Below are 72,089 nucleotides of genomic sequence, written 5' to 3'. Positions count from 1 at the left end.
TTCCTGGCATCACAATGCTGCTCAAGTGCACTCCATAATTGAAATAGAATTCTCACACGAGCATTGGGAAATATTTGCCCGGTTCGCTGTTGAAGACCTCTAACTTGTAGTAGGACAGCAATGCCCTGATTTGTGGGTGATCCTCCAAGTCCCGGAATCCTATTCTCCTTTCTTCCCAAATATTTTGCCTAGGAGCACCCCCGCTCTTTATACTTTCAATTCCCTTGTCAAATTGTTCTCGTGAACTTTTTACCAAGAACCGAAGAGCATTCTCCGCTTCATCCCTTATCAGGTTTTCCTCTTCTCTTCGATAGTCTGCCACTTCCTGTGAGGTGACACGGGTTACCACTGGATTCCAAGCTATTTCTGATGCTCGAGCTTGTTCCGGCTCGGATCCTTCTGTATCTGAGCTAGAGGAATCCTCCTCTTCAGACTGGGAGGACACCTGTACTGGGTTAGCTCGGCCTCGAGCTGAGTTTATCAATTGTTTCAATGTTCTGTTGTCCTCGTCAGAAAAATCTTGGTCCGAGGGAACATCCTTAAGCCTTGTAGTAACCTTGCCCCTCTTTTTTTGTGTAGAATTTCCACCTCTGTGTTTGGGAGGCATACCTGTTGAGGAAAACATTACGTGGGTTAGAAAGTTGAGACAGAACCACGAAAGACGCGACAAGTTCTATGCTTGTAAATGTAGTACTTCAGCTGTGTAGGCTGTATATTCAAAGTACAGGGCACATTTTGAAGTTCGGGCACAAGGTACGAGATGTACATTGATGTACGAGATGTACTTTGTGTATGTACTTAAGAGTTTACAGCCTGAGAAGTTTCTGTTTCGTTTCACTGAAGTACGTGACGTACAATAAAGTACAGGATGTTCTTTGTCCACGTACTTTCAGTTGTATAACTAGGACGTCTCTATAATCTTCTACTGAGGTACGTGATCAAGGTACGTGACGTACAACTAAGTACGACCCGTACATTCATCACGTACTCTCAAGAACTTCTATCAGACCCTTCTATTGATTAACGACGACTTACATAACATCACCAACACGTAAGTCACTTCTTTCATGCTTCAATTTAGGGGTTTAGGGGTGCGGGTTACTCAGACTTCACTCGTGTCATAATGTTTTTCTTTGAGATAATTTACCGAGTAGTTGGTAGGCATAACAACTTTAGGATTCACAACTGAAACCAATCATTGGAATGCCCTCCAACCGAGTGGGGATATGAAATATTTGTCCCCACGAGTTCTATACATGACAGCATACCAATCCCCGCCCCAAATTATACCTACAAATGCTTCTGTAACAAGATTTCAATATATGTACTCCCTTATAATGATCAAGGCAAATAATGAAAGAACTTAAATCAACATACCTGTGAGGAAGATTACAGTGAGAATAATGCACGCAATATAAAAGATCCCTACAAGTTCCTTTCCCTCACTACGTTTTCGGGTACAAAAGATGGAATTGGGTGTTATAGTTATTGTGTAGACTATGGTGAGATTATATGGTGGACTGTGGTTAATGGGTTGAAGTGATGGTGGTTATGGATGGGGTGAAATCGTGGGTGAAGATGGGGAAGGTGGATGGTATTTTGAAGTGGGGCGGGAAAACCGTTCCCTTCCTTTAGTTTTCAATTTTTTTTTTTTGAAAGTTTGTTATACATGGAAAAGGTACGTCCCGTACAACGAAGTACAGGACGTACATATCGCACGTACCTTTCTTCCTTGTTCCAGTGAGTGTATTCGACGTACTTGATAAAGTACGCGGAGAAGGTATGGGACGTACAATGAAGTACGACCCGTTCTTTCCTCACGTACTTCCCAAAAATTTCCAGTGAGTTTCCAAGATTTGCTCTACAAGTACGGCATGAAGTACGCCTCGTACAATAAAGTACGGGACGTTCTTCTCAGCCCGTACTTTGACTGTCGATTTTTTTTTTAAACAACACTATTTGTTTTTCTTGCTTCCTGCAAAAAAAGAAAAAAAAACGTTAACGTCGCAGCACGACAGTGTTATCAATTTACTCTTGGTCAGGACTTGCCGAGTCATCGTTAGTTCCAAGGTGCTTGAACCGATATCGGTCAACAATTCTATCCCCCGAAATCATACCATGGTAGTGCTTCACCCTCTGCCCGTTCACCTTAAATGTCTGAGTTCCATCTTCGGACTTCAATTCAATAGCGCCATGGGGTGAGACACTTACCACTTCAAAGGGACCTGACCACCGTGATTTCAATTTGCTCGGTAGTAGTTTCAATCTAGAATTAAACAGCAGGACAGGATCACCCTTGTAGAGTTCCCGCTTTAGGATCTTGTTGTCATGATATTGCTTCATCTTCTCTTTGTACAATGCTGCACTTTTATAGGCCTGATAGCGGAACTCATCCATCTCGTTGAGCTGAAACAACCTAAGTTTGGTCGCTTCTTCCCAATTCATGTTCAATTTCTTCAAGGCCCACGTGGCTTTATGTTTGAGTTCAACTGGCAGGTGACATGCTGTACAAAAAACTAGCTTGAAAGGCGAAGTCTCAATCAGAGTCTTGAACGCAATCTGGTAAGCCCATAGCGCATCATCGAGCTTGCGGGCCCAATCAGTTCTGTTTACATTCACCGTTTTCGCTAAAATACTCTTTATCTCCCGATTGGAGACTTCAACTTGCCCACTTGTCTGAGGATGATAAGGGGTTCCCGCAAAGGCTTTATTGCAAAGTGAGAATCACCGTAACTGATTATCGGCCTTGGGGTACCAAAATGAGTAAATATGTTCTTTTTCAGGAATCCCATGACACTCTTGGCTTCGTTATTAGGTAAAACCACCGCTTATACCCATTTAGAGACATGCTCAACAGCCACCAAGATACATTTCATGCCACTGGAGCTTACAAAGGGTCCCATAAAATCTATACCCTAAACATCGAACACCTTAACCTCCAATACAAAATTCATAGGCATCTCTTGCCTCCTACATATATTCCCCTGCCGTTGGCACTGATCACAAGAACGCACCATCAAATTAGCATCATGAATGAGAGTAGGCCAATAATAACCATATTCGAGAACCTTTGCAGCAGTTCTCGTACCACTATGATGTCCCCCAACTGGAGAGTCGTGGCAAGCCTTCAAAATCTGTAATACCTTACTCTTTGGGACACAACACCGAATAATGTTATCAGTGCAAGCTCTGAATAAGTATGGTTCATCCTAGTTGTACTGACAAACATCCCGCAAAAACTTCTTTTTCTGATAAGATTTGATCTCGTCGGGAATGACACCAGTCACCAAGTAATTAGATAAATCCGCATACCAAGGTGCCACTTGCATAGATACTGCCAAAAATTGATCATCTGGAAACGAATCTTCAATATCAAGTTCTTCTGCTGGCACCCCAGTTTCTTCAAGCCACGAGAGATGATCAGCAACCTAATTTTCGAACCCTTTTCGATCTTTTACCTTGAAATCAAACTCTTGTAACAAAAGGACCTAATGAATCAGTAGTGGCTTAGCATCCTTCTTGGACATCAAATACCTCGATGCAGCATGGTCAGTGTACACCACAACCTTGAACCCCAACAAATAGGACCAAAACTTCTCAAAAACATATACTATAGCAAATAGCTCTTTCTCAATCACCGTATAGTTTATCTGTGCCGCATTAAGTGTCCTACTAGCATAGTTGATCAGGTGCATAATTTTATTGTGCCTTTGGACAAGCACAACACCTATCGCGAAACCACTAGCATCGCACATCAACTCAAAAGGCAAGGACCAATCAGAAGTAATAATAATCGGAGTAGTAGTGAGGCGCTCCTTTAATTCATCAAACACCTTTCGGCACTTGTCATCAAATACAAACTTATCCTTTTTTTCAAGAAGCTTGTACATCGGGTTCGCAATCTTGGGGAAATCTTTGATGAAGTGCCTGTAGAACCCAACATGTCCCAAGAAATGTCTGACACCTTTGACTGAGATGGGTGGAGGAAGTTTTGCAATCACATCTATCTTCTCTTGATCGACGTTAATTCCCTTTTCAGAGATTTTGTGACCGATGTCGATCCCTTCCTTCACCATAAAGTGGCACTTCTCCCAATTTAGCATGAGATTTGTCTCTTTACATCTTTTTCGCACTTGACCCAGATGGCCAAGAAAATCATCAAATGAATCACCCACAACAGAGAAATCATCCATAAAACCTCTAAGAAGTCCTCTACCCTGTCAGAAAAGATCGACATCATGCACCTCTGAAACGTGGCTGGTGCATTACACAGCCCAAAGGGTATTCGGATGAACGTAAACGTCCCCTAGGGACAAGTAAAAGTCGTCTTCTCTTAATCTTTTAAGGCAATGTTGATATGATTATAGCCCGAGCAACCATCTAGGAAGCAATAGTAAGACCTCCCAGCCAGCCTATCCAGCATCTGATCAACAAATGGCATGGGAAAGTGGTCTTTACAAGTGGCAGTATTCAGCTTCCTATAGTCCATGTACACACACCATCCAGTAACTGTACGAGTGAGAATCAGCTCATTCTTTGCATTAGGCACCACAGTGATGCCTCCTTTCTTTGGAACACATTGAACAGGATTCACGCACTTGTTGTCTGCAATCGGATACACTACCCCGGCATCAAACCACTTTATGATCTCTTTTTTCATGACCTCTTGCATGTTCTGGTTCAATCTCCGCTGATGTTCAACACTCGGCTTGCTGTCCTTCTCTAGCTGAATTTTATGCTCACAAATACCAGATGGAATACCCCGAATGTCTGCTATGGTCCAACCAATAGCACATATGTACTCGCGCCTAATGCTGAAACGATGACTGGCAATGTCTTGTTCGGACCAAGGTACTCATACCTCAAGTGTGATGGGAGATGCTTAAGCTCAAGCTTTGGTGGCTCAATATTAGAGGGTTTGGCTGGTGGAGTAGTTCTATTTTCAAGGTCAATATCAAGCTTTCTTAGGTGATAAGTGTAGTAATCCAGACCTTTAAGCGCATTTATAGTTTCCACGTAGCCCTCCATATCATAAGCATCAAAGTTCATCAGAACCACAACAAGAGCTTCTCCCAGACTTTCTTCTTCCATTTTATGTTCGACAGCATCATCAATCCCATCAAACGAATCAATAACCGAGATACTCTCGTAAGCGCTTGGCAACTTCATCCCTTGCTTGCTTGGAAAGTCACTTCTTCATCATTCACTCGGAACTTAATTTCATTCTTTTCGGAGTCCAAAAGTGCTCTGCCCGTAGCAAGGAAAGGTCTTCCCAAGATGATGGGAATATCTCTATCAACTGCACAATCTAGAATAACGAAACCAGCAAGCAACATGAATTTTTCCGCCATCTGCAATCGCATAGAAGTCGGTCTAGGCGTCCCCAATCCGGATTGTTTGAAAATAGCAAGGGGCATCAATTTGATACTTGCCCCATTATCACACAGACCACGGGCAAATGTATGAAGCCCAATATTGCACGGAATGGTAAATGCCCCTGGATCTCCCTTCTTCTGAACTGTGGTAGAAGCAATAATCGAACTCACACGATGAGTTAAATTCACTGTCTCATGTTGAACAAACTTTTTCTTTGTAAGCAGGTCTTTCACAAACTTAGCAAATCCAGGCATCTCTTTGACAACATCTAAGAATGGAAAATTCACTATTAACTGCTTCAACTGGTCATAGAACTTTTGACACTTAGCATCATTGTTCTTCTTTGCCAACCTCTGAGAAAAGGGAGGCTTTGGTTTGTACATCTGAGTCAAAGGTTGAAGATCTCATTTTATCGTGTGTTTCCTTATATCAGCAGCAACTTCTGGAATATCAGCAACCTTTTCTTCACTACGGACCTCATCATCAATAATAGGTACATCAAAATGCACCTTTTCTTCCTCAATAATTGGATCTAGATCAACCACTTTCTTGTCAGCACCTTGAAGTATTTTACCACTCTACGTGCTAATAGCAAAAGTACGTTCCACGGCCCCACCATTCTTCGTGTTTGGAATAGTATCACTAGGAAGCCTACCTTTTCTAACAGGATGCTGTTCTCTCGAAAGATCACGCATCTGCTGTTCAAGATTCTGAATAGCTGCTGAATGAGAAACCACTGTCTCTGATAGCCCAGATAATGTCTTTTCAGTATTTGTCTGACTTGCCAACACTTTTTCAAGCATTGACTCCAACCTCGAACTACCTTGATCATTATACTGACCCTTTGGTGGAATTTAAGGGTTGGAACTTCTGTTCCCGAAGTTACCATTGTTGTTGTTGTATCTACCTTGGTTCGGTCCACCATGGTAGTTGTTGTAGTTACCTTGGTTGTATGCACCTTGCCCTTGTTGAGGTCTCCAATATCTCTAATTTGGCCCAGAAACATCCCTTTTTGCTACATAATCTGCATATTGAACATTCTCAACTGGCTGAGGGGGACCTTCTTGATATGGACCTTCTTGGTATTGGTACATTCCAGGCGGCATGCCTGAGATATCTTCATACACGTTCACCTTCTTCGATTCCAGCTGATCAAGCCTCTTTATCAGTAAAGAGAGACTAGTGGCCAATTGTGCCAACATCTGCTGCGTTTCTTGGCTATCTTTAATAATATTTTGAATCAACGGTGTTCCAAGTAATAGCCCATCAGAATTACTTGAATGCCATTCTTGACTATGGGTAGTCAATCGATCAAGTATATCAGTAATAGTAGTATAGGACTTATTCATGAAACACCCGCTGATAGCATTATTGGCTATCACTTGGGTCATAGGATCCAACCCTCTGTAGAACTTCTCCTTAAAAATCTGATATGGAAACCCATGATTTGGACTCTTATTCAAATATTCTTTGTACCTCTCCCAAGCTTCAAAAAGTTGTTCCCCATTACGTTGTTTGAACTCGTATCTGATCACAAATTTTAACTCTTTTACTTGGGCGATACTACTTCCTGAGAAACACTTTGACCATCTCTTCCCATGTTGCAATAGATTTTCGGGGCAGCTTTGTGAACCATTTTCTTGCTTCTCCGATTAATGAATATTTCAAGAGTTTCAGCCGAACCGGTTCTTGAGTCACACCCCGCTTGATATGCTGAGAGCACACATTAAAAAAGTTTGTTATGTGTTGGTGAGGGTCATCATCAAATGCATTCCGAAAGTATCCCTCTTGTTTGAGCATATGATAGAGGGAATTATCAAACTTGATAGTAGTAGCAGTCACCCTCAGATGAATGATTGCAAATGCAAAGTCTTCATCTGCTTCTGAATCATCAGCAAAAGTATTCTCGACTAGAAGTTCATTGTTGGCCATGATCACGTGGTTTACAAGGTAGTAAACAAGGTGTGTTGGAATATGACAAAGACTTTAAGAAGAGTAAACACTATTTAGTAATTTCAAAACCGTATTTCCTGACAATGGCGTCAAATTTTGATACGCTCAAATTTACTTTTAACAACGTAAAGCGGACGATGTCACATATAGTAACCCAACGATTCAGAAAATCTATACCTATAGAATTTGCTAATTGGCTATTCTGTAGAAATGAAGAAATGAAATTAGTTGAACTTAATAAAAAATAAAATAAAGAGGTTGGGGTCGAATCCCACAGAGAATATGGTGTGAAAAGTTTACTAAACAAGTATTATACCAATCTTGCGGTCCTGGTGTATTCTAGAAAAAGGTTTTTATAGTTGTTTTGGTTTGTGGACTGATTTAAAGTGACTAGAAATTTAAAGTTGTAAATATATGGGTAAAAAGAACCAAGGTTGTGTCCCCGTCAGATAAAGTGTATGATCATGGGTATCGATCTTGATATACTTCTAATGGATCGTTTGTATGGATGCACTTAATCTCTATGTGAATCTGAACTATTTCCCAATAAGAAAAGATTATTTCTTTCTATGCTTTTTCCAAAGATAAGAAAGTATGCATGAAGAACGGTTAATTATGCCAAGTAAATTCCTCTTATTCCTAAGTAAATTTATTAAACATGGTTTAAAGCGTTGAGTTCTTGTTATTTATTCTTACCTAACCCTAGCTATTTTCCCAAATAAACTAAAGTTGAAGGTGTTAGCTAATGTTTGCAGCCACTAACTATATGATGAAAACAACGAACAAATAAACCCTAACAATCCATTATGCGTATATCATTCACGATCCCGAATCACAACACACCCATCCTTGGGTTCACAACCATAGTAAAGGTGTTTAGCTACTAATGGCAACAAGAAAACAATAAAAGATTGAAAAATGCATAATTGAAATTGTGCTAAATCTTACGAATATAACTGGAAATTAACTGAGTGTAATTGTCTTGAAATCCTTGAAGAGTAGCTAAGAACAAAATTGTCTCCACACAAGTTTTAAAATTCAAGATTTCAAAAGTATGAAAGTGATCAAAAAACATTCAAAACCCTGTTGGCTATTTATTAGATTCAAATCTTTCTTCAACATGTAACAAATCACGTCACCCGTGCGGAAAGAGTACAGGACGTACATTGAACTACGTCCCGTCCTTGTAAGATACGACATCTGACTAACTTCTAACTACGGAAGAAGTACGGGCAAATGTCCATCCCGTCCTTTGAAGTATGGGACGTACTCTCACAACGTCCTTTTCCTTAGTGCTTAATGACTTTCTGTTGCTTTCAGCCAAGGGACCTGCACCAAGTACGGCCCGTCGTTATATGTACGGGACGTGCTTTCTAAGCCGTACTTCCCTTTGTTTTTCTAGGAACTTCAGTAGCTTTCCTCCTAAGTGCGGGGAACAGGTACGGGACGTCCTTTCAAGTACGGGACGTCCTTCTTCATGTTTTGCTCCATTTTGCTGAAACTTCCGTCTTTGGACTCCTATAACGCCAAATACCTGAAACACAATAAAACACATCAAATTGACTAAGACTTACTCAAAAACAAGTAAAACATATTGCCAAAAAGTGTCGAATGTGCCAAAAATCCCTGGCACATCAGAGTCCAACAGGTCAAATGAGAAGCAATAGAGGTAAACATTTTCACTAACCGACGATAGTAGCTAGCCAGACCCACGAAACTACGGATTTTGATCAATGATGTGGGCCTAGCCCATTCCCTGTCTGCCTGGATTTTCTGCGGATCCATCATAATACCCTCCTTCGAGATTACATGCCCCAAAAAGGACACAAAAGAAAACCAAAATTCACACTTGGAGAACTTAGCATACAACTTCTTCTCCCACAATACCCCAAGAGCAATCCTCAAGAGTTTCTCATAGTCCTCCTTACTTCTAGAATACACCAGGATATCCTCACTGAACACTATCATGAATGAATCTAAAAAGGGCTTAAAAACACTATTCATCAAATCCAGAAACACAGTTGGGACATTAGTAAGCCCAAAAGACATAACCAAGAACTCATAGCAGTATTAGCAGCTGCTTTTTGGCTGTTAGAAGTCTTGCTCTTTACAGGCAAAATACGTACACGCACGAATTAGAAAGGCATCTTGAGAGTACAACTCTAACTGCACGATCTAAAGTATGAAAGAAGTGAGACAATCCTAAATGTCTTGGTGGTCAACTGTTTATATGTGTGGGGCCCTCACACATATAAAAGTGACCTCACTGGACACGGTTTCATAGACTTCCTAAAGACACTTGAAACTAGGCTCTGATACCAAGCTTTGTCATGCCCCAAACCATGGCCTGAGCGAAACACGACAATTGGTGCCTTACTGCATGTGACCGAGGGAACTACATGGCTTGCTGAATTCATCATGAGGCATAACATGAGCGAAAATATAACGTGAGAACATGATGGGCTTTTAATAACACACTTGGAGTCATAAAAATTAATAAAAATACTCGTTATAACATGAATGCAGAGATGACATGAGTTGAGCCCAAGATGGATAAACACCTTGCATGTCTACATAACTAAACTGACTAGTCTATGAAACCTCTAAGCATGAGTCCTGACTGAAAAATGTACTTACTGAGACAAGGCCCATAGTATACCTTTAAATGTATAACTAATAAAATAAAGATAACTGACTAAAATCCTGAATGAGATGGGGCTCACCAATAAGCTGATATGAGCGAATCCTACTGAGAAGATGTGGCATCCTGTAAATTCGTACCTGCATCGTGAAATGCAGGCCCCCGAGCAATAAAAAGGGACGTCAGCTCATTGATTGTACTGGTATGTAAAGCAACTGAATGAAATACATGAGACATGGTAATAACATAATAGAGACTGAACTGAAACATGATTATGAACATGTGTACATATATATATAACATGTGAAAAGTATCGTGAGTAGGGAGAGCAGTAAATATAACCGACAACATGGTCTAGTACTTGCGTCCTGCCAACAGAACACTCATACCTTTCCAGGGACATGAGATTTAATAATATTATAAAAGGATCTAGTCATTATGATAGATCGTCCTAAGCATGGGCGGAGCGATCCTCATCCTACGGTGGCTATGTCGTTTTAGGTTGCTTGAAGCCTTCTCGGTAATTAATGCAACTCCCATAAACATGAACATGGAAAATAAGTGGCACTTGCTGCCCATGGCTTTTCATGAATCGCAACTTGCATGTACATGGATATCATTCGTATTATCCTTGCATGAACTTATAAAACATATTTAGCTTTTCTTGAAAATATCATTATTGTTCATAAACTTGCATGTAAGAACCATGGAATGCAAAGTATGGGTTTTCATGGATTACGGACACAATTCTCAATAATCATAATGATGTATCAAGAACACAATGAAGGATTTATAACAATTTAATGCATAATATAACATGGGGCATGGACCTAGGTTTATCATGAACATGGTTAATACCCTAGTTTTTGTATAATCTCATACTTTATGGAAGAAGAAGCGTAGGGAAGAACAATAATGTTCCCACACGTAGATAGCAACCCTACATACCTGGTAATGCTCCAAACTTGAAGTGAAAATCTGAACTTGGAAGAAGAATCCTAAGGTTTGAGTCTTGAGTCCTTTAAATGGGTTTTATTGAAAACCCTATGTTAAGAACAATGATTTCATGGTTAAATTATGAGAACACATGTTAGAATTAATTTGGAAGGGCTTGGATTGACATACCTTGATGTTCTTGGTGTTGGAGGAGAGGAACAGGTCGTTCTAGGGTTTAGGGACTTGTAAAAATAAAATTAGAACCAAAACTAGGTAGTTATATTTTCTTATGCGACGTGGGAAATACGAACCAGAATACGGTGTGTATTCTAAATTACGGTCCGTAAACCTGGACTGTAATTAAGCATATTTCAAAATAGAAACACTGTAGCACCTTCTTCTCAAAATACGTCCCTCAAATACGGGTTGTATTTCAAAATACGATCCGTATTTAACAATATATATTCCCCAATCCAAATTCGAGAATGCACTGGGATTGAGATGGAAAATTATAATTTGAAATACGGGCCGTATACTGAAATACGGTCCATATTCTGGGGTATAAATCCCCATCTGACAACTGAAGAGAAATTTTCAATTCCCACATTCTCTATCTGGTTTTCTAAGCCTAGAATCATGGTCAAAGCTTAAGTTAAAGATACGGGGTGTTACAGCTGCCCCTCTACATGCTCCTCTACCTCTACCTCTACCTCTGGCTGTTGCCGCATGTATTTTCGCCATCTGCAAGAGAATGAAGTATAGACAGATACCAATTTGAATCATCCAGATATCAATTGGAATCTAGTAGCACAAAAGAAAGAAGAAATGGGAATTTTCATTGTGTCTAGTAGCCTCCCGAAGATAAATACCGACGTCTCCATATCCATCCGCAAGACTCTACTAGACATGTCCTTGTACGACGGGATCGATAAACCTAATGCTCTGATACCAACTCTGTCACTACTTAACCCACCATGACTGGCACCCACACTAACTCCTAGTGGGCGAACCAATACGTCTGACCATCTACTCATTCAAGTTCATTTTTATTTAACCAATTCATAACAGTTAAATACAAGATGAATCAATAAATAGTCATGTCATAAAATAATAATGTATCTGTGGAAGTCCTAATTATTACAACCCAAAATTCAAAAGTCACTGTAAAAGGACTATAATCCAAACATGTCTAAAGAATGTATACTTTCTGAAATAAATAACCATAAATGTCTGGAATAGAAATAGACATTAGATAAAGAATATCTTCGGGCGGCCTGGCATGAATAAAAGCTCACCCTCAATCTATCAGCAAATGGCTTGAACGCTAAATATGAGGTCGGGTAGCGGTTTTTGGATCACAATCTGCACTCGAAAGAGTATCATCTAACTATATGCTTCGCTACACGAAGTCTCACCAAGGATAATCCATAACCTACCTAGATGGCAGAACAACAACAACACCACAATCACTCCTTAGCCTTTCCCTTCTGCTGAGCCTCAAGATCAAGAAAGTCTATTCATATTCAAAATCTAGATTAGAAATCATGAAGATCGATACCTATATTGCTATCATTCAAAATGGGTAAAAAACAAACCCTAGAATTTAGGGAAACAAGGCCCACAAAGTCAAACGAAAAATTCGAGGGTTAAAATATCCAATTAAATACTAGGTGATCAAAACCCATCAACCAATTGCTAAATTAACTCAAGGATTCATCCAATTTCGAAATCCAAGCAAAACCCCCAATTTTGGGTATAAACCCTAACTCTTAAATTCAATTCAACACTAATAATGGAAGGTATTTGATTAACAACCTTAGATACAATATAATCTAGCATAAACCCAACCAACAAATCTTGATTTAGAAGACTAGATAAAATATCCATTAAACCCACTTTAGTCTTGCATTACTAATGAACTAATAAAGAGAAAGGGATCCTAAGATGATTAGGGATTATGAAAATGACTTACCACCAAGAATCTTCTCCAAGAATCCTCTAGAATTGTACCCAAGATCTCAATTTTTGGAATGGAAATAAATGAAGGACTTAAGGCATTTAACACTTCATTTAATGAACTAACTGCTCCTCACCCGCTTCCGCGACAATATTATCGCTCCAGCGGTCCCATGACTGCTACAACAGTCATGCCAAAAGGCGCAAACCGCCTCAATGGCACGGTAACCGCTTTAGCAGTGCCGGTGCCACCAATGCGGGCACCAGACACCAGAAACTTTCCCAAGTTTCACACTTCAACTCGAATTTTCGATTAATTCCCGAGGCCATCTTCTCACAAACCACACACACAGACACACATAAAAACATGCTACGAACATTCTCATGGCCTTAACGGAGGTCTCCTTGACCGAGTTAACTCCCGATACCACAATTCTGACTTCCCAACCCAAGTCTCAAAATTCATCCGAGTGCATTGGGAACCGAACCAGCTATACATGCAAGTTCTAAAGACCATCTGAACCTCAAGGAATTGACGAATTTTCAAAAAAGATCTGTGGACCTAAAAGTCAACTTTGAGTCAACTTTTTTTCGCTTTAAGCTCAAATTTCACAAAAGTCGCCCGAATCAAATCTAAATATCTCAGGAAGTGTGTCAAAAGTTTTCTCGGGTCAAAAGTGAGCTAACCAAGCTCGAAAATGGGGTGAAAGTGCTGGAAAGACTATAACGACCAAACAGGTTGTTACATCAGGTACCAATTGAACCATCGCTCGTCCTCGAGCGAAGAAGGAAAAATACATGAATCAGCGAACAACTAGGGATATCGGCTACACATGTCGGACTCAGTCTCCTAAGTATCTTTCTCAAGAGGACGATGCTTCCATTCCACCTTCACAGAATCAATCTCTTTAGACCTCAACTTTCGAACCTGCCTATCCAAGATCATGATAGGTTCCTCCTCATAGGTCAAATTCTCATCAAGCAATATTGAATCCCAACGAACAATGTAAGTACCATCGGCATGGTACTTCTTCAGCATAGAAACATAAAAAATCGAATGAACTTCCACCAAGCCTTGCTGCAAAGCCAACTCATAAGATACATTGCCCGGGTGGTCTACAATCTCAAATGGGTCAATATACCTGGGGCTCAAATTTCCCCTATTCCCAAACCTCATAACACCCTTCATGGGTGAAATCTTTAATAAAACCTGGTCACCAATAGCAAACTCTAGATCTCGGACCTTCCGATCCGCATACATCTTCTACCGACTCTAAGCTGCCAAAAGCTTGACCTGAATAACTCTCATTCTATCAAGGGACTGTCAAAAGAGCCGTACCCCAAGGTTGAACCTTGAACCCATCAAACCAGCCCACCGTAGATCTACATCTCCTACCATGTAAAGCCTCAAAAGGCGCCATACCAATACTCGAATGATAACTATTATTGTATGCAAACTCTGCTAAGGGTAAGTGTTGATCTCAATGACCCCAAAATCAATAACACAAGCTCTCAACATGTCCCTGAGCACCTGAATGGTCCGCTCGGACTAGCCATCGGTCTGGGGATGAAAAGCTGTACTGAGATCCAATCAGGTTCCCAACTCCTCATGCAAATTCCTCCAGAATCGAGAAGTAAAGATAGTACCCCGATCAGATACGATAGAAATAGGAACCCCATGCAACCTCATAATAGCTCGAATGCACAACTTGGCTAACTTCTCCGTGGTATGAGAAATCTGAACCGGAACAAAATGAGTGGATTTATTCAACTGATCAACTATTACCCAAATAGAATCAAAATTGCCCCGGGTCTTTAAACGACCCACAACAAAATCCATGTCAATCCTCTCCCATTTCCACTCGGGAGTGGGCATCTTTTGAAGTACATCGCCGAGTCGCTGGTGCTCATACGTAACTTGCTGACAATTCCCACACTTAGTCAAGAAATCCACTATATCACTCTTCATCTGATACCACTAATAGTGCTGCCTCCAATTATGATACATCTTAGTTGCCCTCGGATGAATGGAATATCGAGACCTATGAGCCTTAAAAAAGATCAACTGAATCAAATCACCAGTACGAGGAACACACACGCGTCCCTTAATCCTCAAAATGCCCTCAGAATCAATCACGGCCTCCTTGGCCTCACCCCTCAGAACTCTATCCCGAATCTTGCTCAACTGAGTATCCTCAAACTGATGAGCCCGGATCTCATCCAATAAAGATGACCACGCCTCTACACAAGCCAAAACCCTGCCTGGGGCTAAAATATCAAGGCGAACGAAACTGTTGGCTAGAGTCTGAACCTCCACAGCTAACGGACGCTCGAAAACAATCATTGGATATCGAACTCTCACGTCACTCTTATCCCGAGCCCAGCTCATCACAGTGTTTCATCAGTATCAACAATGTATCAGCAGTATATCATGAAGGATGAGAATGGGTGCAATGTATATGTCAACATCAACAATCAAATCAATATCACAAGTACCAAAAACGGTTACACCAACAATATCATAGAAGACTACATAAACCATATAGAACACTATCCTCGTATCAAACATCAACAAGTAAGGTACTACAATATCACGATCAAGATATAACAATAGTCTCCAATATCTACTATCACCACGTGGCATCAAGCCAACAACAATAGAACAATTAAGTCACAACACAACAGGGTGGCTAGCCCCAATCACACATCAGGGCCCAACCTAAGACAATATCCAACCCAACTTCATACCTGAAGGTTTACATGCTGTCTCCGACATTATCATCTAAATATATGCTTCCATACACGAAGTCTCACCAAGGGTAAGCCATAACCTACCTGGATGGCTGAACAACAACAACACCATAATTACTCCTTAGCCTTCCCCTTCCGCTAAGCCTCAAGATCAAGAAAGTATATTCATGTTCAAAATCTAGATTAGAAATCATGAAGATCGATACCTATATTGCTATCATTCAAAATGGGTCAAAAACCAACCCTAGAATTGAGGAAAACGAGGCCCACAAGGTCAAACGGGAAATTCAGGGGTAAAATATCCAATTAAACACTAGGTGATCAAAATCCATTAACTAATTGCTAAATTAAATCAAGGATTCATCAAATTTCGAAATCCAAGCAAAACCCCTAATTTTGGGTATAAACCTAACTCTTAAATTCAAGAATTCAACATTAATAATGGAAGGTATTTGATTAACAACCTCAGATACAACATAATCTAGCATAAACCCAACCAACAACTATTGATTTAGAAACCTAGATAAAATATCCATTAAACCCACTTTAGTCTTCCAGTACTAATGAACTAATAAAGAGAAAGGGATCCTAAGATGATTAGGGATTATGAAAATGACTTACCACCAAGAATCCTCTAGAATTGTTCCCAAGAGCTCAATTTTCGGAATGAAAATAAATGAGGGACTTAAGGCATTTAACACTTCATTTAATGAACTAAACTACTCGTCACCCGCTTCTGTGACAATATTACCAATCCAGCGGTGTCGCCTTAGCGGTTCCATGATCGCTTCAGCGGTAGGGTGACCACATCAACGGTGGTGCCACAATAGCGGGCACCAGGCGTAAGACACCAGAAACTTTCCCAAGTTTCACAATTCAACTCAAATATTTGACTAATTCTTGCGGCCATCTGCTCACAAACAACATACATAGACACATATAAAAACACGCTACGAATGCGCTCGTGGCCTCAGAATTTCCTACGAAGGTCTCGTTGACCGAGTCAACCCCCGTAACCACAATTTCAACTTCCCAACCCAAGTCCCAAGATGCATCCTAGTGTATTAGGAACCGAACTAGATATACATACAAGTTCTAAATGACCATCCGGACCTCTTAGAATCAATGACCTTCTGAAAAAGGTCTGTTCACCTAAAAGTCAACTTTGAGTCAACTCTTTTTTTTGCTTTAAGCCCAAATTTCATAAAAAGTCACCTGAATCAAATCTAAACATCTCGAGAAGCGTATCAACAGTGCTCTCGGGTAAAAAAATGAGCTAACCAAGCTCGAAAAAGGGGCGAAAGTGTCAAAAAGACTATAACGATCAAGTGGGTCAGCAAATGGGGTTTATACATTTTTTATATATCGTTAGAATCCATGGGTGAATTGCATGAAAGCAAGAACACGAAGTCATCTTAGAAACCCTAGTTTTCAAAAAAGGGTAGGAATTCAAGAGAAAAGTGTAAAGCTCTAATCTTTCTCATCTAAATCAATTGTAGCTTCACTGTTGAACCTCAAAAAATCCATTTTGCAACGATATAGCCGGAACCGAGGTATGTCTTTTTAAAACATCCTTTCTGACTATTAAGGTGATTTGTATGACTATTTTTTTTAGCATACTTTTCAAACTTTAAAGTGGTTTCTTTGACAAGGTTTGTGTGCGTGAGGGACAAGCCTGCATGAAACCTGTGTGTGTATTATATTATATAAATATATGTATGCCTGATTTCCCTTTTCAAAGGATGATTGAAACTGAAATATAGAAAATTGATATTTGAACATGAATTACCCCATAAAGGATGCCTAATATTGATTTCATAAAAAGCTTGGATATTTCATGTGTTTTAATCTATGAGTGTATTGTGTTGAATTTGAAACTTGCTTAATGACTTAACTTGATTCTGAAGGAGATGATCTTTGGACTGTTTTGCTTCTACCATGTGATGATTGAATTGATTTCTAAATTGATAGTCTTTAAATAATATTTTCCCCTATTATGAGATGATTGAACTTATTTTCTAAGGCTTGAAGCTTTAAACACGTTTTACCCTTTGAACGAGTTTTGGTGAGTTGAAAGTTAATCAATGATTGAACATTGTTTCTAAACCGGTTAATGACGTGACCTACCCTATTAGCAAGACAATGAGCATAATTCATAATGAACGACTTGGCTATCATGTTGTGGCTTGTGATTCGGATTCTATGCCATGATTTGAGGGCTTCAAGACATGTGTTGTAATTAAGCTATTATGCCATGATTATGTTGTTATTTCGCCTAGCTACTCGAGAGAAAGGGTAGTCACTATGGATCCTAGAGGGTTTTCCTAGCCATTCGGAAGGAAAAGTGGCCATCGAGGGTCGATAGGCCCTGTGTGGTTCATGACTACCCATTCAGTAGGAAGAGCGGTCATCGAGAGTTCATAATCTTGATGTTGTTTTGTCAACTATTCGGGAGAAAGGATAGCTGTCGAGGGTGACAAACCTCGATGTGGTGATTCTATGCAGTTTAGGTAACCTTAAATGGTCATCCTTCATTACAGTGATTTGGGCCTGTATTGACATGTGTTATACATTGATTGCATGCGAATGGCTTGTTGATGATCTTGAGTTCATGATTGAAAGACTTAAATATGATAAAATGGTATAATGAGTTGAAATTGATTTATTTCTCCTTTAACGGTTTCCATTAATGGTGTTACTAAGTTTGGTGATTTATTCTATCTCTGAATTACAAACTGTTTTGTTGACATTATTTTATTGATCCTTATTATATTATTTCGTTATATTAACTATTATCTCAGAGACACTCACTGAGTACCCAGTACTCAGGCATGCAATTTTTTCCCTGGTGTGTTAGGTAACTTTGAGGAGCAAGTTCGTGATACTCGCGCGGATTAGGCGAGCTTGCTACTTTCTGGACTATTTTGTGAGCCCACATACTTGTTCATCTGTCTTGGTACCTCAAAATACCATCACCTCCCTCTTGTTCAAAAGCCATCGTCTTATGCTTATGAATCCCTTATTTTAGCAGCAACAAGTAGGGATCATCAAACTATTTCTCCTTCACTTCAGCTAGTAAGGAGGAATGAGCCGTATTCTGGACAACAACTCCACCATATTCGCAGTCCAAAATCGAACTCCTAGGTTTTGCTAAATGATAAACTTCTCTCACCTGGATTCTCTTATCTACCTCAATCATGAGCTAAACTTCCCAATACTTGATTTCTTTCTGAGGTACTTCCTGAAAATACTCATAGTATTGTTGTGCACTAAGTGCTTGACTAGTACTTTGAATATTAGAGTCTTGTGCAATGCACTACCCTCGTGACACATAACTGGTTATGATATTATAGCTTTTCTGTGATTTCCTAATCGATAATAACTGAACTTAACACAAGTCGATCGACGATCATTCTACTCACTTCGTATTTTCTTATACACACGAGGCACATTCCTTATGGAGTCTATCTCATTTTGCCCCTATTATTGAACTGAGGTTCTTCATACCTTATTCTAACCCGTCGGGTTTCAAATGTCTAACTGAACTTACTGCTGATTTATGCATCTCTCCCATAGACCAAAGGTCAAGGTCTTATACTTGCAGATCTTTTTCTCTTGCTGGGACCCATCTAACTTTCTTGATCTTCTGTTGTTTTCGTAACTTATAACATTGACGACTAAAAATTTCGACTCACGTCTGAGCAAATCTCCCTTACTGGAAAAACTAAATTACTTACATGAACGGGTTGCTAATGTATTCATAACTAGCATACTCTGTCTTAATGACTTAACTTTGCTCACCCTGTTAGTCTTCGCTATTTTTTTCATAACTCTTATGGCTCGTTTAGTTGGAAACAACTTATACCGGGATAAGTTATCCCGGGATTAGTTATCCACCCTCAAGGTGGGATAAAATAAGGCTACAATCCTGGGATAACTAATCCCGATATTAGTTATTCCGGATTTTTATTCCAACCAAACATGGGATAAAGAGGCACTAAAATTTTATTCCGGGACTATTTTTGCTTTTCCTTCACACCAAGCAACCCTTTAAAGACTACTCTTTTGTGGTTTGTTGTCTTACTGCTTAGTTGATTACTCCTTCCACTGTCACTGTACTTTGAGTTTAACTTCAACTCTTTGGGTTCTAATACACATCCATGCATGAGCGATATACCTCATGGCGCCTCTTATCACACTTGTTACAGATAGGATTCTGAAAAAAAAACGATGTGGCCCATACTGGCCTGTGACTAAGAGCTTGGTGCTCTAAAACTCTATTTCTAGTTAAACTAACCCTTCTGATCATATTTGGACCTAGGGACTGGTGCAATGGCTGCAGATAGAGTGGGTCCTGACGACCTCCTGTAAAAAAAACTGTCTACCTCCACCTCCCTGAGATCCTGCATGATTTACGTTTCGTGCAAACTTATCTCCTTTGCTAATTTTTCTATTATCCTCTTCCTGCAGTCTCTCGTTCTTCTTTCTTTCTCAAGTACATCATTATTATTCAATTTCTAAATTCATTACACAACATCCCTTCTCGGGCACATACATTTTATTTCAATTTCAATATCACCTCAAGTCTTATTCGTTACCAGCTAGTACTTAACAATTTACCCCTATGGGTAATCATCCTCAGTTGGACCTTGAATTCCTAGCTCGTCGCTTGTGCATTCAAAACGTACGTAATTTGATAGGAAGAGAATGTTACTTATTTCTCTAAGTTTCTTGGAACGATCTAGAGTAGAAAGAAATGAGACAATCCTGAATGTATTGGTAGTTAACCATTTATATGCATGGCCGACATACACATATAAAGGAAACTCCACTGGAAACGGTTTCACAGACTCCCTAGGAAACTTGAACCTAGTGCTCTGATACCAAGCTTTGTCACACCCCAAACCATGGCCTTGGCGTAACACGACACTTGGTGCCTGACTATATGTGACTGAGCGAACCAACTGGCTGGCTGGATCAACATGTAATATCAAAATATACTGAATGTGGAAATAAACTTAACACATGCTAATCTACTTAACGTCTGACTGAATAAACATAAGTGCGGAAATACTGAATAAGTGTGAAAGTATAAATATGTAGCCAACACGGCTAATACAAAATCCTGCTAAACTCTAACTGTCTGCAACTATAGTCTATGAAGCCTCTATAGAGTACTAAAAACTAAAAATTACTGGGACAAGGCCCCCAACATACCTGATTATGTGTATATTCTAAAAAGACTGTAAATAAATGATAAGGCCCCGAAAAAATTGGGGCTCACCAATCAGCTGATACTGGAGATCCTAGCGAGCAGATTCGTCATCCTGCAAATCGTTATCTGCATCGCGAGATGCTGGCCCTGGGCAAAAGGGACGTCAGTACATTTGAATTGTACTAGTTTGTAAAGAAATTGAGAGAAAGAACTATAAGTGGGGTGCTTGGGAAAAGGCAACCCAATAAATAAACGGGTAATAAATGCTGAAACTGAAACTGATAACTGGAATTAACAAACAAGTAAAGTTATGAGTAGTTCCTATTTTGAAAAAGAAATCACCTGTTTATAACATGTGTCCTAGGGCCCATACAACGTGTGGCCTCGGGCCCATATAACGTGTGGCCTCAGGCACATATAAGTGCTCAAGTCTGTGGCCTCAGGCCCAAGTATACGTATAAATAACTGTGACCTTAGGCCTAAAAAGAAAAGATGTTCAACATTAAGAAATTTATATAAATGAACTAAGAATCATGATGAAAAGTACAACACCGACATACTGAGCAATGACTCACTGGGACATATATTCATGAACTGATTAGTAGACATCAAGCTTTAACCATTTATAAACATGCTGAGTATTGTAGACTGAGACTAATGGATCTCAAACACAAGTACATATTTTTTACATTCTGAGCTCACAACGTTCGAAATGAAAGTCATGAACGAATTACGAAACTAGAGAATAGGAGTTCTACAACTATTCAAGAAACTAAGCTTAACTATATTTTTCAGGCAATTAGTGACGTTTTAAAATAATGTGGCATAGGGAGAATCATTGACATTTTCATGCCCCGAACCATGTCCTGGGCGTAACACGACACTCGGTGCTTGACTGCATATGACCGAGCAAACCAACTGGCTGGCTGGATCAACATATGATATCAAATATATTGAATACGAAAATAAAATTAACACATGTTGATCTACTAAACATCTGACTGAATAAACATAAGTGCGGAAATACTGAATAAATCTGAGAGTATATATACGTAGCTAGCATGACTTACACAAAGCCTACTAAACTCTAACTATTTTCAACTATTGTCTATGAAGCCTCTATGAAGTATTGAAAACTGACAATTACCGCGACAAGGCTCCCGGCATACCTGACTGCTGTAAATGCTAAAAAGATTGCAAAATAAATTATAAGGCCTCGAAAGAACTGGCCTCACAAATTAGTTGATACTACAGATCATAACGAGCAGATTCATGGTCCTGTAAATCATTACCTGCATCGCGAGATGCAGGCCTCAGGCAAAAGAGACGTCAGTACATTTGAATTGCACTGGTATGTTAAGCAACTGAAAGAAAGAACCATAACTAGGGTTGTAAGAGGCCGTGCTTCCACCAAATAGTGTGTGAGGGACCTGGTTGAGTACCAGTTCCCTTATGCAATGTACTAAGTACAGAAGGCACCGTTTTTACTGTGGAGAACTACTTGTTAAAGGGATTAAAAATCACAACCTACCCCAGTAAGATTTTAACTCCACTACACGAGCAACTTCAGATTACAACCTATTGTAAGGTAGGAACTAACTTCTATAATCCCTCAACCCTTATAATAGTAGAAACCTAGGAACTAAATCCCGTAGTCTCTCCACACTTGTAATGCTTCGATTGCAAGCACCTCCACTTGACTAAATCTAGCCAAAGATCGAAGGTTGACTTCCTCTAGCTAAACCTAACTAATGCACCATAGACTAAAATCTAGCCAAGGGTACCACTTAATACATTGAAAGGTAAATTGCCTAACAACTACTAAGAATTTGAAATACCTATAACAACTTCTTATTAGAGAAGAATAGGTTTACAAGTTAAAGCACATAAAACAAACTAAGAGAATAAAGCATGTTCAGTGTGGAAACAGATCCTTCAATTTGTGATTAGCTTTGTTGAACACTTGGAGTGTCTTGCAATGGCTACACCTTTTGAGTGATTTTTAGTTTTTCCAAGTGCTACAAAATATGTTGCAACATCTTGTATATATAGTGGGGAGCATGTGGGATGGATAGAGACCACTCATTCAATATTTGACCTAAAGCATGGGCTAGTTCAACTGCTGTACTTGTGTGCAATGAGTAGCTTGGCTTTACAGCTGTTTCTGCTTACCGTGCAAGGTGCATATAGAGTAGGTCATAGACTAAGTCTTTATCTGGTTTTGAATCAATTTGACAATCATCAAAACAAAAAGCAGTTGGATGTATCAATTTTCTCTTTTTTGATGATGACAAACTCATAGAAAATGTTCTCCCTGAGAACAAGATCCCACTTGTTCCCCCTGTGATTGAGACCGTCATTTTCAATGCACTTATAATATGTTAGCAACAAAATACTCCAGAAACCAGTTAGCCCACTAAAAGGGTCTATGTCAATCTTCCAGTTCTTCTCCCTCGATTTTAGCCTATGCATTTCATCACTATGGAAATCTCTCAATATCTTCCTCCTTTTGGCATCATCAAAAAAATCTCTTAACATCAAGTCACTGGAGTAGGATATTAGTGAGAGCAAGCTAGCCAAAAGCTGTAGTAACATAGTAATCAAAATATAGATAGTAGTTTAAATAGTACAATCATATATTAAATGAACTACTATTGTATCAACAAGAGGAGATAGGGAAACAAACCATCACATAGCAGCACAGCACTGACACCAAAGGAAATGAAGGACAAAGACTGGGAAGAGTTTGCTTATGAACGGGTTACTGGGAATGATTTAGATCGTGAATAATCCCGTCAATTCTATCAATAATTTCACCTTGATCCTGAAGCACTTGGTGTTGGAGTTCTTCCACTCTTGCTTTCAGTTGATCCTTCATGAAAGCATTCTCAGCCTTTAGCTGTTCAATTTCGGAATTTGCTGTCTTTAGATCTTTGGTCAGGATAGAGATGGTGGAAACCGTTCCTTCATCTACACATTTGCAATCTTCTAGATTAGGCATAGATAGTGTGTTCTCTGCTGTTCCTAAGGTTGATTTTCCAATTCTTACGTTGAAATGCCTAAGCACTTTTGTCTGGAAGAAGCCATAGGGAAGACCAGGTTCATCTTGCCTAATGCGTTCTGCTTTGATCATTTGTCTGATCATGATGGCTGGGAGATTGATTGGTTCAAAGGCTGATAGATCTTCCATGAGAACCAAATGTGCCAGAGTGACATTAGCACTTCCTTCAGTTAATGGAATGAGGACTTCGTCCACAAATTCAAAGACCAGTTGATAGACAGGCTGGATCTCTCTTCTGAAGTGTTTTTCAGTGCAAGTTGAAGATCTATTCTTAACAATCACATTTTTGAAGGAGGTAGAAGCTCTTCCAGTCACATCCCTTACCCTTACAACCGGTACTCCCAGAATTTTGCTTGCGTTGTTTCATTCAAAACAAAATCTGTGACATTCACTGTTAGGGCCAATGTTCTATTATCAAGGTGACATAGGTTTACATATAGTTCATCTACTTCAGTTTCGTATACGCAAGGAGCCGATAGAGTAAAAAGATGAGTCCAATTTTGAAATTTTGACATTTCCACTAATTCTTTCATGCCAGTCTCCTCCCTCAGGCTTGTATTGATCATCATTCCAACAAGAACTTTTTGTTTCCAAGGGGAAGAGTTTGAATTTGATAGGTATGAATTTTCAGCACTATCAATAGAGTAGTGTTGTTGACTTGAGTAGAACAACTCAGATAGAAATATGAATTTCCCCCAGGTTCTGCGATTACCGGCTCTAAGAGAAACAAAGTGGCTAGTATTTTAGTGTGAGAAGGTTGGATCATATGAGGATGATGACCCAAGAACCATGTTTCTTTGGTCAGAGAGTAGTTTGTCACACTAGGTAGTATTTAGCAGTGGAAAAGAGGTGTGAAGCGATGTAAACTAGAGAAGGCATTATGTAAGAGAGAGAGAGAGAGAGAGAGAGATTGATGGTCAAAAAATAAGAGAGCCTGTAGTTGCTGTTAAGGTCTCAGAGCTGTCTTTTCGGAGCAAATATAAGAGAAGGGGTATTTGTTTAGAATTGAAGCATCAATCCACAGAATTCGTGTTTTTTTTTTAAGTGGGAGACACTTGACTGACTTGGTAATATAAGTAGTTAAGAAAACATATGAGAGTGCTGAGAGGACTACTAACCTGAGTTACATGGAGACCAGGTCTCTGGATAATTTTGACAGTGCTGAGCAATAATTCTGAAAACTTGTTCGTGCGCTGTACTGTACTTCCCGTATGTACATACCCCCTTTTTTTCATATCCACCTTTTGACCCAGCATTTTTCACACTCTGTTTTTCATCTTGCTTATAATCCTTCTGGCTTCCCTTGGAGTGATTGAATTTTTAACTGTAGCTTCTGATATTGAGATGTGTCCTTTCTATTAGATGACAAAGACACACATCCTGACATGAAAGCTTTGAGGAGAGACTTCTTTAAGTTAACTCAGGCGATTAATTAACTATTTCCTTTCTTCTCTCGCTCCTCAGTCTACACAAGATGTCAGTGTTTGGATTTGGAAACCCACACCAGCTTGGGTCCCTTATAATTATAGAGGGATGGATCATGTTCCTTTTTTCCCAAACAGGCAGCATACTCCCTTTCTCCTTCCGAGGTCTTTTCTTTTGAGGACCAGTTTCTTTTATACCCAAACCTACTCTCCTTGCGATAAGCTCTCTGTTCCTCTTAACCGATTCAATTCTTGCTTTGCACGACTCCTTGTAGTGACCTGCTCATCCACAATGGGTGCACAAACAATTTTCAGTGGTGGAGATATACTTGCCGTGGGGATTGTAGAGGGTCTTCTATTTTACAAAATCACTTTCTTTTTTCTAACTTCCCTTACTTTTGTACATGGAAGTGATCATATCAGAAGACCAGGTCCACTTGAGAGCTCTCTAAAGATCAAACTTGATTCTATTCAAGTCTTTCTTTAACTGCTTTCTTCTCTCAATCTCAGTAATGAGACTCAGTTTTGGCCTTTTTGAGTTCATCTTCGAGCTCCAAGTAAGCTCTACTGGCTTCTCCTTTTTGCTTTAATATGAGCCTTTATATCCCCATTCAGTTCCCTTTCTAGCATAATATTCAATTGATTAGTCTCATCAACTTGTCCCCTCATCTCTCCAATTGACACCACCATATTGTCTCTTTCGAGTTCAAAATCATTGATTTCATGAACGAGTGCACTTTCTCAGCAATAACTGCATGGTTCTGAGACTAGGCTTTCAGGTTCTTTACCTCAAGGAAATTTACCTCTGCATCTCCATTACTCTCATCGCTATCATCTGAGTCTGATTTTGCCATGAGTGAAAAAATTGACTCATACTTAGAGGCTTCATTTTCTATGACCACCATTGATGTATTCCTTTGGTCATCTTCTTCTCCAAACTCGCTGGAAGAGTCCCTCAACGCTGCAAGTTCTGGTTTTATTATAGCAACGACAACTTCCTTTCTTTTGAACTTTCTGTCAGGAAACTAGTTCCTTATTGTAGTTTTCTTATTTTTATAGAGGGCACTCTTTAGTAAAGTGACAGGATCTTCCACACCTATGGAAAGAATATTAATTTCCTTGGAGATTTTTGCTGAAGCTTCCCATCTTCTGGATTCCACCATTTTTCCAAATCAATTTATGGAATCTCCGTGTGAGATATGACAACTTTGATTCATCGTCACTTGAGTCTTCCCTAGACGCTGTGAGAGCTAGGCTCCTTTCACTTTTGATTTTATTCTTTTCTTCCTTGTTCATAGACATCTTCATCTCATATGTCTTAAGGTTTCCGATGAGCTCATCGACAGTCAACATGCTGAGATCTTTGGGTTTGGAGATGGCATTTAGCTTGCTATCCCAGGAATCAGGTAACACACCCAACAACTTTCTTACCAGTTTGGTGGTTGTGATGACTTCTCCTAGAGAATGAAACTCATTTATGGTAGAGGTGAATCTAGTGTGCATATCATGAATAGATTCTCCGTCTTTCATTTTGAACATTTCATACTCTGTGGTGAGCATGTTGATCTTGGAGTTCTTTATCTATATTGTTCCTTCATGGGCAGTTTGAAGTGCTTCTCAGATCTCTTTGGTAGTAGAGAACGCTAAGACTTGATTGTATTCATCAAGGCCTATTCCATACACAATGATCTTCTTGGCTTTATGACTTTTCTCCATTGCCTTCTTGTCAGCATCATTGTATTCTTTCCTTGTTTTCGCAGTAGGTTTTACATCATCTTCACCTGTGTGTACTGGAATATAAGGGCCATCTCAGATGATGTCCCACAGCTCTGAGTCTTCAGCCATGATGAAGTCGTGCATTCTAGTCTTCCACCACCTATAGTATTTTTCGTTAAATCTGGGTGGCCGGGTGAAAGATTGACATTCTTCCATATTGGGTGGAGCAGCCATTTTACATATTCTTTTTAGGTGTTAATCTTTTAGAAAAAACCTGCTCTAATACCAATTGTTAGAGGCTGTGCATCCACCAAATAGTGTATGAGGGACCTGGTTGAGTACCAGTTCCCTTATGCAATGCAGTACGTGCAGAAGACACTGTTTTTACCGTGGAAAACTCCTTGCTCAAGGGATTAAAAATCACGACCTACCCCAGTAGAATTTCAACTCCACTACACGAGCAACTTCAGATTACAACCTATTATATGCTACGAAGTAACTCTCATAATCCCTCAACCCTTACAATAGTAACAACCTAGGAACTAACACCCATGGTCCTTCCATGCTTGCAATGCTCTAATTGCAAGCACCTCTACTTGACAAACTCTAGCCAAGGAACTAAGGTTGACTACCTCTAGCCAAACCCAACTAATATATCTTAGACTAAACACTAGCCAAGCGTACCACTTAATAGATTGAAAGGTAAACTGCCTAACAACTACTAAGAATTTGAAATACCTACAATAACTTCTTATTAGAGAAGAGTAGGTTTGCAAGTTAAAGCACATAAAACAAAGCTTAAAACAAACTAAGAAAATAAAGCATCTTCAGTGTGGAAATAGATCCTTCAGTTTGTGATTAGCTTTGTTGAACACTTGGAGTGTCTTGTAATGGTTGAACCTTTTGAGTGATTTTTGGGTTTCCCAAGTGATACACAATATGTTGCAACATGTTGTATATACAGTGGGGAGCATGTGGGATGGATAGAGACCACTCATTCAATATATGACCTAAAGCATGGGCCAGCTCAACTGTTGTACTTGTGTGCAGTGAGTAGCTCAGCTTTACATCTGTCTCTGCATACCGTGCAAGGTCCACAGAGAGTAGGTCACAGACTAGGTCTCTATCTGGTTCTGAATCAATTTGACGATCATCAAAACAAAATGCACTTTGACATATCAGGGGTGCTCGGGAAAGGGAAGACTAATAAATAAACAGGTACTAAATGCTGAAACTGAAACTTATAACTGATAATTGAAACGAACAATGAAGTCTAGTTATGAGCAGTTCCTGTTCTGGATGTGGAATCATCTTTTTATAATATGTGGCCATGGGCCAATATAACATGGGGCCCATGAAACGTGTGGCCTCAGGCCCAAGTATACGTATACATAACTGTGGCCTTAGGCCCAAAAGATAGGATTCAACATTAAGAAACCTATATAAAAGAATTGAGAATCATGCTGAAAAGTACAACACTGCCACTGAGCAATGACTCATTAAGACTTATATTTATGAACTTATTAGGAGACCTGAAGCTCTAAACATTTATAAACATGCTGAGTATTCTAGACTGAGACTCATGGGTATCAAACATAAGTTCATATTGATTACGCACTGAGCTCGCAACGTTTGAAATGAAAGTCATGAACGAATTACGAAACTAGAGAATAGAAGTTACGCAACAATTCAAGGAACTAAGCTTAACTATATTTCTGAGGCAATTAGTAACGTTATAAAAGAATGTGGCATACGGAGAATTATTAACATTCCCAAAGGTTGATAGTTAACCTCACATACTTTAATTTTGTCTTCTGAGCGTAATACAACATTCGTCAACCCTTTCAACTTTAATCTATAAAAATACAAGTCAAAGGTATTCAATATTAGCAAGTATACTCATGCTTTGGTCATCTACACATTTTATCAAACATTTGGTGGGCATAAAGCTCCACAACCTTCATTAATGGTGTTTCTTCATCCAATTCTTATTCTACTACTTCTGGGTGATTTTACAATCTTATTTAGATGTAATTAACACCACTCTTCATCACCCATATGATTAAAATAATCTTAAGTCAACAATCTAAAACTCTAACATAGTTCATATGATTCTCATTATCAAACCCATATACTAATCTCCCAAGAACTCATCAATTCACAACTACAGATGATTAGAGAATAAAAGCTTTAGCTTTTTGAAGTTCAATCCTCTTAAATTCAAGTTTGTTATGACCCATTTTAGGATCGCGCAGGCACCTACCATTCCCACATTGGTAGGCGAACCCTCAACCTAACATAAAACATTTAGAAGTAAAGGACAAGATTTAATAATCTTTCAAGAAATATAATAATCGAAAAACAGAATTCAACCAATATATTTAAATGAAATAGCAGAAGTGTTTACAACGATTAAATAAATACAATGACTCTTTCCCATAACTTGGCCTAGACTAGTACAAGAGCGACTAAGATTGAACCAGAATACAATAATAAATCTAAGACCAAACCTCCATCTCAGAATGAAAATAATGGAGGCCTTCAAGATAGGCATCGTGTATCTTCCGGGAACTCCAACAATCAATAACCTGAAAACTCTACACCCCAAAAGGGATGTAGCAAGAGTAGTATCAGTACAACACTAATGCTGGTAAGCATCATAGGCCGAAAATTGTTAGAAGTACATATCAGCAATAGATTTCTCAAATAAGCGTGGTAGATAAAACTAAGTCAACAGTGCACAGTACCTAACGCTTGCCCTAACAATTAAAGATTCTAGTTCTCATCAACTCTCCCTTAGTGATCCATTTGCCTAACTTACATTATAATCTCTTTTTAACTCATCTAACATATGATAGAAAATTTGTCTAAAGCATCACAAGTCAACTACCATTCCACTATCCCCTCTTAATATCGGAAAGTTATCTCGTCATCCTAGTTTTCATTATTCTCTTAAATTTAGGAAGCCAAACATATACAATAGAGCCAATTAGTATCAAACATAAATAATTCAATATCATGGCCTATGGTTATAGCAACTACGACCAACTGTGTCAAGTCACAATACAACCAATTCGAACCTGTATATCACAACTAGATCACAAGAATATCACAAGAAGTCAAAAGGTACTATGCAATGCAATAATGTATGAAATATGGGTGCAATGCATATGCAATGTACGCATGTACTCCAATGATGGAGCATCACATCTCAGCAACAAACCCATGGGGGACCTGCGAAGTCCATATACCTCACAATTTTGGCAACAACATCGGTAATCGCTACCTCATGATCTCGACAACAACCTCGGGAATCGCTACACCCAACCTCGATTCTGGGATAACTATCGATCTTCGGTCCTTACGTCACTCTTATCCAACTGAGCCCAGCTCATAACAGTATTTCCTTAAGTATTATCAATGTATCAACAATATATCATGAAGGATGAGAATGCGTGCAATGTATGAGATCAATATAAATAATCAAATCAATACCAAAAGTACCACGGATGGGCACACCAATAACATCATGTAATGGGCTACACAATAAGCCATAATAGAATCACCATCCTCGTCTCAACTAACAACCAGTGAGATACCACTATATCATAATCAAGATATATAAATAATCCCCAATACCCAGCACAGACAAATCACAATAACAATATCACCTCATTCCTTCACTTTCTAACAACATCAAATATGATAAATGTGTTTGCTACTTATAAAGTCACAACCAAACATCCAATCTAGAATCATTCCATGTTCTTTAGGCACGTCTAACAATTTCAATACCAAGTTATGATTCGATAATAATTAGCACATAGCATGATTAAGCACATCATGTAGGAACTCTTCATCAATGTATCATAGTGAGCCAAGTACCGAACAACTAGTCTCCGAAGTCACATAAAGTCCACCAATATGCAAGGAATACCAACACATGAACCTAGGGAATCTATAGGCCATAAGCCCGAACACATAAATCATACAACAATACCATCTGAAGAATTCCATCCAAATCTCAAAAATCCTATAAATACATTCTCTATTTCATATAGTACATGAATATGTAAGTCTAACCGGAGTCTACCAAGAAAGGAAGTCGTAACCTACCTTGGGGCCGAGCGGGTGCCACGAACATCCGTTGATCTTCAATTCATTCATCACATCATAATCCGCATGAAGGAACGTGAAACAATCATGAGACCCAAGAATGGGAATCACCATTAGAACATTTATAAGAGATTTTGGATTGATAAAGAAATTTTGGGAATTTAGACTACCTATAGATTTTCTAGGCCTTCATTACTGAATGAACTCTTTTCCTAACCATAATTAATGCTAAGAAGTTACTTCCCTTAACACCATAATTAATACTAACCATAAAGAGTTATGACTAGATTAAGTTACCATTTTTAGCTCTTTCCTTTTGAAAACCCATTTTCAATATTAATGGAAGAACCCACTTACTAGTTGGGGAAGGCAAGAGAAATCTAAGTTAGTAATCATTCTAGTCTTATAAACAAGAGAGATTAAATCTACGTAATCCATATTAAAACATGCTAACCCTTTTCCCACCTAAGTTCATGAATTTGATGACATCCAATTTTTCTGTAGTTTCTATATGAGGGACTTAAAGAAGAGTCACTAATGTGAAGAAATGAATGGAGGGAGTTAAAAAGATTACCTTTCCCACGAAGATATCATTTTAGGCTCCACGAAGACTCCAAAGGCAGCTGAACTTTTTAGCATTTTGAGAAATGGAGTCAAATCCCAAAATGACACTTAAATAGGGGAAAATCACAACTCCTCATCGCTGTTGCAGTCTGAAATGCTGCTTTAGTGGTACCACTTCTACGCCTAAGGAACCGCCGGGGCAGTCCTTGAGGAAATCAACTACACCGTTACTGCACCGCCGCTGGGGCGGCATCTAGGGCATTGTAACGGTACCACTAGGCCTAGGTGGCTTAGATCCGATATTTATACGCAACTCACACAATTGTCTGATCAAGTTTACGATTTTTCAAAAGTGTAAAAGGACCAAGGATAGTTCAAGGAGTCAACGTTGAGAATTTTTCGAAAATCATGTTAATGACAAAATAGGTCGTTACAGAGTTCTAGGGTTTCTTTGCTCAACAATGATGTCTCAATCGAAGATCTAATGATTAGAAGGGTTTAATCAAGTTAGAAGGGTATTGGGTACTTAAATTCAACCTAGAATCATCATAGAACTTACCTTGGAGGGTTCTTGTTCTCTCTTTCCTTAGGATGATATTTCATGATAAGGGGTGTCAGGGAAATAAACCTCAAGCTTAAATATAAGAAAAATGCAAAAATCTATAGTTTTGACCCAAAATATGAACCATTCGCGAGGTATTGGGCCCGTGATACCGGGCCACCACTCGAGCCCCCTCGCGCGCCACATGCCATCGCGCGCAAGCTATGTAGGCTTCTGCGCCGTGTTTGGTTAAATGGCTATAACTCCCAGAAGAAAGCTCTGTTTGGACTCCATAATATATCTTTGGAAAGGTATTTCAAATATTTACAACTTTTGAATTTCAAGTTTTCTTAAATTCCCAATGGAGTTTCACGAAATCTAGCTGGAAAAAAGATGTTTCGAAAACTTAGCCGATTCTATCGAATCTTAAGCACCTCACTATCCATCTTGATTCCAAAACAACTATTTCCACCCATACTCATCTCTATAGTACTTCACATGTCTAAAATGTCACATTAATACTCATTTAACACATCCACATCTTATCTAGATATACGGGATGTTACATTGAGGTTGAGATGAAATCAACATGTCTATATATTATGGTTGCCAAGCAATATTGACTGTAGTGGAAAAATAATTTTCTTCAATGGCAATAAAATACATTCATTTGAGACATAATGTTATAGAGTAACTACTGTGAGGTGAACTTATTGATGTAAATTATGTGAAATCAGAGGTGAATCTGATCAATTCATGTACTATAAGAAACATCGAGGGAAATAAGATTTTTTAGACAATTTGGGAAGAACAACAATTAATGGTAACCCAACTTATGTGATTGGAGATCCCATGAATCAGGTTCGTAGGGATAATAACTAGGCATTAGTTTATCAAGTATGCACTATTAACTTATGTCCTTTCCTATGGTGTGTGAATATAGTGTAGTTCTGCAAGGCAAAGTCATGAGGCTGAGTTATAAACTCTTAATCCATTACCATATCCTTTATAGTTGGTGTATTGCTCTGCAGAATACACTAGATGGGCGAACCTGTATGAGTGTGGAGTGGTGCCGCTCCTATAAAATTGTGACAAATTTCTAGAACACGTACATGGCCTCTTACCGCAAAACCATGATAACAACAAATATTGTGCAAGTATAATGTGATAGAATAAGACCCTTGGCTTACAAAAGAATTATTGGTTCATAGAGGTTCTAAACTTCACCAATTGCTCTATAAGTTTAATCTTGTTTTATCTAGGTCTGGTTCATAGTCTATGAGACACCAGATTCGGCGCATTGTACTCATATGTGAAAACCCATCAAAACATATTATTTCATTCTATTCCTTATTATTCTATTTAAGATAGTGGGGGATTGTTGGAAAAATGCTATGAATATGTCAAAAGGAATTGTTTTTCTTAGTATCTAAATTAATTATTTTAATATTATCTTAATGACTCTTTAATATGGTAATAACTTTATAATATCCTAACGTTGGTTAACAGGTCATTTGACTATGGTATTTGAATTCAATACTAAGACTATTGAATACTCTTTATATGCTATAAATATGAGATTACCGTTTCTTATGGAATTGAGTTTTAGTTCTCCTTTACTCATATTAATCTATTAAAGGTACTTGAATAGCTATCATAAAGTGGCCATTTTTTTTTTTTTTGGCAATAACGTTGAAGGCTATTAAGTGTTAGCCATTGGATTTTCCACTATATAATTTGTCTAGTTCTTTTATCTAATGATAGATGGATCAAGTATAACTCTTCCTCATATATTTTGTATTGCTGGGTTTGTATAAAGTAAATTTTTGTTAGATTCTTGCTCCTAGTTTTATACTAGAAGAGCTTGTTAAATTCTGGGGGATATACTTACACCCGATGAAATATCTTAAAGGATAGTGTCCTTGGACACGCCTCAAGCTTTTAAGAATTATGTACAGTATTCGTGATCAACTATTTTCCGTAAAATTTCCAACCAACAATTGGCTTGAAGTCTAAATTGACTAGAAGGGGTGAAACAATCGAGTGATTGTTGGGCTTAAGTCTTAGATGTAAGTCTTAGGTTATGAGAGTCTCAATATAAATTTGGCTCATTATGTTGGTGGAGTTTGGATTAAATCATCAAGGCCAGATTGTGATTTTTACCTTTTGTCAGATGACTTTTCACGACAAACCGTTCTTTATTTTATTCCTCAGTTTACTACCTTTTGTTGATTTCAACAGAAACACATAAAGAACCAGGCTTGTCAAAACTAAAGTTTGACAAATTTTTAGATAAAAAAAATTGGCGGGATCGAATTTACCCTCCTCCCTTTTGTGTCATATTAGTGTGCAACAACAATAATAACTTCTCAAGTGTTATCACAAAAGCAGGGTCTGGGGAGGGTGGAGTGTACGAAGACCTTATCCCTACCTTTGTAGAGTAAAGAAGTTGTTTCCGAAAAACCTTGGCTCAAGCAAATTGATTTTCAAAGTAGGTTTGAGAAATATAAGAGTGAAAAATATGTGATGAAAATAACTAAGGAAAAAAACTAATAACAACAGAAATAGTAAAGATAGCCAAAAGAAACGATAATAGTAGCAAAAATTGGAGAATAAGCTAACGATAGAGCAGCAGCAGCTCAATTCTTCAATTTTTCCTCAGCCTACCTCTACCTCCATAAACCTAAAACTGTTAACCTCTCGCACCTCTGCACTGGGTCTATGTGCTCCCCCTCGTCACATTCTCAAACCATCTCAGCCTCGCTTCCTGCATCTCGTTCCTATCCTGTCTCTCCTAGTATGCCCACACATCCATTCAAGCATACTCCTTTCCGCTACTTTTGCTTTCTGGAGGGACACATTCTTGTCTGGCCAACCTCTGCCCCATACAACATAACCTTACTAGTAACTACTTTATAAAACTTATCTTTAAGCTTTGGAGTAGATTCTAAATTATCTAAGTCTAAGACTTTGACAAATTCTAATTGTAAGTGCACCACTTGGTACGCGTGAGGGATAATCAACTACAAGGCCACTTATGGTCAATGACTATCCCTGTAGTTGGTCGAAGAATCGGATGGAAAAAATCATTCAAATTGAGGATTACCATCGATGGATCATTAGTCAACAACAACAAAAACATACCCGTGTAATTTCATAAGTGGGGACATGAGAGGGTAGGATGTACACAGACCTTACCTCTATCTTTGTGGGATTGAGAGGCTATTTTTGGTAGATCCTCAACTCAAAAGAAACATAGTCGATGCAGGATTACAAGAACAATAAGATAGCAAAATATCAAGATACAAAAAAAATAAAGCAACACATAGTAATACGCACAGAAGAGTATGGATTGACACAATACCTAAATTATACTACTAAGAAATGGAGAGGAGGAGATGAAGAGGCTAGCCCCATACCTCACACACACAGTGCTATAGAACTGAACTATGTACTAACTGTCAATCTTAATTCTCGACTTCCCAATCTTCCTAGCTAAGGTCATGTTCAGTTGAAACTGTGCAATGCCCTGTCTAATTAACTCCTTCGAGTTCTGTTTCGACCTACCTCTACCTATTCTAACTCCTGCTGCCACCAATCTCTCACACCTCTGAACCATCTTAGTCTAGCTTCCCTCATCTTCTCGGTCACAAAATCCACTCTGACGTTGTCCCATATAACTTTATTTCTAATCGTATCTCTCCTAGTATGAACACATATCCATCTGAGCATCCTCATCTCTGCTATATGTATCATCTGAAAGTGCGCGTTCTTGATTGGACAACATTCTGCACTTATACAACAATGCTGGTCTAACTACCACTTTGTAGAACTTACCCTTTATCACCTTTTAACACTTAATCTTCTCTTTTGATCCTTGGTTTTACTTAGGGGTTTGATAGATATGTTGGAGAGAGTTTTCTAGAATGTTGAAGATCAAGGGAATGGAGAAAATGAGTTAAAAGGATATGCAAAATATATATAAAAAACAACTGCTGCTGATTTAAAAATACGGCCAAAATTACAAACCATATTTTTAAATATGGTCCGCATTTCTTCGCCGTAATTCTCATTATAAAAAATTTCCTTTCTGTCAAGGGAAATACGGTCCGTACTTGAAATAGTATATTTTGTACGGGCTGTATTTTTGCACCGTACTTCTCAGATTTGTGATCGGTCAGTTGCATTGGAAATAAAACTCTATAAACCTAAATTGTATAAGTTATGCATTCCAAAACTCCATATATTCTAGAAGATATACCTCCCAAAAATTGGACCAAAAATCCTATCCAAAATTATGCCAAATTTTCCCAAAGTTTTGCAAACTTAATTTCTTTAATTCGCTTGATCCCAGAACCTTCCAATACTTATTAAACATGATCTTAAACTATTATAAACTCAATATAGACATGTCTAATACCATATGATCTCGAAGGTCACTCTGCTCTCTGAATCTATAGCAACCAACTCATGAGGACACTTAACGTATAAAAGTACAAGGTGTAACACTTAGGTTGGTATGACTACTGTTTATGTGCGTATTTTTTTGGTAAGTATCATCATCCTAGTTAGAGAAACACTAAGTGAAAATTGATCGACTATAATTGTGGCAAAAGTCGTACTAGGTATTGATTGATAAATGATATTCATTAGATGGGATGGGGTTACTATCCGTTGCACAAATAGGTGTACTGGACCAAAACCCAAATTTTACACATATAACTATTTTTTTGGGGGTAATTATGGTGTCATGGTCAGCTAAGGCGCACTTCTGTTAATTCCATGGTGAACCTGCTACTTCGATCAGTACATGTAACCGGAAACTCTATCCTCCAAAGTTTGAACATACGTAAGAAATCAAAGTGTTTTTGCCGTCGTTAGGACTTGAACCTGAGATCTCATGACTCTTACACTTCATTATTGACATATAACTAGGTTTTTTATGAAAAGTTAAAAAGCTACATATAACGAGATTGACTAGACTTAAATAGAATATCCTTCATATATCATTGAAATGACAAAAATAACATAAGTAGACGAACAATGAGAGACAAACTCATAACTAGAAAACACTATTAAAAGACAAGATAAAAAATTAATATAGAGAAAATCAAAGTATTGCATGCTCAATGAACATCCTAAGGATGCCCATCAGTCTCTTCTCCAACAATTTGTTCATTAGAACAAATTTCTTTTTCAACATCTTGATTAAGTTTTTTCTTCCTTTCCTCAAGTTTGATCCTCTCAACAACAAATAGCTTTTTCAAACCATTGATTTCTCTAACACCAAGTTCATCGAATGCTTTTGCTCCCTTAATAAGTTGGTTGAAGAGGTTCTCCACTTCAATTTCCTCAACCATTTGCTCTATTTTATTAATATATTCTTCCTGAGCATTCGCTGCTAATTGAAGGTACTTTTCATGATTGACCAAATTATTCAACCTTTTACCCTCGGGGAAAGCTAAATATTCCCTGACTATATATTTAGCCTTGGTTGAACATGGCCAAGTATAGGTATTGTTTTCGCTAAGAGCAAAAACAATTAGACCAATTTCTATACCACATAGAATAGATAAATCATTTGCTGGCTTACGTAGTGATTCTAATCTTTTTTCTATAATGGACTTTTTTGCACTTGGATCGAGATTACTAGTGTTCCTAACCCCTTTCAGATTCATATTAGTTTTCATATTTAGCTACACCGGAAAAGGAAATTAGTAGAATATATGAGTGAGTTCCTATCTCTGAATATAAAATAAGAGTGCTAGGCTTATATTTATAGATGTCTGATAGGACCCCATGGTTAAATAACTGATATTTTATTAAGATAGTGTGATCAGATTTAGAAATAAACTAATCACACAATCTGGTCTTTAAGATATTTATTGATTACTTACTTAAATAGATGCAGTTAAAATTCTAAAACTCAATCTTGAAGTTAGAGACCAAATAATCATATGTCCATAATAATTGTATTCCGAGCTGGCAAATGCAAATGGTCAATTTCTTACCCAATATCTTGGGTGTATTAAGAGTGAAATTAGCTTATTCTAATTTTTTTGGTCATTGAGAGATATCTAATATATTATAAAAGTAAGAAAAAATAAATATTAAATCTATCTCATTTGGTTTTGGTTTCATATAATCAATGTATTAATGTTTTTCTTACTCTGGTGCAGTTGAAGTAATGGTCCAAGGATAATATTAATTTAGTTATAATGCTCCCATTTGAGTGTTATTAATTGTTACATAATGGCAAGTAGGGTATAGACTTTAATGTATTCCATTCCGTATATAGTTATTCTATATTTCAACAACAGTTAGGTTGTTTTAGTAATTTTACCTATTTTTCCCTAAACTACCCGTCCCTTACCTTTACTTTGATGTATTTGACTTGCGGGATGGTTAGCTCAATTATCAAGGCAATTGAATTAGTATTCGAGTGTCCAGAATCAAATTTTGATAGTTCTATTAGGTCTGGAACGTAATTTTTGACTGAGTTGAGTAAATGGTTCGTGTCTCGAGGGGTTCGAAAAGATTCTAAGTATTTGGTTGCTAAGTTTTGGTTTTTTAGAAGGTTAGAGTATTTTGTAGAAAAAAATTCCATAATAGGTTGGATCGGTATTTTAAGTGCTCGAGCAAGTTTGTAATGTCGTTTATACTAAACTGCATTTTTGGTTTGTGTCCGGGGGGTTCCGGATGAGCTTATGGTGTTGAATCGAAGTTCTGGGACTTAGAGGTTGGGTTGTTCAGCTGTCATCTAGTGCAGCCGCACTTGCGAGCCATGGCCCTCACCTTGGAGCCCACACAGGCTCGTGTGGGTCTGCATGTGCGAGATTTGGTGAGGTTGACTAGGATCACACCCGCGAGGTTAGGTGCGCAAGAGCATAGTCGTACCTGCAGGTGGACTTCCGTTCCTGCACCACTTCAGGTTATTAGTGGGTTCCGCACATGCTGTTACTGTTTGATTGTGCTAGGTCACACCTGCAAAGAAATATCCAGAAAAGCAGATTGATTGGTAATTTTTATGGATTTTCCCAAATTCGAACATAATTATTCTAAACACAATTTTGGGAGATAGGGAGCTTGATTTTGGGTATTTTCAAGGGATTTATTTGGGAACCATCATTGGGGTAAGATCCTAACTCTAATCTAAGCATTTTATTAGTGATTCCAACGATTATTTACCAATTCCGATCATGATTTCCCATTGTGAGATAAGGGTTTTTCATGGATTTGGGTTTAACATTAACTATAGAAATTGGAGGATCAAATTAGAACTTCATGATTCGTGATTATGACTAATTAGACTATGGCTAAGGTCAATTTAAATTGAATTTTTTGTTTTACTCTTAGGGTTCGAGATTGGATAATTCTGGTTAGTTTTTGGTTTCAGTCTAAAGTATAACAATATGGGTATTTTTGGATTAGTGTAACCCTATAGAGCGTTAATTTGACCTTGTTGAACTCGAATTCTTGATAAATTATTGTTTTGAACTTCGGGGTTTGGGACGGGGTTTTGAGATTTCCTTTTGAACCTGAATCCTTTGTATGGCAATATGGGTCTCCTTAAAAACATGTATTAATGTAGAGTTCGTTTCTATCATGACCCAACCCGCCATGACTGGCACCCACACTAACTCCTAGTGGGCGAACCAATATGCTTAACCATCTACTCATTCAAGTCCATTTTTACTTAGTCAATTCATTCTTTTCACAATAAATTAGACGCAAGATTGGATCAAAAGTAGTCATGCCATAGAACAATAATGTAAGTGCGGAAGTCCTAACTAGTACAACCCTAAAATCCGAAAGTCATAGTACAAGAACTCTAATCCAAAACATGACTAAGGAATCCATACTGTCTGAAATAAATAAACACCAATGTCTGGAATGGAAATAGACATTAAGTAAAGGAAGATCTTTAGGTGTCCTGGCACGGATAGAAGCTCACCCTCAATCTGTCAGCAAATGGCTCAAGCTAAATATGAGGTCGAGTAGCAGTCTTTGGATCACAATCTGCACTTAAAAGAATGCAACAAGGTAGTATCAGTACAAACACTATGTACCCATAGATATCATAGGCCGACTAAGATTAGTATCATGCATGAATCATAAAATCAATAAAATAGATAGACCTGTCAACATCACATAATTAGATAGTCAACACCAAGTCAATCAATGGTACTAAAAAATCAAGTCCGCCAATGACATTATCAATCAAGTCAATGGAAGCAAGCAATGGAATAAACCTCGCCACAACATTCTTACTTACTCAGTCAGTGATCACTCGTGTACGTACATGCTAATTGATGACTTTGCCTAATAGCTATGACCTACAGGGTACCCATGGTGTCCATGTACCACTTGCTCCGGAACTGACCACGGATCATGAGCCCATAATATGGGTCACATCCTCACCCACGATCAAATATGCCTATAATCTAGGTCACATCCTCTCCCCCTGTCAAATGTGCCTTTTCATATATATATATATATATATATATATATATATATATATATCACTTTCAATGATCGATTATCAAGTAGTATCTCATTTTCATCAAGAAGATCATATTAACTTCTCACCACAATTATCATCGAAATATAGCTCTTAACACATCGAGTAATGGCATTTAGCCCACATTATCACTCAATCAATAACATATAGGAATTCCAACCACACATATGCCCGAAGACTAGACATGCTTTCTCCTATCAATCCCATAACGCATACAATCAACTAATCAAAATCTAACTCAGGTAGATCGTAACCTACCTCAACTGCAGAGCTGGAACAATGTGAATCACTCCGCTATAGCCATTCCTTTCGTAATGCCCCGAAACGCTCAAATTCTAGCAATTAAGATGCTAAACAAGTCACAATCACTCTAGTCAACAATATCAATTCAACGAACACCCTTCCACTTTACCCCTTTCTAATGGGTGAATGCTTACTAGGTGTAAATCATCCTAATTTTGGCCTTAGCAACCATAAACTATCAATTCATAAGGTTATTACTTCAAGTTATTGATTACAAGCAATTTCTATGGTCAAGCTACCATCTTTATGAAACTCTAAGTCTCAATTATCTTAGTTCATATGTCTAACGGTTCAATTCTTGATTAGAAAGTGATAACCCATGACTTTAGATGATAATCATACAATAATATTCATAGCCCACCCACTATTGAAGGTTTATTAAGTTCTAGGGTTACTAGTCTCAATTCACCGTTGTAGACCCATTAGAATGATAATAATCTTAGAGATGAATGCGTAGTGAAGGAAGGAAGGGCTGAGACTTACCTCTCAAGAATATTCTTGCCCTAACCTTAGAATTTCGCCCTAGGTGCTCTTGGAAATTGTGTTGGAGTTTTATTAATAAAGAATTCGGACTAGGTTTTTAAAAACACGGTTTACTGTTCCCGTCGATCGTTGCAGCAATCGTTCTGTCCCGACAGCAGTCTCACTATAGCGGACAAGGGCCCGCTGTAACAGACCTCCACTAATTGCTCACTTCCTCTATGGCGAGCACAGACATGCCATAGCGCAATTGCTATAGCAGTCCAGTGTTCAGCATAGCGGACATGCCCCTTTCCCTTTCCCTCATGGAAACGACCGGTCCGACGCTACCGCAGGCTCGCTGCAGCGGAACTTTTTTGCGCCGCAGTGACAACCCAAACCAGTGAGTTCAGTGTTTCTCACCATTTTTCCACTCTACCACACAGCACTTCAACTGAGGTCTCACAAACACAACAAAACATGCACATTAATGTAAAAACACCATACGGACTCACCCGTGGCCTTGGAATCCCCAACGGAGGTCTAATTTCCTACGTCACCGCCCAATGGACTCAATGCAACCAAATAATTATCAAAAACAAGTCAAGTTTTCAATTCATAGACTTCTATATTTGAGTTTGTATTAGCTCGTTCTACCCTTAGAAGGGTTCAATTTGGTAGGGTGATCCTAGATTTTTCATAACGACCGGGAGGGTCGTTACAGTATCTTGAATGACTTTGCTCCGTTAGAGGTGCTCTGAAGGGGAAAGCTCAGATTGGAGGGTTCGTGGCTCTGCTCGACATTGAGGTAGGTTAAGGTTTGCTCCTTTAGACTCCAATTGGAGTGCGTATTTAGTCTATAAATTTTGAAGGGGTATTGAGCGTGATGGGGGTACCACCTTAGTGATTGCGATGAGCATTTGAGTGGGTATTGATGTATATTGTTGGGTAGTTAGTGTGATGGGAAAAACATGTTGAGCCTTCGGGCATAGTTGTGGTGATAAATCCACTTAGGCTGGTATGACTACTATGTATGTCCGTATTTATTTGGTAAGTACCCTCATCCAAATTAGGGAAACACCAAGTGAAAAGTGATCGACTATAATTGTGGCAAAAGTCGTATTAGTTATTGATTGTAAAATGATATTCTTTAGATGGGATGGGATGGGATGGGATTACTATCCATTGCACAAATAGGTATACTGGACCAAAACCCAAATTTTACACAAATAACTTTTTTTTGTTTTTTGGGTAATTATGGTGTCGTGGTCAGGTAAGGAGCACTTTTGTTAATTCCATGGTGAAGCTGGTACTTCGATCAGTACATGTAACAGGAAAGTCTGTCCACCAAAGGTTGAACATACGTGAGAAATCAAAGTGTTTTTGCCGTCGTAAGGATTAGAACCTGAGATCTGTTGACTCTCACATCTCATTGACCACATATAACTAGGTTTTTTTATGAAAAGTTAAAAAGCTACATATAACGAGGTTGACTTGACTTAAATAGAATATCCTTCATATAACATTGAAATGACAAAAATAACATAAGTAGATGAACAATGAGGGACAAACTCATAACTAGAAAACACTATTAAAAGACAAGATAACAAAATTAATATAGGGAAAATAATAAGTATTACGTGCTCAGTGAACATCCTAAGGATGCCCATCAGTCTCTTCTCCAACAATTTTTTCATTAGAACCAATTTCTTTTTCAACATCTTCATTAAGTGTTTTCTTCCTTTCCTCAAGTTTGATCCTCTTAACAACAAATAGCTTTTTCAAATCATTAATTTCTCTAACACCAAGTTCATTAAATGTTTTTTCTCCCTCAACAAGTTGGTTGAAGAGGTTCTCCATTTCCATTTCCTCAACCATTCGCTCTATTTTATTAATATAATCTTCCCGAACATTCACCGCTAATTGAAGGTGCTTTTCATGATTGAACAAATTATTCAACCTTTTATCCTCGGGGCAAGCTAAATATTCCCTGACTATATCTTTAGCCTTGGCTGAAGAGGGCCAAGTATAGGGATTGTTTTCTCCAGGAGCAAAAACAATTAGACCGATTTCTATACCACATAAAATAGATAATTCATTTGCCTGCTTACGTAGTGATTCTAATCTTTTTTCTATGATGGCCTTTTTTAAACATGGATCGAGATTACTACTGGTCCTAACCCCTTTTAGATTCATAATCGTATTCATATTTCGCTACACTGGAAAAGGAAATTAGTAGAATATATGAGTGAGTTCCTATCTCTGAATATAAAATAAGAATGTTAGGATTATATTATAGATGTCTGATAGGGCCCCATGATTAAATAACTGATAGTCGATTGAGATAATGTGATCAGATTTAGAAATAAACTAATCACACAATCTGGTCTTTAAGATATTTATTGACTACTTTCTTAAATAGATGTAGTTAAAATTCTAAAACTTGATATTGTAGTTGGAAACTAAATGATCATATGTCCATAATAATTATATTCCGAGCTCGCAAATGCAAATGATCAATTTCTTACCAAATATCTTGGGTGCATTAAGAGTGAAATTAACTTACACTAATTTTTTTGACATTAAGAGATATCTAATATATTATAAAAGTAAGAAAAAATAAATACTAAATCTATCTCATTTGGTTTCCTATAATCAATGTATTAATGTTTTTCCTACTCTGGTACAGTTGAAGTAATGGTCCAAGGACAACATTAATTTAGTTATAATGCTCCCATTTGAGATTTATTAATTGTTATATAGCGGCAAGTAGGGTATAGACTTTAATGCATGTCATTCCATATATAGATTTTCTGCATTGGAACAACCCGTTAAGTCGTTTTAGTAATTGTACCTATTTTTCTCTAAACGACCCTTCCCTTACCTTTACTTTGATGTATTTGTCTTGCGGGGATGGGTAGCACGGTTATTGAGGCAATTGAATTAGTGTTGGAGTGTCCAGAAACGAATTTTGATAGTTCTGTTAGGTCGGGAATGTGATTTTTGACTGGGTAGAGTAAATGGTCCGTGTCTCGAGGAGTTCGAAATTTTTTGAGTGTTTGGTTGCTAAGTTTTGGTTTTTGAGAAGGTTTGAGTATTTTGTAGAAAAACATTCCATATTAAATTGGATCATTATTTTGAGTGCTCGAACTAAATTGGATCATTATTTTGTAGAAACGTCGTATATACTCAAACTAAATTTTTGGGTTGTGTCCAGGGGGTTCCAGATGAGCTTTGGGTGTTGAATTGATGTTCGGGGACTCAGAGGTTGGCTTGCTTAGCTATAATCGGTTGTAGCCACACCTGCGAGCCATGGGCCACACCTGGGAGCCCTTACAGGCTCGTGTTGGTCCGCATGTGCGAGATTAGGCTAGGTTGGCTAGGATTGCAAGTGCGAGTTTTGGTACACAAGAGTGAATCGTACCTGCATGTGGACTTCCGCACCTGCGGAACGTCAGGTTGTCAGTGGATTCCGCACCTGCGGTTATTGTCCGCTTGTGCAAAGTCGCACCTGCGAAGAAATATATGGAGATGCAGATTGACCGATAGTTTTTAGGAATTTCCCAAATTCAAACGTAATTATTCAAAACACAATTTTGGGATCTAGGGAGCTCGATTTTGGGTATTTTCAAGGGATTTATTTGGGAACCATCATTGGGGTAAGATCCTAACTCTAATCTAAGCATTTAATGGTGATTCCAATGATTACTTACAAATTCCAATCATGATTTCCCGTTGTGAAATAAGGGTTATTCATGGATTTGGGTTTAACATTAACGGGAGAAATTGGAGGACCAATTGTGATTTGAACTTCATGATTCGTGATTATGACTAATTAGACTATGGCTAAGGTCAAATTAAATTGAATTTTTGGTTTTACTCTTGGGGTTCGAGATTGGATATTTTTGGCTAGTTTTGGGTTTCGGACTAAAGTATAACAATATGGGCATTTTTGGATTGGTGTAACCCTATAGAGTGTTAATTTGACCTTGTGGAACTCGAATTCGTGATAAATTATAGTTTTGAACTTTTGAGTTAATTCTTGATAAATTATAGTTTTGAACTTCCGGGTTTGGGACGGGGTTTTGGGATTTTTGAACCTGGATCCTTTGTATGGCAATATAGGTCCCCTTAAAAATGTGTATTACCATAGAATTCATATCTTGAATGACTTTGCTCCTTCAGAGGCGCTCCGGAAGGGGAAAGCTCTGATTGGACGGTTCGTGGCTCCGCTCGACATTGAGGTAGGTTAAGGTTTGCTCCTTTAAACTCCAATTGGAGTGTGTATTTAGTCTATAAATTTTGAAGTGGTGTTGAGCATGGGGGTACCACCTTAGTGATTGCGATGAGTACTTGGGTAGGTATTGATGTAAATTGTCGGGTAGTTTGTGTGATGGCAAAAGCATGTTGAGCCTTCGGGCATGGTTGTGGTGATAAATCCACATAGGTTGGTATGACTACTATGTATGTGCGTATTTATTTGGTAAGTATCCTCATCCTAATTAAAGAAACACTAAGTGAAAACTGATCGACTATTATTGTGGCAAAAGTCATATTAGTTATTGATTGACAAATGATATTCTTAAGATTGGATAGGATTAGTATCTGTTGCACAAATAGGTGTACTAGACCGAAACCAAAATTTTAAACATATAACTATGTTTTAGGGTAATTATGGTGTCGTGGTCAGGTAAGGCGCACTTCTGTTAATTCCATGGTGAACCTGCTACTTCAATCAGTACATGTAATAGGAAACTCTGTTCACCAAAGTTTGAACATACGTAAGAAATCAAAGTGTTTTCTCCGTGGTGAGGAATCGAACCTGAGATCTCATGACTCTCACAGTTCATTGACCGCATATAACTAGGTTTTTTATGAAAAGTTAAAAAGCTACATATAACGAGGTTGACTTGACTTAAATAGAATATCCTTCATATAACATTGAAATGACAAAAATAACATAAGTAGATGAACAATGAGGGAAAAACTCATAACTAGAAAACACTATTAAAAGACAAGATAACAAAATGATTGAGAAAATAATAAGTATTACGTGCTCAGTGAACATCCTAAGGATGCCCATCAGTCTCTTCTCCAATAATTTGTTCATTAGAACCAATTTCTTTTTCAACATCTTCATTAAGTGTTTTCTTCCTTTCCTCAAGTTTGATCCTCTTAACAGCAAATAGCTTTTTCAAACCATTAATTTCTCTAACACCAAGTTCATTAAATGTTTTTGCTCCCTCAACAAGTTGGTTGAAGAGGGTCTCAATTTCCATTTCCTCAACCATTTTCTCTATTTTATTAATATAATCTTCCCGAGCATTCACCGCTAAATGAAGGTGCTTTTCAAGATTGAACAAATTATTCAACCTTTTATCCTCGGGGCAAGCTAAATATTCCCTGACTATATCTTTAGCCTTGGCTGAAGAGGGCCAAGTATAGGGATTGTTTTCTCCAGGAGCAAAAACAATCAGACCGATTTCTATACCACATAGAATAGATAATTCATTTGCCTGCTTACGTAGTGATTCTAATCTTTTTTCTATGATGTCCTTTTTTGAACTTGGATCGAGATTACTACTGGTTCTAACCCCTTTCAGATTCATAATCGTATTCATATTTCGCTACACTGGAAAAGGAAATTAGTAGAATATATGAGTGAGTTCCTATCTCTGAATATAAAATAAGAATATTAGGCTTATATTATAGATGTCTGATAGGGCCCCATGATTAAATAACTGATAGTTGATTGAGATAATGTGATCAGATTTAGAAATAAACTTATCACACAATCTTGTCTTTAAGATATTTATTGATTACTTTCTTAAATAGATGTAGTTAAAATTCTAAATCATGATATTGTAGTTGGAAACTAAATAATCATATGTCCATAATAATTATATTCCGAGCTCGCAAATGCAAATGATCAATTTCTTACCCAATATCTTGGGTGCATAAAGAGTGAAATTAACTTACTCTAATTTTTTTGACCTTGAGAGATATCTAATATATTATAAAAGTAAGAAAAAGAAATACTAAATCTATCTCATATGGTTTCCTATAATCAATGTATTAATGTTTTTCTTACTCTGGTACAGTTGAAGTAATGGTCCAAGGACAACATTAATTTAGTTATAATGCTCCCATTTGAGTGTTATTAATTGTTATATAGCGGCAAGTAGGGTATAGACTTTAATGCATGTCATTCCATATATAGTTGTTCCGCATTGGAACAACCAGTTAAGTCGTTTTAGTAATTTTACCTATTTTTCTCTAAACGACCCTTCCCTTACCTTTACTTTGATGTATTTGTCTTGCGGGGATGGGTAGCATGGTTATTGAGGCAATTGAATTAGTGTCGGAGTGTCCAGAAACGAATTTTGATAGTTCTGTTAGGTCGGGAATGTGATTTTTGACTGGGTAGAGTAAATGGTCCGTGTCTCGAGGAGTTCGAAATTTTTTGAGTGTTTGGTTGCTATGTTTTGGTTTTTGAGAAGGTTTGAGTATTTTGTAGAAAAACATTCCATATTAAATTGGATCATTATTTTGAGTGCTCGAAGAAGTTCGAAACGTCGTATATACTCAAACTAAATTTTTGGGTTGTGTCCAGGGGGTTCCAGATGAGCTTTGGGTGTTGAATTGATGTTCGGGGACTCAGAGGTTGGCTTGCTTAGCTATAATCGGTTGTAGCCACACCTGCGAGCCATGGGCCACACCTGGGAGCCCTTACAGGCTCGTGTTGGTCCGCATGTGCGAGATTAGGCTAGGTTGGATAGGATTGCATGTGCGAGTGTTGGTACACAAGAGTGAATCGTACCTGCATGTGGACTTCCGCACCTGCAGAACTTCAGGTTGTCAGTGGGTTCCGCACCTGCGGTTATTGTCCGCTTGTGCAAAGTCGCACCTGCGAAGAAATATATGGAGATGCAGATTGACCGATAGTTTTTAGGAATTTCCCAAATTCGAACGTAATTATTCAAAACACAATTTTGGAATCTAGGGAGCTCGATTTTGGGTATTTTCAAGGGATTTATTTGGGAACCATCTTTGGGGTAAGATCCTAACTCTAATCTAAGCATTTAATGGCGATTCCAATGATTACTTACAAATTCCAATCATGATTTCCCGTTGTGAAATAAGGGTTATTCATGGATTTGGGTTTAACATTAACGGGAGAAATTGGAGGACCAATTGTGATTTGAACTTCATGATTCGTGATTATGACTAATTAGACTATGGCTAAAGTCAAATTAAATTGAATTTCTTTTACTCTTGGGGTTCGAGATTGGATATTTTTGGCTAGTTTTGGGTTTCAGACTAAAGTATAACAATATGGACATTATTGGATTGGTGTAACCCTATAGAGTGTTAATTTGACCTTGGGGAACTCGAATTCGTGATAAATTATAGTTTTGAACTTTTGAGTTAATTCTTGATAAATTATAGTTTTGAACTTCGGGGTTTGGGACGGGGTTTTGGGATTTTTGAACCTGGATCCTTTGTATGGCAATATAGGTCCCCTTAAAAATGTGTATTACCATAGAATTCATATCTTGAATGACTTTGCTCCTTCAGAGGCGCTCCGGAAGGGGAAAGCTCTGATTGGAGGGTTCGTGGCTCCGCTCGACATTGAGGTAGGTTAAGGTTTGCTCTTTTAGACTCCAATTGGAGAGTGTATTTAGTCTATAAATTTTGAAGTGGTGTTGAGCATGGGGGTACCACCTTAGTGATTACGATGAGTACTTGGGTAGGTATTGATGTAAATTGTCGAGTAGTTAGTCTGATGGCAAAAACATGTTGAGCCTTCAGGCATGGTTGTGGTGATAAATCCACACAGGTTGGTATGACTACTATGTATGTGCGTATTTATTTGGTAAGTATCCTCATCCTAATGAGAGAAACACTAAGTGAAAATCGATCGACTATAATTGTGGCAAAAGTCATATTAGTTATTGATTGACAAATGATATGCTTTAGATAGGATAGGATTACTATCCGTTGCACAAATAGGTGTACTAGACCAAAACCAAAATTTTAAACATATAACTATTTTTTAGGGTAATTATGGTGTCGTGGTCAGGTAAGGCGCACTTCTATTAATTCCATTGTGAACCTGCTACTTCGATCAGTACATGTAACAGGAAACTCTGTTCACCAAAGTTTGAACATACGTAAGAAATCAAAGTGTCTTCTCCGTGGTGAGGAATCGAACCTGAGATCTCATGACTCTCACACTTCATTGACCGCATATAACTAGGTTTTTTATGAAAAGTTAAAAAGCTACATATAACGAGGTTGACTTGACTTAAATAGACTATCCTTCATATAACATTGAAATGACAAAAATAACATAAGTAGATGAACAATGAGGGACAAACTCATAACTAGAAAACACTATTAAAAGACAAGATAACAAAATGATTGAGAAAATAATAAGTATTACGTGCTCAGTGAACATCCTAAGGATGCCCATCAGTCTCTTCTCCTACAATTTGTTCATTAGAACCAATTTCTTTTTCAACATCTTCATTAAGCGTTTTCTTCCTTTCCTCAAGTTTGATCCTCTTAACAGCAAATAGCTTTTTCAAACCATTAATTTCTCTAACACCAAGTTCATTAAATGTTTTTGCTCCCTCAACAAGTTGGTTGAAGAGGGTCTCAATTTCCATTTCCTCAACCATTTGCTCTATTTTATTAATATAATCTTCCCGAGCATTCACTGCTAATTGAAGGTGCTTTTCAAGATTGAACAAATTATTCAACCTTTTATCCTCGGGGCAAGCTAAATATTCCCTGACTATATCTTTAGCCTTGGCTGAAGAGGGCCAAGTATAGGGATTGTTTTCTCCAGGAGCAAAAACAATCAGACCGATTTCTATACCACATAAAATAGATAATTCATTTGCCTGCTTACGTAGTGATTCTAATCTTTTTTCTATGATGGCCTTTTTTGAACTTGGATCGAGATTACTACTGGTCCTAACCCCTTTCAGATTCATAATCGTATTCATATTTCGCTACACTGGAAAAGGAAATTAGTAGAATATATGAGTGAGTTCCTATCTCTGAATATAAAATAAGAATGTTAGGCTTATATTATAGATGTCTGATAGGGCCCCATGATTAAATAACTGATAGTTGATTGAGATAATGTGATCAGATTTAGAAATAAACTTATCACACAATCTGTTCTTTAAGATATTTATTGATTACTTTCTTAAGTAGATGCAGTTAAAATTCTAAATCATGATATTGTAGTTGGAAACTAAATAATCATATGTCCATAATAATTATATTCCGAGCTCGCAAATGCAAATGATCAAATTTCTTGCCCAATATCTTGGGTGCATTAAGAGTGAAATTAACTTACTCCAATTTTTTTTGTTATTGAGAAATATCTAATATATTATAAAAGTAAGAAATAAGAAATACTAAATCTATCTCATTTGGTCTCATATAATCAATGTATTAGTGTTTTTCTTACTCTGGTACAGTTGAAGTAATGGTCCAAGGATATTATTAATTTAGTTATAAAGCTCCCACTTGAGTGTTATTAATTGTTACATAACGGCAAGTCGGGTATAGACTTTACTGTACGTCATTCCATATATAGTTATTCCACATTGGAACAACCCGTTAGGTCGTTTTAGTAATTTTACCTATTTTTCGCTAACGACCCTTCCCTTACCTTTACTTTGATGTATTTGACTTGCGGGGATGGGTAACACGGTTATTAAGGCAATTGAATTATTGTCGGAGTGTCCAGAATCAAATTTTGATAGTTCTGTTAGGTCAAGAATGTTATTTTTGACTGGGTAGAGTAAATGGTTCGCGTCTCGAGGATTTCAAAAAACTTTGAGTGTTTGGTTGCTAAGTTTTGGTTTTTTAGAAGGTTAGAGTATTCTGTAGAAAAACATTCTATATTAAAATGGATCATTATTTTGAGTGCTCGAACAAGTTCGTAACGTCGTATATACTGAAACTGCATTTTTGGGTTGTGTCCGGGGGGTTCCAGATGAGCTTTGGGTGTTGAATCGATGTTCGGGGACTTAGAGGTTGGCTTGTTTAGCTGTCATCAGATGTAGCCACACCTGCTAGCCATGGGCCACACCTGGGAGCTCGTACAGGCTCGTGTTGGTCCGCATGTGTGAGATTAGGATAGGTTGGCTAGGATTGCACGTGCGAGTTTGGGTGCGCAAGAGCGGAGTCGTACTTGCATATGGACGTCCGCACCTGCGGAACTTCGGGTTGTCTGTCGGTTCCGCACCTGCGGCTATTGTCTGCTTGTGCAAAGTCTCACTTGCGAAGAAATATCTGGAGAAGCAGATTGACCGATAGTTTTTAGGAATTTCCCAAATTCGAACGTAATTATTCTAAACACTATTTTGGGATCTTGGGAGCTCGATTTTGGGTATTTTGAAGAGATTTATTTGAGAACCATCATTGGGGTAAGATCGTAACTCTAATCTAAGCATTTAATGGTGATTCGAATGATTACTTACCAATTTCAATCATGCTTTCTCGTTGTGAAATAAGGGTTTTTCATGGATTTGGGTTTAACATTAACTAGAGAAATTGGAGGACCAATTCTGATTTGAACTTCATGATTCGTGATTATGACTAATTAGACTATGGCTAAGGTCAAATTAAATTGAATTTTTGGTTTTACTCTTAGGGTTCGAGATTGGATATTTTTGGCTAGTTTTGGGTTTCGGACTAAAGTATAACAATATAGGCATTTTTGGATTGGTGTAACCCTATAGAGTGTTAATTTGACCTTGTGGAACTCGAATTCGTGATAAATTATAGTTTAGAACTTCCGGGTTAATTCTTGATAAATTATAGTTTTGAACTTCGGGTTTTGGGATGGGGTTTTGGGATTGACCTTTTGAACCTGAATCCTTTGTATGACAATATAGGTCTCCTTAAAAACGTGTATTAACATATAATTCGTATCTTGATTGACTTTTCTCCTTCAGAGGCCCTCCGTAAGGGGAACACTCTGATTGGAGGGTTCGTGGCTCCGCTCGGCATTGAAGTTGGTTAAGATTTGCTCCTTTAGACTCCAATTGGAGTGCGTATTTAGTCTATAAATTTTGAAGAGGTGTTGAGCGTGATGGGGGTACCACCTTAGTGATTGCGAAGAGCACCTGGGCAGGTATTAATGTATATTGTCAGGTAGTTAGTGTGATGGGAAAAACATGTTGAGCCTTCGGGCATAGTTGTGGTGATAAATCCACATAGGTTGGTATGACTACTATGTATGTGCGTATTTATTTGGTAAGTATCCTCATCCTAATTAGAGAAACACTAAGTGAAAACTGATCGACTATAATTGTGGAAAAAGTCGGATTAGTTATTGATTGACAAATGATATTCTTTAGATGGGATGGGATTACTATCCGTTGCACAAATAGGTGTACTAGACCAAAACCAACATTTTAAACATATAATTATTTTTAAGGGTAATTATGGTGTCGTGGTCAGGTAAGGCGCATGTCTGTTAATTCCATGGTGAACCTGCTACTTCGATCAGTACATGTAACAGGAAACACTGTTCACCAAAGTTTGAACATATGTAAGAAATCAAAGTGTTTTCTCCGTGGTGAGGAATTGAACCTGAGATCTCATGACTCTCACACTTCATTGACCGCATATAATTAGGTTTGTTATGAAAAGTTAAAAAGCTACATATAACGAGGTTGACTTGACTTAAATAGAATATCCTTCATATAACATTGAAATGACAAAAATAACATAAGTAGATGAACAATGAGGGACAAATTCATACCTAGAAAACACTATTAAAAGAAGAGATAACAAAATTAATATAGAGAAAATAATAAGTATTACGTGCTCACTGAACATCCTAAGGATTCCCATCAGTCTCTTCTCCAACATTTTTTCAATTAGAACCAATTTATTTTTCAACATCTTCATTAAGTGTTTTCTTCCTTTCCTCAAGTTTGACCCTCTTAACATCAAATAGCTTTTTCAAACCATTAATTTCTCTAACACCAAGTTCATTAAATGCTTTTGCTCCCTCAACAAGTTGGTTGAAGAGGTTCTCCATTTCCATTTCCTCAACCATTTGCTCTATTTTATTAATATAATCTTCCCGAGCACTCTCCGCAAATTGACAGTGCTTTTCATGATTGAAAAAATTATTCAACCTTTTATCCTCGGGGCAAGCTAAATATTCCCCGACTATATCTTTAGCCTTGGCTGAAGAGGGCCAAGTATAGGGATTGTTTTCTCCAGGTGCAAAAACAATCAGACCGATTTTTATACCATATAGAATAGATAATTCATTTGCCTGTTTACATAGTGATTCTAATCTTTTTTCTACGATGGCCTTTTTTGAACTTGGATCGAGATTACTACTGGTCCTAACCCCTTTCAGATTCATAATCGTATTCATATTTCGCTACACTGGAAAAGGAAATTAGTAGAATATATGAGTGAGTTCCGATCTCTGAATATAAAATAAGAATGTTAGGCTTATATTATAGATGTCTGATAGGACCCCATGATTAAATAACTGATAGTTGATTGAGATAATGTGATCATATTTAGAAATAAACTAATCACACAATCTGGTCTTTAAGATATTTATTGATTACTTTCTTAAATAGATGTAGTTAAAATTCTAAAACTTGATATTGTAGTTGGAAACTAAATAATCATATGTCCATAATAATTATATTCCGAGCTCGCAAATGCAAATTGTCAATTTCTTACCCAATAGCTTGGGTGCATTAAGAGTGAAATTAACTTACTCTATTTTTTTTTGTCATTGAGAGATATCTAATATATTATAAAAGTAAGAAAAAAGAAATAATAAATCTATCTCATTTGGTCTCATATAATCAATGTATTAGTGTTTTTCTTACTTTGGTACAGTTGAAGTAATGGTCCAAGGATAATATTAATTTAGTTATAAAGCTCCCACTTGAGTGTTTTTAATTGTTACATAACGGCAAGTAGGGTATAGACTTTACTGTACGTCATTCCATATATAGTTATTCCACATTGGAACAACCCGTTAGGTCGTTTTAGTAAATTTACCTATTTTTCCCTAAACGATGCTTCCCTTACCTTTACTTTGATGTATTTGACTTGTGGGGATGGGTAGCACGGTTATTGAGGCAATTGAATTAGTGTCAGAGTGTCCAGAATCGAATTTTGATAGTTGTGTTAGGTCCGAAATGTGATTTTTGACTGGGTAGAGTAAATGGTTCGTGTCTCGAGGACTTCGAAAAGATTTTGAGTGTTTGGTTGCTAAGTTTTTGTTTTTGAGAAGGTTAGAGTATTTTGTAGAAAAACATTCCATATTAAGTTGGATCATTATTTTGAGTGCTCGAAAAAGTTCGTAAAGTCGTATATACTCAAACTGTAGTGTTGACTCGATGTTCGGGGACTCAGAGGTTGGCTTTCTTAGCTATAATCGGTTGTAGCCACACCTGCGAGCCATGGGCCACACCTGCGAGCCCTTACAGGCTCGTGTTGGTCCGCATGTGCGAGATTAGGCTAGGTTGGCTAGGATTGCATGTGCGAGTTTTGGTACACAAGAGTGAATCGTACCTGCATGTGGACTTCCGCACCTGCAGAACTTCAGGTTGTCAGTGGGTTCCGCACCTGCGGTTATTGTCCGCTTGTGCAAAGTCGCACCTGCGAAGAAATATATGGAGATGCAGATTGACCGATAGTTTTTAGGAATTTCCCAAATTCGAACGTAATTATTCAAAACACAATTTTGGAATCTAGGGAGCTCGATTTTGGGTATTTTCAAGGGATTTATTTGGGAACCATCATTGGGGTAAGATCCTAACTCTAATCTAAGCATTTAATGGCGATTCCAATGATTACTTACAAATTCCAATCATGATTTCCCGTTGTGAAATAAGGGTTATTCATGGATTTGGGTTTAACATTAACGGGAGAAATTGGAGGACCAATTGTGATTTGAACTTCATGATTCGTGATTATGACTAATTAGACTATGGCTATGGTCAAATTAGATTAAATTTTTGGTTTTACTCTTGGGGTTCGAAATTGGATATTTTTGGTTAGTTTTGGGTTTCGGACTAAAGTATAACAATATGGGCATTTTTGGATTGGTTTAAACCTATAGAGTGTTAATTTGACCTTGTTGAACTCGAATTCTCGATAAATTATAGTTTAGAACGTTCGGGTTAATTCTTGATAAATTATAGTTTTGAACTTCGGGTTTTGGGACGGGGTTTTAGGATTGACCTTTTGAACCTGAATCCTTTGTATGGCAATATAGGTCTCCTTAAAAACGTGTATTAACAAAGAATTCGTATCATGATTAACTTTGCTCCTTCAGAGGCGCTCCAAAAGGGGAAAGCTCTAATTGGAGGGTTCGTGGCTCCGCTCGACATTGAGGTAGGTTAAGGTTTTCTCCTTTAGACTCCAATTGGAGTGCGTATTTAGTCTATAAATGTTAAAGGGGTGTTGAGCGTGATAGGGGTACCATCTTAGTGATTGCGATGAGCACTTGGGTAGGTACTGATGTATATTGTCGGGCAGTTAGTGTGAAGGGAAAAGCATGTTGAGCCTTCGGGCATGGTTGTGGTGATAAATCCACATAGTTCTGTATGACTACTATGTATGTGCGTATTTATTTGGTAAGTATCCTCATCCTAATTAGAGAAACACTAAGTGAAAACTGATCGACTATAATTGTGGCAAAAGTCGTATTAGTTATTGATTGACAAATGATATTCTTTAGATGGGACGGGATTACTATTCGTTGCACAAGTATGTGTACTAGACCAAAACCAGATTTTAAACATATAACTATTTTTTAGGGTAATTATGGTGTCGTGGTCAGGTAAGGCGCACTTCTATTAATTCCATTGTGAACCTGCTACTTCGATCAGTACATGTAACAGGAAACACTGTTCACCAAAGTTTGAACATACGTAAGAAATCAAAGTGTCTTCTCCGTGGTGAGGAATCAAACCTGAGATCTCATGACTCTCACACTTCATTGACCGCATATAACTAGGTTTTTTATGAAATGTTAAAAAGCTACATATAACGAGGTTGACTTGACTTAAATAGAATATCCTTCATATAACATTGAAATGACAAAAATAACATAAGTAGATGAAAAATGAGGGACAAAATCACAACTAGAAAACACTATTAAATGACAAGATAACAAAATTAATATAGAGAAAATAATAAGTATTACATGCTCAGTGAACATCCTAAGGATGCCCATCAGTCTCTTCTCCAACAATTTTTTCATTAGAACCAATTTCGTTTTCAACATTTTCATTAAGTGTTTTCTTCCTTTCCTCAAGTTTGATCCTCTTAACAGCAAATAGCTTTTTCAAACCATTAATTTCTCTAACACCAAGTTCATTAAATGTTGTTGCTCCCTCAACAGGTTGGTTGAAGAGGTTCTCCATTTCCATTTCCTCAACCATTTGCTCTATTTTATTAATATAATCTTCCCGAGCATGCACCGCTAATTGAAGGTACTTTTCATGATTGAGCAAATTATTCAGCCTTTTATCCTTTGCCCAAGCTAAATATTCCCTGACTATATCTTTAGCCTTGGTTGAAGAGGGCTAAGTATAGGGATTGTTTTCTCCTGGGGCAAAAACAATTAGACCGATTTCTATACCACATAGAATAGATAATTCATTTGCCTGCTTACGTAGTGATTCTAATCTTTTTTCTATGATGGCCTTTTTTGAACTTGTATCAAGATTACTACTGGTCCTAACCCCTTTCAGATTCATAGTCGTATTCATATTTCGCTACACTGGAAAAGGAAATTAGTATAATATATGAGTGAGTTCCTATCTCTGAATATAAAATAAGAATGTTAGGCTTATATTATAGATGTCTGATAGGACCCCATGATTAAATAACTGATAGTTGATTGAGATAATGTGATCAGATTTAGAAATAAACTAATAACACAATCTGGTCTTTAAGATATTTATTGATTACTTTCTTAAATAGATGTAGTTAAAATTCTAAAACTTGATATTGTAGTTGGAAACTAAATAATCATATGTCCATAATAATTATATTCCGAGCTCGCAAATGCAAATGGTCAATTTCTTACCCAATAGCTTGGGTGCATTAAGAGTGAAATTAACTTACTCTATTTTTTTTTGTCATTGAAAGATATCTAATATATTATAAAAGTAAGAAAAAAGAAATAATAAATCTATCTCATTTGGTCTCATATAATCAATGTATTAGTGTTTTTCTTACTCTGGTACCGTTGAAGTAATGGTCCAAGGATAATATTAATTTAGTTATAATTCTCCCACTTAAGTGTTATTAATTGTTACATAACGGCAAGTAGGGTATAGACTTTAATGTATGTCATTCCATATATAGTTATTCCACATTCGAACAACCCGTTAGATCGTTTTAGTAATTTTACCTATTTTTCACTAAACGATCCTTCCCTTACCTTTACTTTGATGTATTTGACTTGCGGGGATGGGTAGCACGGTTATTGAGGCAATTGAATTAGTGTCGGAGTGTCCAGAATCGAATTTTGATAGTTCTTTTAGGTCCGGAATGTGATTTTTGACTGGGTAGAGTAAATGGTTCGTGTCTTGAGGAGTTCAAAAAATTTTGAGTGTTTGGTTGCTAAGTTTTGGATTTTGAGAAGGTTATATTATTTTGTAGAAAAACATTCCATATTAAGTTGGATAATTATTTTGAGTGCTCGAACAAGTTTGTAATGTCGTATATACTCAAACTGCATTTTTGGGTTGTGTTCGGGGGGGGGGGGGGGGGGGGGTTCAGGATGAGCTTCGGGTGTTGGCTTGTTCAGTTGTCATCAGATGTAGCCACACCTGCGATGCATGGGCCTCACCAGGTAGCCCGTACAGGCTCGGGTTGATCCGCATGTGTGAGATTAGGCAAGGTTGGATAGAATCGCACCTGCGAGTTTGGGTGCGCAAGAGCCGAGTTGTAATTGCAGGTGGACTTCCGCACCTGCGGAACTTCAGGTTGTCAATGGGTTCCGCACCTGCGGTTATTGCCCGATTGTGCAAAGTTGTACGTGCGAAGAAATATCTGGAGAAGCAGATTGAGTGGTAGTTTTTAGGAATTTCCCAAATTCGAACATAATTATTGTAAACACAATTTTGGGAGCTAAGGAGCTCGATTTTGGGTATTTTCAAGGGATTTATTTGGGAACCATCATTGGGGTAAGATCCTAACTCTATTCTAAGCATTTATTGGTGATTCCAATGATTACATACCAGTTCCAATCATGATTTTCCGTTGTGAAATAAGGGTTTTTCATGGATTTGGGTTTAACATTAACTGGATAAATTGGAGGACCAATTGTGATTCGAACTTCATGATTCTTGATTATGACTAATTAGACTATGGCTTAAGTAAATTTTAATTGAATTTTATGTTTTGCCCTTGGGGTTCGAGATTGGATATTTTTGGTTAGTTTTGGGTTTCGGACTTAAGTATAACAATATGGTCCTTTTTGTATTAGTGTAACCCTATAGAGTGTTAATTTGACCTTGTTGAACTCGAATTCTTGATAAATTATAGTTTTGAACTTCCGGGTTAATTCTCGATAAATTATAGTTTTGAACTTCGGGGTTTGGTACGGGGTTTTGGGATTGACCTTTTGAACCCGAATCCTTTGTATGGCAATATGGGTCTCCTTAAAAACGTGTATTAACGTAGAATTTGTATCTTGATTGACTTTGCTCCTTCAGAGGCACTCCGAAAGAGGAAAGCTCAGATTGGAGGGTTTGTGACTCCTCTCGGCATTGAGGTAGGTTAAGGTTTGCTGCTTTAGACTCCAATTGGAGTGCATATTTAGTCTATAAATTTTGAAGGGGTATTGAGCGTGATAGAGGTACCACCTTAATGATTGCGATGAGCACTTAGGTGGGTACTGATGCATATTGTTGGGTAGTTAGTGTGATGGGAAAAGCATGTTGAGCCTTCGGGCATGGTTGTGGTGATAAATCCACTTAGGTTGGTGTGACTACTATGTATGTCCACATTTATTTGGTAAATATCTTCATCCTAATTAGAGAAACAATAAGTGAAAACTGATCGGCTATAACTGTGGCAAAAGTCGTTTTAGTTATTGATTGATAAATGATATTCTTTAGATGAGATGGGATTGTTGACACCTAATTTTCACCTCATAAGACGCGTATTTTAATTTTCAACATTCCCGAGTCAAAGACGGAGCAAGGATGCAGCCTCAAAAAATTAAAATTTCAAAAATTCCGAGAAAATTGCAAAAATTGACATTTAATTATTATTTTGTAAAAATTGACAATTCCAAGAAAATTACGAGTTATTTAATTTCATAAATATAATTAAAAAATAAATGACGTATCCCGCTCCGTCTAACTCGATAGAATTATTAATTAAGACGACGTATGAATTACGGCTCATTTTGACCGCATTTTTCACATTTTTAAATATTGCTCAGAGCTATGTCAATATTGGGCTTATATTAAATCTCGTATTTTGAAATGACGTATTATGAATTTTGTTTTGAAAAATAATAATTTTACGAGAGGTTTTAAGGAGAGTACAACTTTTTATGAAATTGAGTATTTATTTGAAGTTGAGTACAAAGTTTTAAAAGTTCGTATTTTTAAAAGCTGGGGTCATTTTTAAGCTATTTAAAACTTCTTGGGGGGGGGGGGGTTGAAGTTTAAACTTCAACCCTCTCCCCCCCACAATTGTTTTCATTTCCAACCCCGACGTTATGTTTTCTCCGTCTTAGGTAATATAGAGGCGATTAGGGTTCCATCAATGGCCAGCCATTTCAAGGTGATTTAGGGCCAACTTCCACCAAATGTTTTAGGGCTTTTTCCCTCTGACCGATGTTCTCACTGTTCCCCGGTTTAATTTTGTGCTTTTCAGGTTATTTGGGCTCAAATTTAGTCGTTAAATTGGGATGTTGCTCAGATTCTCTGAGTATGTGGTTGCCATGGCCGGAACCAAGGGTTCCTAGCCAACTTGTGCACCACATACTAAAAACAGGGGACCTAGGGTAATTTCCCAAACACCTTGTACAATTCGAGTACTTTTTTGGGGATTTCTATCCTATTTGTACAATATATACATTGGATGTACTGGTTTTTGTCCTATTGATGACTAGGTGTACTATCCTAGTATTTTTCTAAATTTTTTTTATTTTTATTTGGATTTTTATTATACAAATTCGTTATATTGTGTGATATGTGTGATTTCCTGATTGGTAGTTATACTGTCATGCCCCAAACCACGGCCTGGGCGAAACATGACACTCGGTGCCTTATTGCATGTGACCGAGCGAGCCACATGGCTTGCTGAATCATCATGAGGTATAACATGAGAGAAATATAACATGAAATCTGATGAGCTTTTATAAAACATGAGACGTCATAATAATTTAATGAAATACTTGTTTAAATCATGAATGCAGAAATATCATAAATTGAGCAAAAGATGGCCACACGACTCTGAGTATACGACATGACTGACTGACTAGTCTATGAAACCTCTAACATGAACATGAGTCTACTAAACAAAACTGCTAGGACAAGGCCCCCAGCATACCTTTAATGCATAACTAATAGGTAATAGATTGACTAACCCCGAAAGAGATGGGGCTCACCAACAAGTTGATACGTGTAGAGTCCTACTATGAAGATGCGTCGTTCTATAAATTTGTACCTGCATCGTGAAATGCAGGCTCCCGGGCAAATAAAAGGGGACGTCAACACATTGAATGTACTAGTATGTAAAGCAACTGAATGAAATAACATGGGACATGAAATAACATGAAAAAAAGTGAAGTGGAGACTGAAACCTGGTCATGAGCATGAGTACATATATATATGACATGAGTAAAACAATTAAGTTGTAACATGAATAAAAGCATTTTTAAGTTGGGAGAGCATTAACATAACTGACCTGAAACCACCACGTTGACACGTGGAGTCTAATCTCTGCCCGGTCAGCTAAGCCATCTTGTACCTTATCGGGGTACAAGATATGAATGGATCAAAAATCCCCCAATGGGGAAAACATGAAGGAATCGTCCTAACTGGTCGGAGCGATCCTTATCGTACGATGCCAAACGTAGATTCAGGCTCTCTAAGCCTTCTCGGTAATCTGTGCAACTCCCAAAAACATGAACATGATATAGTTGGTAGAAGCCCATGATTTTCGCGAAATAACTTATAAATAACTTCTAATCATGATTTCACGAAATAACGTGTAACATTGTTTCATGAAATGACTGGTAGGAATGTTCTAAAGTGATATAACATAAACATGGTTTCATATCAAATAGCTTGTAAAATATGGGTCTGAACAATATAGTTACATAATATACTTGCATGAAAACGTGTAAAGCATGTGGAGTGTTTTCTTGAAAATAACATGATGATTTATAACTTGCATGTAGGAACCCATGGGATGCAAGTATGGGTTTCATCGATTACAGACAGATTCTCAGTAATCATAATGATGTATCAAGAACCCACTGAAGAATTTATAACAATTTAATACATAATATAACATGGGGTATGGACCTAGGGTTATCATGAACATGTTTAAAAACCCTAGTTTTCTTAAAGCTTCATAATTTATGGAAGAAGAAGCGTGGGGAAGAACAATGATGTTCCCACACGTAGATAGCAACCCTACATACCTGGTAATGCTCCAAACTCGTAATGAAAATCTGAACTTTGAATAAGAATCCCAAAACCTTAGTCTTGAATCCCTTTAATTGGGTTTTCTTGAAAACCCTAGGTTAAGAATGATGAATTCTTGATTAGAATCCTTGGTACATGTTAGAATTGACTTAGAAGGCTTAGAATAGGCTTACCTTGGTGTTCTTGAGGGTGAGAGAGGGTAGGAGGTCGTTCTAGGGCTTGAAGGAAAGAAAAATAATGATTTTGGACTGCTTTGGACGAATATATACTATTCTGGGTCGTAAATTATATGGCCACTAAATACGGTCCGTATTTCATAGTATAGGTCGTATTTCGGGTCGTATTTTCTGGATTGCTCTTCCAACCCTTTAGTAAAATAGCCATAACTTTTTGTGTAAATCCCGTTTGACCTCTATAATATACCGTTGGAAAGGTATTTCAACGCTATACAACTTTCATCAAGGAAGTTTTCCTAAATTCCGAAAAAATGGAGGGGTTATGTTCGCTGGAAGTAAGACTTTCTACGAACTCACTTGAAAACATGCCCCGTAGAGTGGCTTCTAACATTGTTTTGCCCAAAGACTCTTCTTATGACTAGATTAGTTTTGAAAACAGAAACACTGTAGCACCCCCTTCCCAAATACGACCATCAGCTACGTGCTGTATTTCAAAAGTCTATATTTAACAATATATATTCCCCAAGCCAAATTCCTGACTGCACAGTGATTTAGATGACACAATACGACCATCAAATACGGGTTGTATACTGAAATACGGTCGGTATTCTGGGGCGTAAATCCCTATCTGAAAATTGAAGAGAAATTTCCAATTCTCGCATTCTCTATCTGGTTTTCTAAGTCTAGAATCATGGTCAAATCTTAAGTTAAAGGTACGGGGTGTTACAATATCTCCCCCTTGGGATCATTCGTCCTCGAATGATGGGTCATGGTTAAGAATATGGCTGGACATGGCTTGAATACATGAACGTGAAAGAAACATGACATAAAACATAAGAGCTAACATGGTTACGTGGGAACATAGTCATGGATCATGAGAACTGAATACGTGATTACATAGAAACATGTACATGGGAACATGAAATTGAGTAGTACCTACATGAATGAGAATCATGAAACATTTGTCCTCGATTTATGACTAGTGGTTAAGAACCGCTACTAACTTTGGCATCTATAAAATTTATGGCAGGACTTCCTTCATAATTAGGACCCTTAAGACATTTCTCAAATGTCTGCCAGCTAACTAAAGTACCAACCCACAACTCACAGGGTATCTTAATACGCATGATGTGACATAACGTGATTACTAAATCTTGAATGTGGCTAACATGAATACTAGGCTGGCCTGAACACACAGATATTGGCTGAATGATTACATGATTACTATACATTGGGTTTGGAAGAAAATCTATAGGCACAAATGACATGAGTACTAGAAATAGGCACAAACATGACATGATTACCTGGGCATGAGGTACATGACGTGGGACATAACAACATGAAAACTGGCTGACATGAATACATGAGTGCTAAACTATCATGAGATACGAATACGTGTAAACATGGCTATCATAACATGGGATCTGACATGTCGAAAACATGATTGTTACAACATGAGGGTTGAATACTAAGCGCGGGTAGGATTTGGATACTTAGAGACTTCATCATAGACGTTCGTATGTCACCACGGTAATATGAGATAGAAGTATGACTTCGACTTTGAATGTAAGCGAAACTCGGTGTGAATGCGATAGACTTGAGTCATATAACAATAATATGATCCTAACATAGGTATTCATAAAGCTCTAGCATAGGCATGACATGAATACGTCGAATTTGAATAGAATACTCCTGAGATAAGCACCATAGGGTGCAGGAAAGGAACTATTCTTTGCTTTGAAACATAGATAAGAATACCTTGGCATACCTTTCTTATTATCGTGAGCAGATCATAAAGTATTGAGAGCAAGGAATCATTTATGTTAATCATAAGAGACACTTCATCTTAGAATATAAACGTGGCATGCGTACATCAAACGGAAGGACGTAACATTGAACATACATGAAAACGATATTAATATGGCATAAAGCATGAATACATGAGTAGCATGACATGGGACATGGGTACATGAAAAACATGGAGTTTACATGAGTACCTGCATACCATGGCGTATGGACTTCAGTTCATGAGCATTGAAGTAAGACTAAGGCATAAGTGTGACTTGCATGGAGCACATTTTGTAGGCCTCACTCTTGAGTCAGAGACATAGGGCATGGATAAAACATTACCTTTAGAATTTAGATATATCGAAAGAATAGGACATGGTTCAAAATATCTTACTTTTATCACCGTGGGTAAACACCCTTGTTATAAATAAGGCTCATGAAAGAATGGATTATAGGCATGAATAATTTGTTCCTCAGCATCTAAGACATGGGTAGAAAGTCACCTTGACCATAACAAGGCATAGATACTTAGCGAAAGAAAAAGGAATCATTTCATCATGATCGTTAAACATTAGCTAGAGGAATATAATCATGAGTTACATAGAATTGTGGATAGGACATCCATCATCCATCTTGACTTACTCTCATTATTTCCTACCAACATCATTTTTATGCTATTTCTATAGGTGGATGCTCGAATAAATCTATCGTGGACATGAGTACGTAAAAACGTAGGTAGTATACCATTAATGTCAAAATAAGTCATTTACCCAAGGCATTCTCCTCTTGTCCAAGGAATAGGTGTGCGTTCCATAGGATTCTTAGTCTTTAAAGTATTATGTTATCTTCCCTTCGATCCTTATCAACGTCAACATCATAATAGGAGATCACTTAGAAGCTAGAACGTGGACATGGGTATAAAAGCACGATAAATACGTGGGACATGAATGCAGTTTTTAACTTTAGACATGAGCACAACCTGATGTATGAAACATGAAAGGACATTCCCTGGCATAACTTACTATCGTATGGAGTCTTAATTCTTGTATCTTAAACGAGGAGTGCAAAGCTGTAACATGGGCATGACATAGGTACGAAAGGCACGAGTAGAGTACGTCTGTGCATTAGTACCATATAGTGTATAAATTACTCTGGAATAAAAAACATTACGCTCTTAAACCTCTTTTTTCTCTAAGCTTGATCTCATAACATGTTTACCTAATAGTGATCCGAACAACATGAAAAGATGACTTCTACACGCTTTTATCTTAACTACAGGAAACTGTAACCTCATTGGCACTTGTCAACTTACGAAAACACAACATCTAAATTTGGCACCTTATTATACTATCTCCCCCTTAGTTCAAAAGCTAATGTCTGTAGCCTGTGGATCCCTTAAGTTAGCGATGAGTGGTCATCTAATTGCCTCACTGGTTTTCTCTAAATTCTGCTCTGTCTCTAGGGCTATCATAAAACTCATCTCTTTTATCTCCTTGCTTACCTCTTCTATTACCCATCAAATACATTCTTATGATAACTTACTAACACCATGCCCTCTAATTCGGCCTAAACCATATAACTTGTTAGAACTATGCCAAGAGACTAAACATTATCTGATCATATCTTTTTTGTCAAACACTACCTTTCCGTAGTCACGTACACAGTCATACTAAAGTAGGTTTACACCTCGAAGGAAAATTTTAAAATATCCTACCCTAAACTTACTTACTACTCTCTATTGAACACATGCTAGCATCACGTTCTCTGATATTGTCTTGAATGCTAGAGTGAAACATAAAATGTTTCTAACTTCCCTCATCATCTGACCCTATTCTGCGGTCATATACTATCTCTTCTGTCCTATAGGCATGGATCCCACTTATGGAAATTTCGTCAGTCTTAAATGATAGATTTATATACTTATGAACTTTCGATACACTTTAAAATCATATCATCCTATACATATCTGGAGGTAAACACTTAATCACCTAGCCTTAGAGGGAACTGTCACATCCTAGCCTATTATAGTAGTACCTACTCCTTGTAGTAACTCGCTAATATCATAATCCTATGTCTGGTTTGAATAAACCTAAATAATTTAAAACTATCCCCAAAAATTCAATATCGTCTGCTTGTGGTTCCTCCTATCATACCCAGTCCCTTCTTAGTCATGTGCATAGATCATATGGCAAAAATATATATCCTTGAAAAAGTCAAGACTTTCTAGTATTACAAGTGGTTTGCTCTTTTCCTATTTCCTGCTCAAAACTTTCATGGACAGTTTACGCCTGCTGTGGTTAACTTCATAACATGTTACCTAGTGGGGTCTTAAATTTGAACCATCTTCCTTATACTATAGCTCCATGGTCAAAGAGTCCAAATAAACTTATTCTATAGGGTATATAAACTACATGTACTACAATACCGAAACTTGTCTTTCAAATGATACTATCACTTGATAAACATACCATGGACTATTTGGCAAGTCTTTGGTCTCGAATTTCGTTCTCGCCGCTTACGCATTCGATACGTTTAGAATTCGATGGGAAAAGAATGTTACTTACTACTCTAAGCTTCGTGGCACGAGTTAGAATAATTCCTAATGACTCAATCTAAAAGCAACACATCGATAATGATTAGATTTACATATTCCTCATCTATTGGGATGAGGCGTATTTGGTAGAACAGGAAACAACACACGAGTCCAAGTGATTTCTGAGAACATAGCTCCATTACATGATCTAGAGTTGAAAGAAGTAAGACAATCTTAAATATCTTGGGAGTCAATTGTATATATGTGTGGGCGCCACACATACATAACAGTAACCCCACTAGATACTGTTTCATAGACTTCCTAAGACAGTTGAACCTAGTGCTCTGATACCAAGCTTTGTCATGCCCCGAACCATGGCCTAGGCGAAACACGGCACTCGGTGCCTTACTGCATGTGATCGAGCGAATGACATGTCTTGTTGAATCATCATAAGGAATAACATGAGCGAAATATAACATGAAATGTGATGAGCTTTTATAAAACATGAGATGCCATAATAATTTAATAAAATACTTGTTTAAATCAAGAATGGGGAAATATCATAAATTGAGCCAAAGATGGCCACACGACTCTGAGTATTTGACATGACTGACTGACTAGTCTATGAAACCTCTAACATGAACATGAGTCTGCTAAACAAAACTGCTGGGACAAGGCCCCCCAACATACCTTTAATGCATAACTAATAGGTAATAGATAATTAACTAAACCCCGAAAGAGATGAGGCTCACCAACAAGCTGATACGTGTAGAGTCCTACTAAGCAGATGCGTCATCCTGTAAATATGTACCTGCATCGTGAAATGCAGGCCCCCAGGCAAATAAAAGGGGACGTCAGCACATTGAATGTACTGGTATGTAAAGCAACTGAATGAAATAACATGGGATATGAAATAACATAATAAGAAGTGAAGTGGAGACTAAAACCTAGTCATGAGCATGAGTACATATATATATATATATATATATATATATATATATATATATATATATATATATATATATGACATGAATAAAAGCATTTTTAAGTTGGGAGAGCAATAACATAACCGACATGAAACCACCACGTTGAGACGTGGAGTCTGATCTCTGCCCGATCAGCTAAGCCATCTTGTACCTTGTCAGGGTACAAGACATGAACATGAAATGAATGGATCCAAAATCCCTCAATGGGGAAAACATAAAGGAATCGTCCTAACTGGGCGGAGCGATCCTTATCCTACGGTGGCAAACATATTTTCAGGCTATCTGAGCCTTCTTGGTAATCTGTGCAACTCTTAAAAATATAAACATTATATAGTTGGCTAAGAATCCCATGATTTTCGCGAAATAACTTGTAAATAACTTGTAATCATGATTTCATGAAATAACTTGTAACATGGTTTCATGAAATGACTTGTAGGCATGTTCTGAAATGATATAACATAAACATGGTTTCATATCAAATAGCTTGAAAAGATTGGTCTGAACAATATAGTTACATAATATACTTGCATAAAAACGTGTAAAGGATGTGGAGTGTTTTCTTGAAAATAACATGATGATTTATAACATGTATGTAGGAACTCATGGGATGCAAGTATGGGTTTCATGAATTACAGACAGATTCTCAATAATCATAATGATGTATCAAGAACGCATTGAAGAATTTATAACAATTTAATACATAATATAACATAGGACATGGACCTAGGGTTATCATGAATATGGTTAAAAACTCTAGTTTTCGTAAAGCTTCATACTTTATGGAAGAAGAAGCGTGGGGAAGAAAAATGATGTTCCTACACGTAGATAGCAACCCTACATACCTGGTAATGTTCCAAACTCATAATGAAAATCTGAACATTGAATAAGAATCCCAAACCCTTAGTCTTGAATCCCTTTAATTGGGTTTTCTTGAAAACCCTAGGTTAGAATGATGAATTCTTGATTATTATCTATGGATACACGTTAAAATTGACTTAGAAGGATTAGAATAGGCTTACCTTAGTGTTCTTGATAGTGGAAGAGGGTAGGAGATCATTCTAGGGCTTGAAGGAAAGAAAAATAATGATTTTGGACTGCTTTGGATGAATATATACTATTCTGGTTATAAATTATATGGCCACTAAATACGCTCCATATTTCATAATATGGATTGTATTTCGGGTCGTATTTTCTGGACTGCTCTGCCAACCCTTTAGTAAAATGGCCATAACGTTTTGTACAAATGCCCTTTTGACCACTATAATATACCGTTGGAAAGGTATTTCAACGCTCTACAACTTTCATCAATGAATTTTTCCCAAATTCCCAAATAATAGAGGGGTTATAGTCGTTGGATGTAAGACCTTCTACAAACTCACTTGAAAGCATGCCCCGTAGAGTGGCTTCCAATATTGTTTTACCCAAAGACTCTTCTTATGACTAGATTAGTTTTGAAAACATAAACACTGTAGCACCCTTTCCCAAATACGACCATCAAATATGAGTCGTATTTCAAAATACGATCAGTATTTAACAATATGTATTCCACAAGCCAAATTTCAGAATGCACAGTGATTTAGATACCACAATACGACCATCAAATACGGGCTGTTTACTAAAATACAGTTGGTATTCTTGGGCGTAAATCCCCATCTGACAACTGAAGATAAATTTCTAATTCCCGCGTTCTCTATCTGATTTTCTAAGTCTAGAATCATGGTCAAATCTTAAATTAAAGGTACCGGGTTTTACATGTACAATCAATGCGAATTTGTTGAGAAATTTGTTGTTTGTACTAAAAATTTGAATATTTTTATTAAGGTTTCAAATTTAGGGGGAAAAACTATTATGGACTTGTTCCCTTTCCCTTTTTATCCCTAAGGCCTACTTTTACTCCTCTAAATAGAGTGAAAATGGTCATTAGGAGGGGGTTGGATCTCTCCCTCTCTCCTTTTTTGGGTCCAGAAAAAATTATACATGTAAGAAAGCTTTATTAATTTCTTACAGTCATATATACCACTATATACTACAATATACAAAAAATATACTACTATACTACTATGACTACTACAAAATACAAGATACTGCTCTAAAGTATTCTTATGCTATATAAGTTTGGTAATGACCCTTTCGGTTGTTATTTAATATTCCGTGAACCCGTGCCCAATCTAGGTCGAGGGTCGTAAATAATAAGCTCCATGGCGTGTTTTAAGGGTTAAGAGTAGTAAAAATCAATTCCGTGCAAAATTAGAAATTGTAGGCCAAGGAAAAGAAGCGGACCGCTATCGCAGTCAATGGACCACTGTAGCGGCAGATCGACCGCCGCAGCGGTCCACGCGGAGCAGTGACACCCTTTTTGGTCACTTAGTTTATTTTTCTCTCATTTTTCAATAAAGGACTCCCAAAGGATGCTCCTAGGGTTCCATATGAAAGAAAAACCCTTGTGCCAAGAAAAAGAGACCCATCTAATTTCTTCCCCACCATTCCCTATGACTATTACCTCGCAAGGATTTGGATGAAAGCTAGAAAGATGAGCAATTCATGGAGATTCAATTATCTGTTCGTCAATAAGGTAGGTTATGGTTTACTTGAGTTATACTTTGATTAGTAAATCATATACACTTTCAGAATTGATGGGAGACTGCATGATTAGGTCTTCAGACACGGAGTGTTATAGCCCGTATTTCATACGTTCGGATAATTCGAGATAGTTGTGAGAAATTAAGGGCAAGACTATTCTCCAAAATTATTTTAATGTACAAGTTGGTTATGAATATTATTTATGAGTATTATTAGTATGGAAATATTAAAAAATGCTAGGGGTAAAAAGGGAAATTCGCAATATGACTCGTGGAAATATGGAGGAAGGCTAAGGGCAAATTTGGAATTCGGAAAAAAATAAATTTTCATGAAGTGCAAAAAAAAAAAGGGGGCTTGGAATTAAAAGGGGCATTTGGCCGTCCATAGTAAATGGGCCAAAGCCCATATGAGGCCAAAATAAATAAGTCATCTTATCATCTCATTCCTAGAAATTTCAAGAAACTTAGAGAAGCCAAAGTGAAGGGGGCCATTCGGCCATACCATACCCAACAATAACCTTGGAAGAATTTTCATCAAAAATTATTTTCTTCTAGCAAAACAACCCATTGAAGGGTCCTTAACAAAGTGAAGTGGTCATTGGAGCAAGAAAAACACATATTCTTGCAAGTTACAAATTTTAGCCAAGTGAGAAGTTAAGGAAAAAGGTAAGGTTTAATCCTTTTATTATATGTTATGGATGATTATGTATGTTGTAGTATGTAAAAGTGGATGAAATGCATGAAAATAGGGATGCTTTGTGTGGTCGTGTATATGTGGTATGTGGCCGTGTGGATATGGTTTGGTGTGGAAGAAAATGAATCAATTTTACTTAGTACTTTGGTTGTTGTTGTAATGGAATCTATGAGGGGAATGAAAGTTTAATGATTCTAGTTAAAGTTGTAAGTGTTGGACAGTTGTTTGGAAGCTAATGTAATGTTAAAAATCATTTCTTATATTCATGGAAATTGATGTTGTTAGTGTGTAAATTGTTGGTATGGTTTATGAACTTGAAAGAAGGAAATGTGTTGTTATTGTTCTTGTTGAATTTGGAAGGTCTCGGGCGAAGTAGTATGTTGATTGGGTTGTTTTGAATGTTATGTGAATTGTTTGAAGTATTCTTGAATCACGTTAGGGAGATTTCGGATTAATACTTGAATGTGGGATCATTGGTGTTAGTTGGATTATATGTGATTGAATTGAATATAAATGAATTGTCGATGAATTGTGGGACGAAGGTTGCTAATGTTAGAATATATTTTGGATTGATTGTTGAAGTTGTTAGTATGATTGTTGGTATTGTTGTTGATAGTTTGGCCGAGCTAAATTCTCGGATTGTTGTTGATAAAAATTGGCCGAGTTAGATTCTCGGGGATGGCGTATTTACAGGGGAAATGCTGCCGAAATTTCGGCAGATCATAAGTGAAATTTATTTTAAAACTAAGGCAAGTGTATGACGACGAATCTAATAATTGTGTGAACTCTTTTGAATGTAGACTAGCAAGCCTGGATAAATAAACGTAGCTAATAGGACGTGGAGCAGGTATGTAAGGCTTACCCTTTCTTTCTTTTGGCATGATCTTTATGAAACGAGCAAATGACGTATATGTATGATTTTAAAGAAATTCCTATTCTTAGAGCCACTAGGATGGCTAATGTTTTTGACTTCCGAAGAACTATTTTGTCATGTCTTGATACAAGTATGTGGTTCCAAAAGTTCTATGTTGATTTGATTCATAGCGATATTCGAAAGGTACTTGATATGGTTATTGCTTTGATTTTCCAAAAATA

The 72,089-nt window shown here is 37.5% G+C and overlaps 5 protein-coding genes across 5 annotated transcripts; all 5 read right to left on the bottom strand.

The window, feature by feature from the left end:
* Positions 1-37,388: 37,388 nt before the first annotated feature.
* Positions 37,389-37,928, bottom strand: LOC132637743 (agamous-like MADS-box protein AGL80). Its single transcript, XM_060354790.1, has one exon. It carries the CDS (start codon positions 37,926-37,928, stop codon positions 37,389-37,391), a length of 540 nt encoding a protein of 179 aa, XP_060210773.1.
* A 5,261-nt stretch (positions 37,929-43,189) lies between these two features.
* LOC132637742 (agamous-like MADS-box protein AGL80) lies at positions 43,190-43,729 on the bottom strand. The gene has a single exon (XM_060354789.1). It carries the CDS (start codon positions 43,727-43,729, stop codon positions 43,190-43,192), a length of 540 nt encoding a protein of 179 aa, XP_060210772.1.
* A 2,873-nt stretch (positions 43,730-46,602) lies between these two features.
* LOC132637741 (agamous-like MADS-box protein AGL80) lies at positions 46,603-47,142 on the bottom strand. Its single transcript, XM_060354788.1, has one exon. The coding sequence runs from the start codon at positions 47,140-47,142 to the stop codon at positions 46,603-46,605; it is 540 nt and encodes a 179-aa protein (XP_060210771.1).
* A 2,853-nt stretch (positions 47,143-49,995) lies between these two features.
* LOC132637740 (agamous-like MADS-box protein AGL80) lies at positions 49,996-50,535 on the bottom strand. Its single transcript, XM_060354786.1, has one exon. The coding sequence runs from the start codon at positions 50,533-50,535 to the stop codon at positions 49,996-49,998; it is 540 nt and encodes a 179-aa protein (XP_060210769.1).
* A 2,921-nt stretch (positions 50,536-53,456) lies between these two features.
* Positions 53,457-53,945, bottom strand: LOC132637739 (uncharacterized). Its single transcript, XM_060354785.1, has one exon. The coding sequence runs from the start codon at positions 53,943-53,945 to the stop codon at positions 53,457-53,459; it is 489 nt and encodes a 162-aa protein (XP_060210768.1).
* Between the last annotated feature and the right edge of the window lie 18,144 nt (positions 53,946-72,089).

This window comes from Lycium barbarum, chromosome 4 (assembly GCF_019175385.1).
Source record: "Lycium barbarum isolate Lr01 chromosome 4, ASM1917538v2, whole genome shotgun sequence".
NCBI classification, from domain to species: domain Eukaryota; kingdom Viridiplantae; phylum Streptophyta; class Magnoliopsida; order Solanales; family Solanaceae; genus Lycium; species Lycium barbarum.
The sequence above is the reverse complement of the archived record's forward strand: the minus strand, read 5'-3'. Positions and strand labels throughout refer to the sequence as shown.

What these genes read in the sequence shown, in the direction of transcription:
- LOC132637741 (XM_060354788.1), bottom strand. Translation starts at nt 47,142, where the DNA reads ATGAATCTGAAAGGGGTTAGAACCAGTAGTAATCTCGATCCAAGTTCA.
- LOC132637739 (XM_060354785.1), bottom strand. Translation starts at nt 53,945, where the DNA reads ATGAATCTGAAAGGGGTTAGGACCAGTAGTAATCTCGATCCAAGTTCA.
- LOC132637740 (XM_060354786.1), bottom strand. Translation starts at nt 50,535, where the DNA reads ATGAATCTGAAAGGGGTTAGGACCAGTAGTAATCTCGATCCAAGTTCA.
- LOC132637742 (XM_060354789.1), bottom strand. Translation starts at nt 43,729, where the DNA reads ATGAATCTAAAAGGGGTTAGGACCAGTAGTAATCTCGATCCATGTTTA.
- LOC132637743 (XM_060354790.1), bottom strand. Translation starts at nt 37,928, where the DNA reads ATGAATCTGAAAGGGGTTAGGAACACTAGTAATCTCGATCCAAGTGCA.